This window comes from Leucopleurus acutus (genome assembly GCF_964270905.1).
Source record: "Leucopleurus acutus genome assembly, chromosome: 4".
Classification (NCBI taxonomy): domain Eukaryota; kingdom Metazoa; phylum Chordata; class Mammalia; order Artiodactyla; family Delphinidae; genus Leucopleurus; species Leucopleurus acutus.
In genome coordinates, this window is record NC_139146.1 from 110,850,661 (window position 1) to 110,911,097 (window position 60,437).

At 41.8% G+C, this 60,437-nt stretch overlaps 1 protein-coding gene across 1 annotated transcript; it reads right to left on the bottom strand.

Annotated features, from left to right (window-relative positions):
* Positions 1-8,163: 8,163 nt before the first annotated feature.
* Positions 8,164-59,079, bottom strand: PPEF2 (protein phosphatase with EF-hand domain 2; the record flags this gene model as incomplete). The annotated part of the gene is given in 18 exon segments (XM_082838163.1): positions 8,164-8,262; positions 8,266-8,465; positions 11,026-11,113; positions 12,060-12,223; positions 13,153-13,259; positions 16,346-16,488; positions 17,618-17,803; positions 18,793-19,179; positions 28,875-29,024; positions 29,118-29,154; positions 29,624-29,790; positions 30,578-30,624; positions 31,676-31,790; positions 33,105-33,280; positions 34,362-34,419; positions 34,571-34,698; positions 39,267-39,404; positions 58,759-59,079. Coding segments are annotated over 17 exon segments (2,307 nt in total). The 5' UTR covers positions 39,322-39,404; positions 58,759-59,079.
* Between the last annotated feature and the right edge of the window lie 1,358 nt (positions 59,080-60,437).

Here is a 60,437-nt window from a genome sequence, read left to right on the forward strand (position 1 = left end):
AAAGGACCAGAGAAAATATTTGAAGATATTATAGTCAAAAACTTCCCTAACATGGGAAAGGAAATAGCCACGCAAGTCCAGGAAGTGCAGCGAGTCCCATACAGGATAAATCCAAGGAGAAACACGCCGAGACACATAGTAATCAAATTGGCAAAAATTAAAGACAAAGAAAAATTATTGAAAGCAGCAAGGCAAAAATGACAACATACAAAGGAACTCCCATAAGGTTAACAGCTGATTTCTCAGCAGAAACTCTACAAGCCAGAAGTGAGTGGCATGACATATTTAAAGTGATGAAAGGGAAGAACCTACAACCAAGATTACTCTACCCAGCAAGGATCTCATTCAGATTCCATGGAGAAATCAAAAGCTTTACAGACAAGCAAAAGCTAAGAGAATTCAGCACCACCAAAGCAGCTCTACAACAAATGCTAAAGGAACTTCTCTACGTGGGAAACACAAGAGAAGAAGAGGACCTACAAAAACAAACCCAAAACAATTAAGAAAATGGTCATAGGAACATACATATTGATAATTCCCTTAAATGTTAATGGATTAAAAGCTCCAACCAAAAGACACAGGCTTGCTGAATGGAGACAAAAACAAGACCCATCTATATGCTGTCTACAAGAGACCCACTTCAGACCTAGAGACACATACAGACTGAAAGTGAGGGGATGGAAAAAGGTATTCCATGAAAATGGGAATCAAAAGAAACCTGGAGTAGCAATACTCAATATCAGATAAAATAGACTTTAAAATAAAGAATGTGACAAGAGACAAGGAAGGACACTACATAATGATCAAGGGATCAATCCAAGAAGAAGATACAACAATTATAAATATATATGTACCCAACGTACGAGCACCTCAATACATAAGGCGACTGCTAACAGCTCTAAGAGAGGAAATCGACAGTAACACAATAATAGTGGGGGACTTTAACACCTCACTTACACCAATGGACAGATCATCCAAAATGAAAATAAGGAAACAGAAGCTTTAAATGACACAATAAACCAGATAGATTTAACTGATATTTATAAGACATTCCATCCAAAAACAGCAGATTACACTTTCTTCTCAAGTGTGCACGGAACATTCTCCAGGATAGATCACATCTTGGGTCACAAATCAAGCCTCAGTAAATTTAAGAAAATTGAAATCATATCAAGCATCTTTTCTGACCACAATACTATGAGATGAGAAATGAATTACAGGGGGAAAAAATTAACACAAACACATGGAGGCTAAACAATACGTTACTAAATAACCAAAAGAACAGTGAAAAATCAAAGAGGAAATCAAAAAATACCTAGAGACAAATGACAATGAATACACGATGATCCAAAACCTATGGGATGCAGCAAAAGCAGTTCTAAGAGGGAAGTTTATAGCTATACAATACTACCTCAAGAAATGAGAAAAATCTCAAATAAACAATCTAACATTACACCTAAAGGAACTAGAGAAAGATGAACAAACAAAACCTAAAGTTAGCAGAAGGAAAGAAATCAAGATCAGAGTAGAAATAGATGAAATAGAAACAAAGAAAACAATAGCAAAGATCAATAAAACTGAAAGCTGGTTCTTTGAGAAGATAAACAAAATTGATAAATCATTAGCCAGACTGATCAAGAAAAAGAGGGAGAGGACTCAAATCAAGAAAATTAGAAATGAAAAAGGAGAAGTTACAACAGACACTGCAGAAATACAAAGCATCCTAAGAGACTAGTACAAGCAACACTATGCCAATAAAATGGACAACCTGGAAGAAATGGACAAATTCTTAGAAAGGTATAACCTACCAAGACTGAACCAGGAAGAAATAGAAAATATGAACAGAACAATCACAAGTAAGTGAAATTGAAACTGTGATTAAAAATCTTCCAACAAACAAAAGTCCAGGACCAGATGGCTTCACAGGGGAATTCATTCAAACATTTAGAGAAGAGCTAACACTCATCCTTCTCAAACTCTTTCAAAAAATTGCAGAGGAAGAAACACTCCCACACTCATTCTATGAGGCCACCATCACTCTAATACCAAAACCAGACAAAGATCCTACAAAAAAAGAAAATTACAGACCAATATCACTGATGAACATAGATGCAAAAATCCTCAACAAGATACTAGCAAACAGAATTCAACAGCCCATTAAAAGGATCATACACCATGATTGAGTGGGGTTTATTCCAGGGATGCAAGGATTCTTCGATATATGCATATCAATCAATGTGATACACCATATTAACAAACTGAAGAATAAAAACCATATGATCATCTCAATAGATGCAGAAAAAGCTTTTGACAAAATTCAACAACGATTTATGATAAAAACTCTCCAGAAAGTGGGCACAGAGGGAACCTACCTCAACATAATAAAGGCCGTATGCAACACACCCACAGCAAACATGATTCTCAATTGTGAAAAACCGAAAGCATTTCCTCTAAGTTCAGGAACAAGACAAGGATGTCCAGTCTCACCACTATTATTCAACATAGTTTTGGAAGTCCTAGCCATGGCAATCAGAGAAGAAAAAGAAATACAAATTGGAAAAGAAGAAGTAAAACTGTCACTGTTTGCAGATGACATGACACTATACATAGAGAATCCTAAAAATGCCACCAGAAAGCTACTAGAGCTAATCAATGAATGTGGTAAATTTGCAAGATACAAAACTAGTGCACAGAAACCTCTTGCATTCGTATACACTAATGATGAAAAATCTGAAAGAGAAATTAAGGAAACACTCCCATTTACCATTGCAACAAAAAGAACAAAATACCTAGGAATAAACCTACCTAGGGTGACAAAAGACCTGTATGCAGAAAACTATAAGACACTGATGAAAGAAGTTAAAGATGATACCAACAGATGGAGAGATATACCATGTTCTTGGATTGGAAGAATCAATATTGTGAAAATGACTATACTACCCAAAGCAATCTGAAGATTCAATGCAATCCCTATCATATTACCAATGGCATTTTTTACAGAACTAGAACAAGAAGTCTTAAAATTTGTATGGAGACACATAAGACCCTGAATAGCCAAAGCAGTCTTGAGGGAAAAAAACAGAGCTGGAGGAATCAGACTCCCTTACTTCAGACTTTACTAGAAAGCTACAATCATCAAGACAATATGGTACTTGTACAAAAACAGTAACATAGATCAATGGAACAAGATAGAGAGCCCAGAGAAAAACACACACACCGATGGTCAACTAATCTATGACAAAGTTGGCAAGGATATACAATGGAGAAAAGACAGTCTCTTCAATAAGTGGTGCTGGGAAAACTGGACAGCTACATGTAAAAGAAGGAAATTAGAACACTCCCTAACACCATACACAAAAATAAACTCAAAATGGTTTTGATACCTAACTGTTAGACCGGACACTATAAAACTCTTAGAGGAAAACATAGGAAGAACACTCTTGGACATAAATCAGAGCAAGATCTTCTTTGATCCACCTCCTAGAGTAATGGAAATAAAAACAAAAATAAACAAATGGGACCTAATGAAGCTTCAAAGATTTTGCACAGCAAAGGAAACCATAAAGAAGACGAAAAAACAACCTTCAGACTAAGGGAAAATATTTGCAAATGAATTAACAGACAAAGGATTAATCTCCAAAATATATAAACAGCTCATGCAGCTCAATATTGAAAAAACAAACAACCCAATCCAAAAATGGGCACAAGGGGGCTTCCCTGGTGGTGCAATGGTTGAGAATCTGCCTGCCAACGCAGGGGACACGGGTTCGAGCCTTGGTCTGGGAAGATCCCACATGCTGCAGAGCACCTGGGCCCGTGAGCCACAATTACTGAGCCTGCGCCTCTGGAGCCTTGCTCTGCAACAAGAGAGGCCTCTGGAGCTTTGCTCTGCAACAAGAGAGGCCATGATAGTGAGAGGCCCGCGCACCGTGATGAAGAGTGGCCCCCGCTTGCCACAACTAGAGAAAGCCCTCGCACAGAAACGAAGACTTGACACAGCCATAAATAAATAAATAAAAATAAAATTGGCCCTGGTTTAAAAAAAAAAAAAGGGCAGAATACCTAAATAGACATTTCTGCAAAGAAGATATACAGGTGGCCAAGAAGCACATGAAAAGCTGCTCAACATGACTAATTATTACAGAAATGCAAATCAAAACTACAATGAGGTATCACCTCACACCAGTTAGAATGGGCATCATCAGAAAATCTACAAACAACAAATGCTGGAGAGAGTGTGGAGAAAAGGGAACACTCTTGCACTGTTGGTAGGAATGCAAATTGATACAGCCACTATGGAGAACAGTATGGAGGTTCCTTAAAAAAACTAAGAATTACCATATGACTCAGAAATCCCACTACTGGCATATACCCAGAAAAAACCATAATTCAAAAAGACACATGCACCCCAATGTTCATTGCAGCACTATTTACAATAGCCAGGTCATGGAAGCAACCTAAATGTCCATTGACAGATGAATGGATAAAGAAGATGTGGTACATATATTCAATGGAATATTACTCAGCCATAAAAAGGAACGAAAGTGAGTCATTTTTTGAGACATGGATGGATCTAGAGACTGTCATACAGAGTGAAGTAAGTCAGAAAGAGAAAAACAAATATCGTCTATTAACGCATGTATGTGGAACGTAGAAAAATGGTACAGATGAACCGATTTGCAGGGTAGAAGTTGAGACACAGATGTAGAGAACAAACGTATTGACATGTATATACTGATGTGTATAAAATTGATGACTAATAAGAACCTGCTGTATAAAAAAATAAAAGTAAAAAAAAGGCTGAGTAAGAAAAAATTCTTTCTTTCTGCTTGACAGTCTTTAAGCTGGAATATTGGTCTTCTCCTGCCTTCAGACTCAGACTGGAACCACACCATCAACTCTCTGGGGTCTCCAGCTTGCTGAACTGCAGATCTTGGGACTTTTCAGCTCCCATAATCACATGAGCCTTACAGTAAATCTTTTTATAGACTCTCCAACATTTGACAAAGTAATCTGATTCCTGGGAGTCTAGCCTAAGAAAATGTATAATTCAAGAGCTTTTTATGAAACAAGCTATGTGCACAAAGTTATTAACCATAGTATTATTTATAATAATTAATTAAAAATGAAACAATACACATGTTTAACAATTGGAGCATGACTGAATAGATTATATTGTATCTATTTGAAATTATGCAGCCATTAAAGGAATAATCATGAAGAGTATGTAGCAACACAGATGTCAATTTATAAAACAAAAGCAGAACACTAAATTATATAAACATTTTAGTTTTAACAAGAAAAAGTAAATAATGAAAAGAATCCCTATGTTTGGGTCATGGGATTACACAAACAATTCTTCACAAATTTCCTTTACCAAAAAGACATTATAAAAACAATAAATAAAAGGTATACAATGAAGGGGTTGAATTATCCGTGGTTCTTAAGTGGGATAGACTTCAGAATTTTAAAATACTTACACCTGGGTCCTACCTTGCGAAAATTCTGAAATGGGATAGGGCACCTATGTAGTTAAAAGTATGCAGAAACACTCTAACCTCATCCCCACCCCCAAATACACAGGTGATTATTATTTTTTATTGAAGTATATTTGATTTATAATATTGTGTTAATTTGTGCTGTAGAGCAAAGTAACCCAGCTATACACATATATACATTCTTTTTTATATTATTTTCCATTACGGTTTATCCCAGGATACTGAATATAGTTCCCTGTGCTATACAATAGGACCTTGTTGTTTATCAATTCTGTAAGTAATAGTTTGCACCTACTAACCCCAAACTCGCAGTCCATCCCTCCCCTTCTCTCCCATCCCTTTGGCAACCACAAGTCTGTTCTCTATATCTGTGATTCTGTTTCTGTTTCATAGATAGGTTCATTTGTGCCATATTTTAGATTCCACATATAAGTGATATCATATGGTATTTGTCTTTCTCTTTCTGACTTACTTCACTTAGTATGATAATCTCCAGTTGCATCCATGTTGCTGCAAATGGCATTATTTCCCTCTTCTTTATGGCTGAGTAGTATTCCATTGTATATATGTACCACATCTTCTTTATCCATTCATCTGTCGATGGACATTTAGGTTGTTTCCATGTCTTGGCTATTATGAATAATGCTGCTATGAACATAGGGGTGCATGTATCTTTTTGAATTATAGTTTTGTCTGGATATATGCCCAGGGAGTGGGATTGCTGGATAATATGGTAATTCTATTTTTAGTTTTCTGAGGAACCTCCATACTATTTTCCATAGTGGCTGCACCAACTTACATTCCCACCAAGAGTGTAGGAGGGTTCCCTTTTTTCCACACCCTCTCCAGCATTTGTTATTTGTAGACTTGCTAAAGAACCACCTTAGCAAGCACCACTCACTAAAGAAACTGTCTTTTTCTCATTTTATAGCCTTGCTTCCTTTGTCAAAGATTGACCATAGGTGTGTGGGTTTATTACTGGGGTCTCTATTCTGTCCCATTGATCCATATGTCTGTTTTTGTGCCAATACCACACTGTTTTGATTACTGTAGCTTTGTAGTATTGTTTGAAGTCTGGGAGGGTTATGCCTCCTCCTTTGTTCTTTTTTATTTTTTAATTTTTATTTATTTATGGCTGTGTTGGGTCTTCATTGCTGCGTGAGGGCTTTTCTCTTGTTGCGGCGAGCGGGGGCTACTCTTTGTTGCGGTACGCGGGCTTCTCATTGCAGTGGCTTCTCTCGTTGTGGAGCACAGGCTCTAGGAGCATGAGCTTCAGTAGTTGTGGCATGCAGGCTCAGTAGTTGTGGCTCACAGACTTAGTTGCTCCATGGCATGTGGGATATTCCTGGACCAGGGCTCAAACCTGTGTCCCCTGCATTGGCAGGTGGATTCTTAACCACTGCGCCACCAGGGAAGCCTCCTCTTTTGTTCTTTTTCCTTAGGATTGCTTTGGCAATTCAGGGTCTTTATGGTTCCATATAAATTTTAGGATTATTTGTTTTAGTTCTGTGAAAAATGTCATGGGTAATTTGATAGGGATCACATTAAATCTGTAGATTGCTTTGGGTAGTATGGCCATTTTAACAATATTAATTCTTCCAGGCCAAGAGCATGGGATATCTTTCATTTCTTTGAATAATCTTTAATTTCCTTTATTAATGTTTTATAGTTCTCAGCATATCAGTCTTTCACCTCCTTGGTCGGGTTTATTCCTAAGTATTTTATTTTTCTTTGGTGTGATTTTAAAACATATTGTGTTTTTACATTCCCTTTCTGATATTTCATTGCTGGTGTAAAGAAATGCAACGAGTTTCTGTATGTTACTCTTGTATCCTGCTACCTTGCTGAATTCATCGATCAGTTCCAGTAGGTTTTGTGTGGAGTCTTTAGGGTTTTCTCTATATGGTATCATGTCATCTGCATATGATGACAATTTTACCTATTCCCTGCCAATTTGGATACCTTTTATTTCTTTTCTGATTGCTTTGGCTATGACTTCCAATACTATGTTGAATAGAAGTGTTGAGAGTGGGCATCCTTGTCTCGTTCCAGATATTCACGGTAAGTCTTTCAGCCGTTCACCATTGAGTATTATATTGGCTGTGGGTTTGTCATAAATAGCTTTTATTATGTTGAGATATGTTCCTTCTATACCCATTTTGGTAAGAGTTTTTATCATGAATGAATGTTGAATTTTGTCAGATGCTTCTTCTGTATGTATTGAGATGATTATGTGGTTTTTGTCTTTTCTTTTGTTGATGTGGTGTATCACACTGATTTGCGTATGTTGAACCAAACTTGTGAACTTGGGATGAATCCCACTTGGTCGTGGTGTATGATCTTGTTTACGCGTTGCTGGATTCAGTTTGATAATTTTTTTTGATAATTTTTGCATCTATATTCATCAAAGATATCGGCCTGTAATTTTCTTTTTTGGTGGTATCTTTGTCTGGTTTTGGTATCAGGATGATGGTGGCTTCGTAGCATGTTCATAGCTCCTCTGGAATCTTTTGGAAGAGTTTGAGAAGGATTGGTAAAAGTTCTTCATATGTTTGGTAGAATTCACCTGAATACACAGGTGATTCTGATGCATACTGGTAGGCAAATTCTCAGCATAAAGTTCCACAAAGCTATGGAGAATAAGGGAGATATTCCCACAATGAGCTCAGCATTGCTTACAAGGCACCTTGGACGATGGGGACCAGACTGGCCTTAGTGTATTATCTGGGCTGCTGCAGTCTCTGTTATTAGTGTTTGTGGCTTGTCAGCAATCTGATGTGTAACCCTTTGAGCAGGATTGCTCCACAAGGCGGAAGGCCTCCAGGAACTCATTGATGTCAATGTGGCCATCTTTGTTGAAGTCAATGCTCCGGGCAAGGTCACAGATGCAGTCGTCTGTGACATCAATGTTCATATGAGAGCTGAACAGCTTCCAAGTCTGCCTGAACTCGTCCAGTGAAATGAACCCTTACCAGAGAAAGCAAGTCACTTTAGTGAGTCAGTCTAGTTTTCAGTGCTCATTTCCTCTGACATTCTTGCAAGGATACCTGCTTCCTACTGGTAAACAAAGGCACCCAAGGCCTAGTAGCCACTTTAAACTCCCAAGAGGATAGCACTGAACCACTTAATCAGTGGTTCTGAGTGGGAAGCAATAGTGTTCCTCTCCTTATAGGGACATTTAGAAATGTTTTGAGACATTTTTGATTGTCATGACTGGGGTGGGGGTAGGGTGTTACTGCATCTAGTAGGTAAAGGCCAGGGATGTTACTAAACACCCTAAAATGTACAGGATGGGCACCAAAACAAAGAATTACTCAAGCCAAGATGTAAGTAATGCCACTGCTGAGAAACCCTGCATTAAATCATCCTAAACATACGCTAATTTAATCTGCTCGTAAAAAGGTTTTGGACCTATACATCTATGGTCAGTTGAATTTTTTTTTTCTTTTTTTGGGCTGCACCACGTTGCTGCGGGACCTTAGTTCCCTAGCCAGGGATCAAATCCGTGCCCTCCTCAGTGAAAGCATGGAGTTCTAACCACTGGACAGCCAGGGAATTCCCTCAGTTGACTATTTACAAGGGTTCCAAGACCATTCAACAGGTGAAGGATAATTTTTTTCAACAGATGGTAGGGGACAACTGGATATCCACATGCAAAAAATGAAGCTAGACCCCTACCTTGCACTGCAAACAAAAATTAACTCAAAATGGATCAAAGACCCAACTGTAAGAGCTAAACTCTTGGATGAATACATAGGTGTTAAGTCCTTATGATCTTCAGTTACTAGTTTTTCTTAGATATGACACCAAAAACACAAAAAATAAGAGAAAAAATAAATTGGACTTTTTAATTAAAAACTTTTGTGCATCAGAAAACACTACCAAAAAAGTGAAGAGATAACCCATAAAATCAGAGAAAATATTTGCAAATCATATATCTGATAATGGCCTAATATCCAGAATATACAAAGAACTCTTACAACTCAACAATAAAAAGAAAACCCAATTAAAAGATGGGCAAAGGATTTGAATAGACATTTCTTCAAAGGAGATATACAAAGTTCCAATAAGCACATGAAAAGATGCTCAATATTATTAGTTATTAAGGACATTCAAATCAAAACCATAATGAGATATTTCACACCCAGTAGGATGGCTGTAAAAAAAAATTTTTTTTAATGGAGGATAACAAGTGTTGGTGAGAATGTGGAGAAATTGGAACCCTCTTACAATGTCAGTAGGAGTGTAAAATGGTATAGCCACTGTGAAAAAACAGTTTGACAGTTCCCCCAAAAGTGAAACATCGTTTTACCATATGGTCCAGCAATTGCACTCCTGGGAATACATCCAAGAGAACTGAAAACATATGTTCACACACAAAGTTGTATATGAATGTTCATAACAACATTATTCATAAGAGCCAAAAAGTGGAAAAAATCCAAATGTCTATCAACTGATGAACGGATAAACAAAATGTGATATATCCATACAATGGAATATTATCCAGCTATAAACAGAAATAAACTGATACATGCTACAACATGGGTGAACCTTGAAAACATGCTAAATGAAAGAAGCCAGACACCAAAGGCCATGTATCATATGCGTCTATTTATATGAAATGTCCATAATAAGCAAATTCAGAGAGACAGAAAGCAGATTAATGGTTGCCAGGGACTGGTGGAGAAGGAACAGGGGATGGGGAGTGACTGCTAATCAGTATAGGTTTCTTTTTAGGGTGACGAAAACGTTCCAAACTTAGATAGCGATAATAGTTATACAAGCTTGTGAATATACTAAAAGAGCACAGAACTGCACATTATAAATGGGTAAATTATATGGTATGTGAATTGTATCTCAAAAAAAGTAATAACATTTGCACATTATAAATGGGTAAATTATATGGTATGTGAATTGTATCTCAAAAAAAGTAATAATATTTGCACATTATAAATGGGTAAATTATATGGTATGTGAATTGTATCTCAAAAAAATTAATAATATTTGCACGTTATAAATGGGTAAATTATATGGTATGTGAATTGTATCTCAAAAAAATTAATAATATTTGAAAAGGCCTTTGGAACAATGAGGAAACAGGTGAGGGTATACAGGACCTCCCTGGACATTTTTTTGCAACTCCTTGTGAATCTATAATTATTTAAAAATTTAAAATTTTGAAAAATAATACTTTGGGAGTAAGATTGCAAAAGGCTTTCTGTTCTAGACACTCTTCATTCCTTTGTGGCTACTTTGATAGAAGGGATAAGGGATATCATAACTATTATAATTCTTCCTATAAGAATTTCTCATTCAGTTTGTTTTCATTCTTCTCTGCCCAACCCCTTCTGTAGGGACAGCTCATGTTGCTCAAATACTATCCTAGTTTCTGCCCATTTATAAGCACTGCCACTAATTGTGCTCCAAAAGCGCTTGAGTAGAAAGGTAAATAATCAGGGAGGAGACTAAAAGGTGGGAGGTAAAATACTTGCTGTGTCAGAAGTGGCAGGATAACGAGCGCCTTTACCTGAATGATCACTGTCTATGATCCTAAAAATGGTCTCCAGGTTGGATCGGTTTCGATACAGTGCTTCCAGCAAACTTGATTGTATATTCTGCAAGAAAAAACTCATTTTTCTTCTATCTTTTATGTGTAGGCTTCTCCTAATAGATAATTAACACACAAGCAACCCTGACAATAAGACTCTTGAAAGAACCTGAAGATGTTTTATGATCCCTCCACTCCAGCCCCCTTCAGCCTACTAAATAATCTGATGGTTTAAGAAGTACCTAGTCCATGATGAAAATGTTCTAAAATTGACCATGGTGATGGTTGCACATATCTGCAAATCTATTAAAAACCATTGAACACTTTAAATGGGTGAACTGCATGATATATGAATTATATTGCAATAAACCTGTTTTTTTAAAAAGTACATAGCCCAAGGCCTCACGTACATTACACATAAGCATTTACCGAACAAATACAGGGTTTTTTTTTTTTTTGTACGCGGGCCTCTCACTGCTGTGGCCTCTCCCGCTGCGGAGCACAGGCTCCGGATGCGCAGGCTCAGTGGCCATGGCTCATGGGCCCAGCTGCTCTGCGGCATGTGGGATCTTCCCGGACCGGGGCACGAACCCGTGTCCCCTGCATCGGCAGGTGGACTCTCAACCACTGCGCCACCCGGGAAGCCCACAAATACCTTTTTAAATAGGGGAAGCAGTGTCATGTCAAGGAAATCAGTCAGACCTGGGTTTGAGTTCTAGTTCTATAACTTAGAAACTCTATTATCCTAGGCAGGTTATCTAAGCCTTGTGACCAGTGTTCTCTTGGGTATGTTGGTGCTGATTATACCTACCTCTTGGAGGTGGCTTTGAGGATAAACTGAGGCAATATGTGTAGGTCACCTAACACAAAGTCTGAGACATAGAAACTCAACGAATAGTTGCTTCCATTCATCTTCCCTTTGGGGTTCTCAATATTTGGTTATGATTCAAAGTTATCCATAAGGGGCTTTACGGTCCACAGTATGCCTTCATCCACCATGTTCACACCCTTACCTCATGGCTGAATTGTTCTTTGGCCAAGTTTTTCAGCCAGGACTTGTATTCCAGCTTGTTATCTGTCAAGCTGCTCACCAGCTGTGGCCTCAGCATCCGCCATGGCAGTCCTAGATGCAACACAGACTCCACGGCTGCTGCCCAGTCACTCGGGGTGATTAGACCTATAGGAAAGAGCTAACTTGTTGACTCATCACCTACAAATCTTTTATCCGGACATTCTTCTTACTATCAGTAGATAATAGAAGGAATGAGTACTGTCACTGTTTTTCTTGGTTATGGTAGAGTTGGCTGGAAAGTAGGTTGCCAGATAAAATACAGGATGCCCAGTAGATCTGATTTTCAGACAGACTATAAGTATGTCCCAAATATTGCATGGGACATACCTATATTTAAAAACTATTTGTTGTCTATAATTCAAACGTAATTAGCCATTCTGTTTTTATTTGCCAAATCTATTTGACAATACTACTGGAAGTCACACAAGACTTGTAAATAATATCATAAAACACTATATATATATGTATATATATATATACACACACACACACAATACATAGACACACACACATGTATACATAGCATTGGTTATTTCTATGTGTACGAAAAGATAGTGCTATGATTTTATGTCTGTTAGTGCTATTTTTTAATAGGGCTACATGTAGTCAATGTCCATTAGACATTCCACTGAGTTGAGAAAAGACAAACTTTCCAGCTTGGATAATAGAACGACGAACAGACAAGCACACACTTAACAGTGAGAAACCAAATCATTGATCTTTTGTTAGTCTTGGACCCACTCTGGTAACCTGTCCCCCTGTTTCTTTTTGCTTAGTTCTGGCCTTGTCACCCTTCCCTGGACTCCATTTCTTTTCACCAGCTTTGTTTATATTTAGCTAAGTTCACATTCTTCTAAAAGCTTAGAATTTATGAATTTAGGAACGATAACTAGGATGTTAAGTTGAATAAGGGAGGACGTCTTCAGAAAGGTCTTCTGGTCATTTAAACAAATATTTATTTGCTAATTACCTGAAACAGAGAGTGTTTTGGCCAGCTGCCCTCCTCTATGAATATTTCACTTGATTAGTCTTACCAGTCTTATCTTTATCATGCTTCTTAAATTCAACAAGAAGATCTGAGGAATGGGCAAATAACTTTTCACGTAGGGCTCTCAGAGCTGACTCCCCAACTCTGCTAATCCTGGGACAGGAGATGAAAAGGAACATTTTAAAACATTAGTATAGAATAAATAGTCTTGGATTTTTACTAAGTTTCTCCTCTCTCTTTCTTAATGTCTCAACCTTCAAAGAGCTCGTCTCTTTTTTCTCCCCAATGCTCTCCTGCTTTGCCCTGCTGTGCACAGAAAGGATCTGTCTGGGGGAGGCTGCTGTCCTTCCCAGTGTAGGACAGTGGTTAGAGCAGAAGTTCTAGAGAAACACCACCTTTGTGGTAAAGTTATCTAATTATACTGTACCTCATTTTCTCCATCTGCAAAATAGTGACAAAAATGGTACCTAACTCACAGGATTATTGTGAAGATTAAATAAGTAAATTCATGTAAAGCACTTAGAAGAAAGCCCGGCACATAGAAAGCACTCATCAAATGGTATCTGTTATCATAATCATATGCGTTCCTTGTAATTTATTATTACATTAAACAGTCACAGGGCAGGATTTATGAATAACAAAGTATCACTAAGTTAGTTTTCTTATGCTTCCTGGCTCAACAGAGTAATGCTGGGCATGGTACTTGGCATAAAATGTGTTCAATAAATATCTGTAGTTGAATAAACAAGAATATAAAAAGAGATAAAAGGTAAATACGTACTTTGTCCTATGTCATTGAGGAAGCAGCCATTCTATAAATGATGACCAGATAACCTATCTTTTCAAGTGCTAAAAGTAAGAAAAAGGCCAAAACACAAACCCAAAAACCCCATTTTAATCATGTTTGATGAAAGTCTTCCTTGAAATTTAAGGTACTTAGCATAATGGTCTCCATAAACCCTCAGAAAAGTATGAGCTGCCTAAACTTCATCTCAGATTTCACAGGTATGTGAGCGTATGCGCTTTTTCTGGTGAGTTTGTTGTCTCATCAGAGGCTAAAAGAAGTATGGGACCCCCTAAAAGTTTAAGAACCACTGGTTTGAAAAGCATTTAAACTATTTCTGGTAAACTATGCTCATTGATGGTTATCATGCAGGGATGGAGTATAGCAATGGCCTTGAGAGCTGCCCGGATGCACAAGGCTCTCTGTCCCTACGTCAAGCAGCGCATATTGAGCTCTGCATGGATCATCTGATTAATCCTCCAAAACCCGCTGAGGTAGGTACAACTATTATGCCTGTTACAGTGTAAGTAACTAGCCCGAGGTCCCATAGCTAGTAAGGGGTAGGGCCAGAAATCAATCTTGACAAGTGGACTCCAGGCTGGCTAAACTATTATCATGAGACATGGGTTTAAACCAAAAATAAATGGATTCTGAATGAGGGTTCCTCTAGGAAAAACACTTGATCTTGGGTTGATGGACACTGAGACATCCATTATGGTTGTCAGAGACATTTTCCTCTTTACTTCTTAGTTCTCTATTGTGGTCCAGATAGTTGGAATTGTTAGACAATTGACTTCTGCGTAAATTAGGGGATGTTGTACTTGCTTTAATGCAATCAGTGAATATTTTTAAAAGGTGAGTGTTCTTTAATTATGGTATTAAAACATGTTATTTATAGGGTTCCCCACAGTGATTCCTTTTGCGGTGGGAACATCTAAATCACATGGAATCATGGTATTCCAGGTTCCTGAGGCCCAACCCTGGAGATTCTAATTTGGGAGGGATGGGATGAGGCGCCAATAAATGATTTTTTATAAAGCTCCAGAGATGATTCTGTAGCATAGTAGGTTTCACTATCCTTTGGTGAGCTTAAATTTTCACATAATACTTCTTTTTGAGTGATGCTGGCTCTGATTGTGTAAAACTTGAGTGTTTAGTAACTCTTGAGTATTTAATAACTCGAGTGATTTAAAATAATGCACTTTTATGGCACTCATACAAGGTAGATGTTAAATATTCCTGTATTCTTTTCCCACTAGATTTATGCTGACTTAAAAAAAATTACATTATTTAGCTTTAAAAAAATTTTATTTATTTTTGGCTGTGTTGGGTCTTTGTTGCTGCGCACGGACTTTCTCTAGTTGCAGCGAGTGGGGGCCACTCTTCGTCGCGGTGCGCGGGCTTCTCATTGCGGTGGCTTCTCTTGTTGCGGAGCACGGGCTCTAGGCGCGCAGGCTTCAGCAGTTGTGGTGCGTGGGCTCAGTAGTTGTGGCGCACGGGCTTAGTTGCGCCGTGGCATGTGGGATCTTCCCAGACCAGGGATTGAACCCGTGTCCCCTGCATTGGCAGGTGGATTCTTAACCACTGTGCTGCCGGGGAAGTCCCTATGCTGACTTTGTTTTGATTTCTAATTTAGTTTGGCTGATAATTAAAGAAGCTTGTTCAGCAGCACTGCAACTGTATCTTTCAGCAGCTTATATACTCCGGGGCCAGCTTCTCAGTGGGCAACAGCACTGTAGAGTTGTTAAGTATGTGGGTTCTGAAATAAGACTGTCTGGGTCAAGGCTTACTTTCACCACTTACTAGCTGTGTGGCCAAAGGCCACTGATTTAACCTCTGTTCCTTAATGATCTCATCTATAAAACTGAAATTAGTAATGCTGTGTATTTTATAAGCTCATTGTGAAACAATATATAAATTCTTTACAATAACACTTAGTGTATAGTAAGCTCTCAACTAAGATTAGAACTCAGAATCATCTCAACAGAAAGCATTTAAGTAATATTATATGCTCTCTTCCCAGGAAGAAAGGAGCATTGTTAACAAATGTGTGCACTGAAATCCATCTGCTAAGCCCCTAGATAGTGAAAGAACCTTTGTCTGTGGTTGACCAGGTAACATAAACGCTTTAAGGATGAAAGAAAAAGGAAGAGTGACCCTGGAAAGATTTAGTGGCCTGGTATATGGATTTCACCCAAGACATACCCACGGAGAATAATTTCTGCAGGAAGCAAATTTGTCCCTTCCATTAATGATGGGTAGGTGGGGATTTTAGAGTATATGGAGGAGAAAGAAGAGGCCCTGTTGTAATGTCTATTCCAGGTCCTACTGCTGACACAGCTAAATTTTGAACTCTGACTTAGAATTTGGATAAATGTAATGACATTTGCACTTCAAAGTTTCCACAAACACTGTAATTCTGTCTTTCTGAAAATCATTCATTGAAAAGTCTTGCCTTTGCCTCATGGTAAGCGTGTGGGTTGCCTTGTTAGCTTGAAACTGCACAATGTGCGGGGTCAAGGCCGGCCCTAGTTTGACATAGGCTCCTCTGTTACTGCCAACTTCGTAGTAGTTGGAGGCAGAAAAGATGGTTAACACCTAAATGAAAAAACAGGAAAGAGACGAGCATTCAGGTTCACTGAAGAACTCTTCACCCTCAACCCTACAGGGCTCAACCCAATTTCAGGGGTGGCTGTTCCTTCTTGATCTCGTCTATGTTTTTTTTTGTTTCGTTTTATTATTTTTTTATCATCAATGCTAGTAGGGCAGGAGTTATGACTCAAGTAATAAAAATTTGAATTCTGATAGGACGTCCACAACATGTTTTCTTCACATTTTTATCCCAATCAAAAAGAGCAGGGGTCATAGAAAACACTTCATTTGGTTCGACTCAGAGGCAACCTAGGTCTGATTAACTGGGATGCCCATTACAACTAGCAGGCAGATCCGTTATTAAAGGTGGTGGGAGGCCTCACAGCAGAGTTTCCTTTGGAGTGTTGGGCCTGCTGAGATGTTCTGTGAAAAAAATTTCCATTGTCAAGACAATGGGAAATGCTAGACACTGTTATCTCTTCTTGGAGATTTACAATGAATAGAGGAAATTAAAGGCTCTCAGAAGTCCTGCAGTAAAGAAACTTCTACACCTGTTTAACATTCCTGTTAAACATTTCTTACATTAGTTGATGTCAAACTGTTTTCCTCAGCGTGGAAACCTGTAATTCTCCTGTAGAGTTGGTATTTCTGGGCATTAGGCTAAGCAAACATTGTAGGATTTGGAGATGCCCAAAGATTTAGACAGGATGTTAATTATGCTCCTGAGGAGACAAACAATCCTGAATGCCTGCCTGGGGCTCAGTGCAGAGATCCTGTTACCCTATAGCGTAGTTTGAGACCTGTGACAGTAAGCAATGTGACAAAGAATAGAGATGTGGCTGGGAAAACACTGGGCCATATTTCCATCCATGAAATGGGACCATATCTGCCCCTCACTTTCCTCTCAGGATATTGGTAGGTGGTGGCCTCAATCAAACTTGGGGTTTTGAAGAGGCTACAAAAGTCAAGGATAAATGACTGTAAAGGACCTAGTTACTTTGGGCAAGTGGATAGCAAGTGGATAACAACTGCAAGGCACAGCTGATAGTGAAGAGCTGAGAGCCTTAGCTCATCCATGTCCTGGAAGGGCAAAATGGACCGGACCACTCTTGCGCGATGGCAGAGGCCCGCCCACCTTGCGGCTGTGGCAGAACTCGTAGCCCTCGGGTTTGCACTCGTGCGAGCGGATCAGGAATTGCAGATTGTATTTCTGTAGCAACCGTTCTGTCACGTTAGGCCCAAAATAACAGCCACCTCCTCGAATGGTGTTGGCCTTGCAGCCCTCCTGAGCCATGGGGTCACTCCACAGTATATCCACCACCTAGAGAGAAAAGGCATATTTTGCAAAAGGAGAGACTTGCATTTTAAAGTTTCAGTTCTAAGTTGATGTTGAGGTCCAGATCGATAACTCAGGGAGAATGTAACCCAGACTCACCATCTCTCTCTTGGAGGTTTGTAGCCTCAGAGTCCCCTGCGATTCCTCCTCTTTCTCACCACCCTCCATCCAATCCATCAGCAATTCTGAATTCTCTCCTTTTCCTTATTGAATGAGGCATAAGACGCTGCCATTTTTCGTGGGTCGAAAATGGTTGAACACCAATGAGTTCAGGTAGTCCTATTAGCACTACTACACAAGATCACCAGCAGCAGAATCTCCCACCTGGATTACAGGTCTCCCTGCCAAGGTCTTGGCCTGGGGAAGTAGCCCCCATTTGGCTGCCAGAGTCATCTATTTCGGCAAGCACTGTGCGCGCCTACTCAATGTCCGTTCTCCTCCTTCCTAGCTAACAGAACTCTTCCTGGGGTATTTGGCATGGCAACGTGCCTGGCTAAGTACTTGCTTTCGCACTCTCCCTTGCAGCTAGGGGTGGCCATGGGATGCAGTGCTGAAGATGTTGGAAAAGCCTTTAGTTGCCTGAAAACGGAAGACAGAAGCAGCCGATGCAGCCCTTCTGGCCTTGAGCCACAGCAGCCAACTGATAGATGTCAGATATATATAAAATAGCATCCCATAAATTGTGGCTGACCTTCTCAGCCCAGGGATGCTAGGTCACTAAACCAAGTTCACCCAGACGATACAGCCCACCTACTACATCTTCCCATCCTTTATAAAACTCCAAAGTATGAGTCATTAGGCAAATACCAATATCCTTCTGGGGTGTTCTAACCCCAGGGAGGGAGAGAAACAGGGGCGAAAAAAAACCCCACTCTGAATTTACATGCAAGGAGGAGATTCGTTCGGTTTTTCTGAAATCCTTGCTCCTTCCCGAAGGCAGCCAAACTGCAGAGAGCAGCGCCGGCCACACCCACCTGCCTCCACTCCTCCTGAGTGGGCTCCCGCCGCCCCTCAGCTTCCGGGTCCGCTTCGGATGCCGAGGGCAAGGGTTCCTCCTTCTCCTTGATCTCTGGGAAGCCCGCTTGCTGCCGACACCTCTCCAGCTCCAGGTCCACGGAGTGCCGCCCCCAATGGGAGAGCTCCTTGGGGTCCAGGGGGACCCCGCAGGGGACGCTGGAGGAGCGCCCGGCCCTGTGGGCCTTCTGGGTGCTGGGGCAGAGGGGCGAGGTGGGGAGAGAGTGGCTTTGGGGGAGGAACCACGGGGAGGGTGTCCCGGCAGAGCTCGTCTGGTTGGCTTTTCCCTTCTCCTCCGCCTGTTTCTTATGCTCCTTTCTCGTTTTGCACCTCATGGTGGAAACAATCTAAAAATGTCCAGAGAAGATAACAGATGCTTCAGTGAAACGGTTGGTGCCTCTCACTGTTGTGGCCTCTCCCGTTGCGGAGCACAGGCTCCGGACGCACAGGCTCAGCGGCCATGGCTCACGGGCCCAGCCGCTCCGCGGCATGTGGGATCTTCCCGGACCGGGGCACGAACCCGCGTCCCCTGCATCGGCAGGCGGACTCCCAACCGCTGCGCCACCAGGGAAGCCCCGGTTGGTCCTTTTTGAGCAGCACTTTGGCATCAAGTCAGTGCTCCCCACATTGGGCTCCATGGATTGTCCCGGCAGTGACAAGGTCAGCAGAGAACTAGGAGTAAGCCTTTAGAAGCTTTTATGGCAATTTGATACGGCTGTCATTCAAGCACGTGAGCACTGGGCTTATATTTTTTGTTTGTATTTCAGTTTTCTAGTCATTCACATTTATTGTATTTTACAAAAGTATCGATCTGTGACAAACTATACATTTATGAAACCTGGTCCTCCACCACAGATCATTGGAAAATGCTAACCTAGGTCATTGTTTCTAGGAACCTAGTGATTTTTAGACAAGGATGGGAAAGGGCACCTCTCAGGAAGGAGAGCCCTTATCGACTTTCGTGTTGTTCCACAGACGCAAAAACAAAGGAGAAGAAATGCAGCCTATGGCTGAGAAATGTTGGAATGGGAAAAACTTGATGCTTACTGTGGGAGAGACAGCACTTACTGGCAGTTTACAGGAAGTGCTATCTTGTCTGCTGAGGAAGGACAAGGGAGGGGAAGGGAGGACCTGTTTTCAGCCTGGACCTAATCGGGAAGATACTCTTCTTGCCTAAGGGACTGAGTGTGGTCCCTCTCACTGCCTCAGAGTCATTATGGTACTGGGACCAAGCCAACAATGTAGAGGATACGAGCAGGAAGAATTCTTGATCATGAGAAAGAGAGGGCTCAGGCCACAGAGCAGAGCTGGGGCATCCAGCCAAAGGGAGAGAGCAGCCATTCCCGGGATGCCTGCGTGCCACCGTGAAGACTGGGGGCCACAATGTTCCACAAGGACATCAAGATAAAGGTCTGGTTCACAAGAGGAATTCTGTGCAAGTGTGTAATCAAGGAGCAAGAACTTTCTGCAAATAGGTCTAAGGGCTGATGTACAAGAAAGCCACGTCCTGGTGTAGGCTGACTGTGGGCGGGAACAAAGACGGACACTCAGAGTGGCTCGGCGGTAACTGACTGACGTTTGAAGAGGGATCCAGATGGAAGAGAACAGAACAGAGGTTCTCCTCTAACGTTGGACAAGCGCTAATTACTTCCTAGGCAGTTCCAGCCCTGGGCGTAGAGAGGGAAAGTTCACAAAATGTGAGTGGACTCATAACCACCTCCTTCTCTCCTCAACTGTCTTCTTGCCAACTCACAGCCGAGGGCCAGTCCATCAGTCCCGCCCTTACGATCCTCAGGTAACTTTATAAGGATGTTATCTGCTTCAAGAGGCATCCCTAGGACTTCCCTGGTGGCGCAGTGGTTAAGAATCCACCTGCCAATGCGGGGGACACGGGTTCAATCCCTCGCCCGGAAAGATCCCACATGCCGCGGAGCAACTAAGCCTGTGCGCCACAACTACTGAGCCTGCGCTCTAGAGCCCGTGAGCCACAACTACTGAGCCTGCGCGCCTAGAGCCCGTGCTCTGCAACAAGAGAAGTCACGACAATGAGAAGACCGTGCACCACAATGAAGAGTAGCCCCCGCTCGCCGCAACTAGAGAAAGTTCCCGCACGCAATTAAGACCCAACGCAGCCAAAAATAAATAAATAAAATAAATAAATTTATTTTAGAAAGAGGCACCCCTAACTTTTATTCTTAAGGGGAATAATAGTTTTAATATGTATTGAGCCTTTTCCAAATAGGTGCTATCTTTGGCCCTTTATAGGAATTCACTGATTAGCCCTCACCTCCCTGGGAGACAGCATCCTTATGGTACAGGTGAGAAAATTGAGGCACAGAGATACTAAGACTGCACCAGGACTGAATCCAGATATCTGAATTCAGAGCCCCAGCTTCTCCAATTTTCTGAAACTGTGGGTAATCATTAGTTAAATCCATTCCACCTATAATCTGCCTTCACTAATCAAGGTTGTTTTAATTGTTGCTACAGAAGACTTGAGTGTCCTCCAAGCAGTACACAGCCTAAATAAGACGCTTGCCTGAGTTGTTTTCTAGGAACTTGGAATCAGCTGCGTCTAGTTTGAGCTGAGCTGATTAAGACTGGAGGGGACCACTGACCCTTCAACTAGGCATGCACTAGGGTATTATTAGTGCCCTTTTGAAGGTGGAGAGGCCTGTGTAGCCTGGTTACACCCGCCCAGAACCATGATGACTGCACCTTTTTCTAATCACCTTTCCCCACACTCCTCACACCTCAGATGCCCTGCTGCTTTCTCCTGTAAATCCATTGAGCACCTTGCCTTCAGGGAGGCAGATTTGAGATTTGTTCTCCCTCTCCTCACTTGGCTGCCTTGTCAATAAACCCTCTCTTTGCTGTAAACCTCAGTGTCTCAGCATTTTGGCTGCTATGCTAGGGCAAAAGGAACCTAGCTTGGGAACAAATATGGCAAGCCAGCCAGGAGGTAAGTCCAGACGGACCTTTTGGCTGTGGCTGGTTGGCCCCTCGCAGTATTGAGAGCCTGTGGGTGAGTCCAAGCAGCTCCCTTGCCCGTTTTTTCCAGGGACCATCCTCTGGGTTTCCCTGGTGAGGTGCTGCTGACCTTCAGTGCTCAGTTTTGCAGCAAGGAGACAGTTTTGGGGATTTGGGGTTGGAAGACGTCTTTGGGTGAGTAACCTTGTTAAAGAAATGCACCTGTGCCTAGACTGTTTGGCAGTTCTGACCTCCATACCTGGGTTAAAGGCCCGGGGCTCTGGTTTTTGGTTTTGTTTTGGTCTTGTTTTGTCCATGTCCACCTATGGCTGATTGTCTTAAGTGGCTAAGGATTGGCAATTGGGGATTCAACTTCTTGGTGACTGTAGCAAGGACCCTTGGAAAAATTCCACTGCTGTGACCACCTGGAAGCAAAGCCTCTTCAAAAGGGGAAACATTAATTCAGTTCCCCCTTGCAGCCCTCTAGGCAACATTCTCCAAATCTGGGAGACTTTCAGTTATAAGTTCATAGAAAAGGTTTTTTGTTTTTATGGGGGTTTTTTTGGTGACACTGCATGGCCACAATATCCTTAAGACCCTGGAACAAAACGGTCTGAGTGGATCCTTAAATTACAATTTTGCAACTAGATTTTGTAAATGGGAAGAAAAATAAGGTGAAATAATTTATGTATGGTCTTTTATGTTATTGTATCAGAATATTGATATGTTATTGTAAGATTATGGTCCAACAGGAAGGGAAGACAAAGAAACCTGTTTTGCTTGATTCTAATGAAAAGGAAGATGACTTGCTATTAATTCAGTCGAATGCCGCTTCGACGGCTCCTCCCCCACCCTTATATGACGGTGCTGCTGTTCTTTCATTGCCAGCGCCTGAGTCACAGACTCAGGTTCGTCCCCACCCCTACCTCCCCACCCCCGTTAGATCCAGAAATAGGAACGGTCTTCCCCTCTCATACGGCGTACTGATCAGGGTACTCAGTTTGGCCAGGGAGCTACCCAAGCTCAGGTGGGGCAATATCTGTTAAGGTAAGTCCCGGTTGTGGGTGTGAATGCTGAGACCGGGCAGCCAATGGGACTGATCTGGGTCCACTCCCCCTTTTCAGCTTTAGATGTATTTAATCAGAAAAGTATGCCAACTTTAGAGAGATGACCCAAAGGGAATGGAAAATCTTTTTTCATCGATGTTTGCAACTCACAGCCCAACCTGGGCAGATGTTCAAAATGTGTTAAATACCTTCCTCATTTCAGAAGAACTAGACAACTAGAATGGTGCTGGATAAAGCTAGGGAGGAGGCATATTGGCTTCATACTGAAACCCCTGGCAACCGGGTACGGGCTGCAGCATGCGTAGCTGTACCAACAGTGGATCCTAATTGGGAAGTGAATGCTGGGGATAGGCCAAAACTTGAACGTTACTGAGATTTCATTCTTCATTGCGAAGAGCAATGAAGAGCAACTTTTATTGGCCAGAGCACCCCCAATATACAGAAGAAACTGCAAAAGGTGGAAGGGGCTTTAGGGATGCCTATGTCTCAACTTGTTGAAATTGCCTTTTTTTAATGGCAGAGACCAGGTTCGGGAGAAAAGGGAACAACAGAGACGGAAACGACAGTCCATTCTGCTGGCGGCTGCCTTAACACAGGCAAGAGCTGGATCAATTCAAGGACCCACACAAGGGACTCAGCGAAAGTTAGGCGGCCCCAAGCTTCCACTCGAATGGAGCACCCCATAGTGGGACCCCTCCAGTGACACTGGAAAAGAGTGTCCCATCCTAAATAAGACTCTTGAAGAAGGTAAACGACAAGTGGCACACCAGATGCCCGAACTGGGAATGAGTGACCAAGAATGATGGGGCCCAGGGTTTCCTTTAAATCCTGTCAAAATCCATCAATATCTCTCCTACAGAGTCCCCAGTGATGATGAGGGTGGGAAATCAACTTTCAGGTTTTCTGACCAGTTTGGGGCCACTCACTTGGTTTTTAAATACCCAGCTTTCTAAACTTGCTTCTGAGATTGTGTTTTAGTAACTGGGGTGTCTGGAGAAATCTTGAAAGAGTCTTTTCTCCTGCTGCTAGACTGCCAGATGGGGAAAACCCATCTGAAGTATAGCTTTCTATACATGCCTGAATACCCCATTCCCCTTCTGGGATGAGATTTACCAACTAAATTTACTGCCAAGGTTACCTTTGCACCTGGACGAATGGGTATTAAAGTATCACCAGAACAGGCTTGCGCACTGCAGGCTTTATTGCTCTGACCTTAAAGAGGACAGCTAGCAACGATTCTGGATGAGATGCTGCAGGAAGTGAGTCTGCAGAGTGAGGTATGGGCAGATGGGAGGCCAGGGAGAGCAACGATGGCTAAGCCTAGACAGGTTAGACTTCACCCTGGGGCAAAAATTCCAAACTTAAAGCAGTAATGGTTAAAGGAGCAGGCAAAGTGTGGAATGCAACCCCTGTTACTGGCCCTCCTTGAACATGCTTTAATACGCCCATGCCGTCACCTTATAATACTCCAATTTTATTGGTCCAGAAACCAGGCACAGATGAATATCGGGTTGTGCACAACTTCAGAGCAATTAATCAAATTGTAGAAGATATTCATCCAGTAGTCCCTAAGCCATATATTCTGCTCACTACTTTGTCCGGGGATTTTTGTTGGTTTACTGCATTAGAGTTGAAGGAGTCCCTTTTTTCTGTATACCCATGAGTTTTGTTTTGTTTTTTTTTTTTGCGGTACGTGGGCCTCCCACCGTCGTGGCCTCTCCCGTTGCGGAGCACAGGATCCGGACGCGCAGGCTCAGCGGCCATGGCTCACGGGCCCAGCCGCTCCGCGGCATGCGGGATCCTCCCGGACCGGGGCACGAACCCGTGTCCCCTGCATGGGCAGGTGGACTCTCAACCACTGCACCACCAGGGAAGCCCTACCCATGAGTTTTGAATCCCAAGAGTTGTAAGATCTAGATACAAAAGTTAACAGTACCATTGGATAGTACTTCTTCAGGGATTTAAAAATTCCCCCAGAAGGGACTTCCCTGGCCGTCCAGTGGTTAAGACTCCATGCTTCCACTGCAGGGGGCGCGGGTTTGATCCCTGGTCGGGGAACTAAGATCCTGCATGACGTGCAGCATGGCCAAAGGAAAAAAAAAAAATTCCCCCACAATATTTGGAGAAATCCTGGCAAAAGATCTGAGGGACCCTCAACTAACTGAGGGAGCCTTGATGCACTATGGGGCTAATATTCTGATTGCTAGTAAGACAAAGGACACCTCAGACCAGAATACGGTTTTGACTTTGAATTTTTGGTTGAATGAGGCTATAATGTGTCCAAGACAAAGGCACACATTTTCTGCCCTCTGTCAAATATTTGGGTTTTGAACGAACTCTCACAAGTGCAGAGAGACTTGCCCCCTGACAGAGGAAGCTCTAGTCAGGGCTGCCGTTCCCACTGCCGAGAGACAACTGCAGGGATTCCCAGGAATGGCTGGGTTCTGCCTCATTTGGATCCCCAACTTTGGACTCATTGCAAAACCCCTTTAGGAAGCTCTTAAAGGAGGAGACAGTGGATCTCAAGACTGGACTAGGGAAATGCCATAAGGCATTCCAGGTTATCAAAGAAAAACTGCTAACGGCCCTGGCTTCAGGTCTTCCAGATAACATCAGAAAGCCCTCTGACTTATTTGTTCATGAGAGACAAGGAATCAGCCTTGGAATCCTGCCTCGGAAACTGGGCAGCATAAGGAGGCCTGTTGCATATTTCTCAAAGCAGTTAGATACAGTTACTAAGGGATGGCCACTTTGTCTTTGGGCTATAGCAGCTACCTGTGATCTTTTAAGAGAAGCAGAGAAATTTACACTAAAACAACATACCACTGTGCATACCCTTCACTGGGCACTTCTCCTCCTAGAACAGAAGGGAGGATATTGGTTAACTTCGGAAGATGAGGAAAATATCAGGCTATATTATTGGATAATCCTAATGTTACTCTGAAAGCAGTCTCCACCTTGAATCCTGCCACTTTGTTCCCAACTAATATTGAAGAGCCTATTCAGATAATTGCACAGGGCTATTCCAGCCATCTAGACCTGATGGACCAACCACTGGAGGACCCAGTCCTTGAGATGTTCACGGATGGAAGCAGCTTTATGGACCAGGAACAATGCAAAGCTGGGTGTGCAGTGGTAAGTCATCCCAAAGACACTGGAAGCAGAAGCCCTTCCCCCACGTACCTCCTCACAAAAGGTGAAACTTACAGCCCTGATGAGAGCCCCCCCCCCCCATACAGGTAAAGATAAGAGAGTAAGTATTTTCACTGATTCTAAAATATACTTTCTTGGTGGTCCATGCTGGGGCCATTTGGAGAGAGAGAGGATGTGAACTGCAGGGAAGAAGGAAATTGGTATAAACAGACTTTTATACCAAAGAAATTTTAACCTTATTAGAAGCTGTCATGGAGCCAAAAGAATGAATGTCCACTGTCGAGGACATCAGAAATCAGATTGTCTGACTGCTCAAGGGAATAATCTAGCAGATCAAGCAGCAAAGCTAGCAGCCAGGACTAAAACACCCTAGATCCCCGATGTTGGCCCTGATCCCCTGATGTGGATCTGACAAGATGCTATCCAAAGTATTTTCCTGAAGACTTAAGGCCAATGAATGGGGATCTGATTGGAGTCCTGGCCATTCTCAGGATCCTGACTCTAGGAAGGGTGGGTTTATAACAGACGTAGCGAGATCCTTGTACCTGAATGCCTTATGGAAGATGTAATATTTTATACACACCAGAGTACCCACTGTGGGAGAGATGCCACCCTCTAGTGGATTTAGAAATTCCTTACAGGACCAAACATGCAAAGGACAATTCAAAAGGTGATACAGAAATGCATGGCATGTGCTAAAAATAATCCTAAAACTGGGCCACTGCCATTAATCAAAGGAGTTCGGACTCCAGGTACTGGACTGGGAGAAGATCCTCACTGTGATGCCAAGAGCCACTGGAAACCTTAGGTGCTTATTAGTATTTGTGGACACTTTCACTGGTTGGGTAGAACCATTTCCTCGCTGGTCTGAAAAAGCCTGAGGTTGTGAAAGCTCTCCTAAAAGAAATAATTCCTAGGTTTGGGTTACCTGTGTTCATTCAGAGTGACAATGGAGGGGCCTTTATAGCAAGAATAACTCAAAAAGTATCTAGAGTCTTAAACCTTTGTTGGAAAGTACATGCTTCTTGGCGCCCCCAATCTACTTGCAAACCGGAAAAGCGGAATCATACTCTTTTGTGATGAGGAATGATGAGGAAAAGAGGAATCATGTAACTAAACTCTGTCAGATTAATTTAACCTGGGATAAAGCCTCACCAGTTGCCCTGCTTTGAGTGAAGGTAGACCCTACAAGCAGGCTCCAGTTGAGCCAACTATGAAATGTTGTATGAGAGACCCTGCCATTGTTCCAGAAATGGTTCGAGATCCAGAAGGAATTCAAATTAAGGAACGTAGATAATGTCAGGTGTGTAGAATCGTTGGCAGCTACTCTAACTGCTCTATATAAGTTTGCTTCTAGCAGGTTAATGTTTTCCTGCAGATGTTCACCTGTGCCACTTTTGTCCTGGAGACTGGGTCCTGCTGAAATCTTGGAAGAATAAACATCCAGGAGGCCATCTCCATCCTTGCTGGACGGGACCTTATGAGGCGCTACTCATGACCCATTCCCTGGTGAAGTTCAAGGGATTAAGCCAGGGATCCGTCACACTCAAGTCAAGCTGGTCCCACAGAGATCAATGGAGCCACCGTATCCTGCCTACAGGAATGTATTGACACTACATTCTGACCAATGGGATGAGAGCAGAAGAGATGTATGCAACGTCTTCATTATGTCTTTAAAGGGTAGGAGATTCTTCTTCCCTTCGTTCTTCTATTGTATTGCCTGGAACACAGATGTGGTGGCAAGCTGTGCAGACGAGGGCGCGGGGATGACACGCTAAGGATGGCAGGGAACAAGACCTAAGAAGCCTTGGTCCCTGGACAATCTAGTAAACAAAGGTGCCACACTAGCCAAGAAGTGCATGTTCCCTGATTCAAACCCAGGTTTCATAAATGAAACACTCTTTCGTTTATGTCTCATAAAATACTTTTATACCGATTAGCGTTGCCCAAAGTAGACTGGCTTGTGTGTAATGACTTCTCTGTCTTTGGAACTGCTCAGGCTACTGTTGTCAAGGATGTCACAGCTGGGACTCCTGTGTGGATGGGCAGTGGAGGAGAGAGGCTATAGGAAGGTACCATTCAAGTGTAAGAGTCTATGATTAAAAGGAAACAGAACCTTTGCTTTTTTTTGGCCACACCGTGCAGCTTGCGGGATCTCAGTTCCCAGACCAGGGACTGAACCCGGGCCATAGCAGTGAAAGCACCGAATCCTAACCACTAGACCACTAGGGAACTCCCTAGAATCTTTGCTTTCTAGTTTTCCACTTCCAAAATGAAACAGAAAATCGAGACCTACTCATATGGCAGTATAATGTACTGTGTCTTTCATCCTCACCCTCCCCCTGCTGGTTATGGTAAGTTCCTTTAAGGCAAGTACCATCTCTGGTTATTTTTGTATTTCTGCTAGCACTTCCCTTGCATAGAGTAAGCAATTAAAACATGGTTGTTGAGTTGAACTGCAATTGATCTTCATCTTTGTATCTGCCAATAGCATCCTCCCTGCACGTAGTAGGCCCTCAATATACCTCTGAGTTTAACTGAAGATGATCTGAAGTATTTAGGAAATGGAGGCACATCAGGTGGAGTGATGGAGGGTTAGTGATTAGAATTACCTAGATCAGGAATGGCAAACATGGCACTAGCTGCCACGCCCTACCGTCGCGTCCACGGCAAACATTAACCGATCACAGCACGCTTGCACCAGCTGTGGACTCCCAATCCTCCGTTCAGAGATTGAATGGCTTTATCAGTCAACTGGAGTCAGCATGGAGTCAAGATGACGTTTGTTTTATGTTGGCAGTGACACCTGGCATTACAGTGAAATCTGCATTATTTTAGCACTCAGTCGGTACCTTGTGCCTGTCTAGTTTAGCCAAGAACTCCAAGTCAGTCATGTCTGACACTCCACCGTGAAGAATCAGGACTTTCTCATCAACCAGCGTGGCCAGCGGAAGCCAGCAGAACACATCTTGCAGTAGTTTTAGTATTTTCTTGCCGTGTGTCTAAAAAAATGACATTAATATGATATTAAGTTTCAGATAATTTACTCAACTTACCTGAACTAAGAGAAGCTTTTGCTTTTAAAGGCAGCGTACCTTATATTTATGCATCACTTCCTTTGTGAAACCATATCTAGAGTTAGAAGCAGAAACAGATTTTAGATTTAGTGGTATTAGTTATAGCATGCTTGCATTTTTATAAAAACGCATACTCTAGATGCACCTACTTAAATATATGGAAAAGACACTGAGAAGTAATTGCCAAAATGTTTAAAATCATACCATCATCTGTGGGTAGAGACGTGGGATATTTTCATTTTCTTTTGCTTATCTATATTTTCTGCTTTTTCTAGAGTGAACCCTTATTGTTTATATGATACAGTGTGTGGCTATGTGAAAACAAATGTAATGGTTTTATCAGAACAGTAGGATATTGTATACATTTTTAAAAAATCTTTTAAAATGGTATATGTTGTGTATTCCACTTTATAAGATTGGAAGACTCCTTTAAAAAGGCATCTAACAAATAAGGAGCTCTGGCAAAATAACTTTACAATCACAACAAGTAAGGATCAAATCCCCAGTCATGTTTTGCTTTGTACCGTAAGTTCACCATATGGTCCTCGTGGTTTCCTCGGTTGAGATGGAACTCTTTTGGGTAAACCAACATGAAGGCGAAAAGAACCATCAGGATCTCTACTGAATCCTTCCCTCGATCCACAAAGTCGCCGTTGAACACATAGGCCCGCTCTGGTGACGGGAGGCCGTTCTTCCCAATAAGGAGAGAAGTCCGAGAAGAGGCAGTGGAAGGAAGGGAATAGGAAATTGGGTCAAGCCAGTGTGCATCTGACAGTCATGTCAGGCCTGAAAGCCAATTCTGTGCTGTCTGGCTCTCTTCCAAACATGAAATGTCAGTAAAAGATGGGAATATTGGAAATATTTTGTATTAGTCTCGTATTTCCTTTCTAGCCAGGCTGAGGTTATGACATGCTCATCGAAATAAACGCGTTATCCAAAGCCACACTGTTGCCAGGTGGTCTGTGCAAAGGGCACTGAACTTGTGATTCCAAGCCCCGTTTTAAGTTATGGCCACTCTGTCCTTAACTAGCAATAATAACAACAGCTGCCATAGATTTCTCAGGATTTAACAAGACGATACATCAGAAACTGCTTTGTGTTAATTACATTAATAGAATATTTATATAGCTTGTTATATGCTCTGTATTTGATAACTAAAAATAGATATGAAAATAGCTTTTGGTTGCTTTGATAATAAACAATTTCTCTATTTAGTAATTGATTTTCTTTTTTCCAAATAATGATTCCTTCTCTTTATTAACCTTAGATTTTGTATTTTTTAAACAGTTCACAAAAATACACTAGGATATAATGCAGTGATGACTTTTACACTACACATTTGCTACATAGTAGCAAATATTATTCTAAAATATTTTAAAATCCAAGTAATAACTTAAGCATTTCTTTAATGGAGACTGTATTTGAACTTCTAAATTAAACCTCAGAGCAAGACAGGAACATAATTTGAGCGTTCATACCTTATAAAATATAAAGATTAAGTCATCCAACTGGCCATGTAAATCTCCTAACAAAGACAGAAAAACGTCAGTTTTGATTGGTCTTCACCATTGTTTCTAATTTATTATAAAAAGGAAAACACCCAGTGTATACCTACAACTAATACAGTATTATGTCAGTTATATCTCAATTTAAATAAAAGGAAAATACCCAGGAACGCCTGACAAACTTATGCTTACTCATTTTTCCATATATAAGATAGGGATAAATATTAACTTCCCTTGTTGCAGGGATAGTTAATATTGAAAGCAGAAAGCACGATATTTCTCCTGTGCGATTACCATGAACAGTGAATGACTTACATTTTCACTGAAGCAAAAATGGGACAGAATAGTGCAGGGTTGAAAACCTGGATGAGAACTAGAGAGATTTTTGCCCCACCTAAAACAAGAAGCTGCTACTCACGGGTCAGTGTTACAAGATTTTAAGAAGTTGGAAATCTGGATTTTAATATGAAATCCTCCAATTTTCAAACGTTGGAAGCTAATGTTAGAAATTTAAGAACATTCTGAGGCGGACAAGACATACTGCAGGCTGCCCGTTTACAATCCCTGGTGTATCACCGTCTCCCCTAAGTTCAAGTGCGGGGCATCAGTCTATAATGGTTATTAAAACATCACTGAAAACATCAGGAGATGGAGAAGATTGTCAGCAATAGGATTTCTCTCTGGAAGCTGAATAAATGTGGATGGAAGGAATAATTTGCTAGGCATTTAGGCCTTTTCAAGTCCAGTAAGTAAGTAAACCATCTTCTAACAAGGGAAGGTCTGGGTATTTGCTAGGATTTTGTTCTGAATGGAGAGGAGGAATTTGGGGCCAAATCTGAATCTCTGGGAAAAAAACAAAGCAGAGGCTGGGCCCCCTCACCCCACAGTTCTCCTTCACGGCACCACCCCTACCTTAAATAACTGTGGAGTAAATATGTAAATGTAATCAGTGTGAAGGCGTGAACCCGGCCTGCCCGAGTGGCCATCGGGTCCCCTCCAGCCCTCCTGCCCCTCCCTGACCACAGGCAGAGTTTTCTGGTTCGTGAAAAGCCGTTTCTGACTGGCTCTTACCACATACTGTGATTTCCTCGCTGTAACAAGTGGAGACCCGGTTGATGTTTGGTAGTTGTACCAGATGTTTCCTGGCTTCATACAAAAGATTCAAGACATAGCGAGCATGGAGCCTCTACTAGGAGGAAGAGGAGGGATGGGACAAAACGACACATACTTGTGAGGGAAGATGGGCCTCACCTTTACTGCTTAATGACCCCAAGACCACAAAAGTGACCCCAGTAAACTGCTCCTGGGACCCTCCCTATGCACAGATCCTTTATTTCTCGCCCATCTGTGCCCTTGTTTGTGCTTTGCATTATCCCCGAAATACTGAACTGATGTCCTCTTTCCTACCTACTCTGTGTAACCCCTGCTTGCCTTGAGCTTGGGAGAAACACAGGACTGTCTCAGCAAAGTATGAATAAGTGCATGTATATCGATGGTATCGGTGATCCTGCCATTACTGGGAAAATCGTGCCAGCTCTTCCTGCGATGAATAATCTTCATATGAAAAAGGGGAAGGATTGGAATCTGTCGTAAGAGCCAGAATCTGACCACTTCTCACCAGTCCCACCTCTACCACCCGGGTTTCAAGCCACTATCATCTTTCGCCTAGACTATTGCAGTAGCCTCTTGCCTGGCCTCCCTGCTTCAGCCCTTGCTCCCAGTACTCTATTTGGCAAACAGAATGATTATATTAAAGGGAAAGCTGGATTATATCATTTCTGCGCTCATTGTCTCCCCCTCTCTTTCAGAATGAAAGTCCACCCTACTCACCTCTCTGTCTCCATCTTCTCATAGCTGTTCCCTGGTTCCCTCCTCTCCAGCCACAACGGCCTTCCTGATGTCCCTGAGCAGTCCAGGCAAGGTCCTGCCTCAGGGCCTTTCCATTTGTTCCCTCTGCCTAGAACGCATTCCCCAAACGTCCACATAGCACCCTCTCTCCCCACCTTTGACCTTTGCTCAGAAATCACCTTTTCAGTGACACCTTCCCAGACCACCCTGTAAAATTGCTCTCTCTCCCACCTAGAACTTAGTTTATGCTTTGACATAGCTCTGTCACCTAATATATTAATATATAAATATTACTCATCTGTTATTTATTATCTGTCTCCCCACTAAAAATCTCAGCCCCACGAGGGCAGAGATTTGTGTCTGTCTTGTTCACTGTTCAGTGCCTAGAAGAGTAGCTGCACATAGCAGCGCTCAGCAATCATCTGTGGGATGAATGAACATAGAGATTACGTGATGGGGAGGAGGGATTTTCAATACATAAAAACTGGATCAGTCACAAGGTCCTGGCTAAGAAAAGGGCAAGCGGATCTCTCTGACGGATCCCTGACACAAACACCCTAAATCCAGGGCCATTCCTTCTGCACTGTGTCCGCTCTGCTTCTACACATTCCGTGGACTTGGTGGTGACCCAGGTCCCCTGGGGGGAGCTTACTTGTTTCACTCTGAAAGCTTCCACCAGAGCAGTTGCATGGTCGGGAAGGAGCGGGAAGGAGAGGCGTGGCCCCGTGTAACTGTCAGGTACCTCGATGGATTCATAGTCCCTGCAATTCTCCATCTCGGAGTCCTGGGGGGATCTCTCTTCAGTGAACATGCGGTTCAGGAAGTCCCCTAGTCAGGACAGAAAGGGTGGGCCGGTTTATGATCAGACCTGCAGGCACGGGCAATGGAGAATTCATTCCCTGGACCATACTCGAAGTGGGTCCTGGCCAGTCTGGCTTCGGCTCCAACACAGGAGAGGAGAAGGTAAAGGGCAAAGTGATGACAAATTAGAATGGGCGGGAGAAAGGTTACGACGTTATTATGTCAATTCCATTCTACTTTTTTTTTTTTTTGCGGTACGCAGGCCTCTCACTGTTGTGGCCTCTCCCGTTGCGGAGCACAGGCTCCGGACGCACAGGCTCAGCGGCCATGGCTCACGGGCCCAGCCGCTCCGCGGCATGTGGGATCTTCCCGGACCGGGGTACGAACCCACGTCCCCTGCATCGGCAGGCGGACTCTCAACCACTGCGCCACCACGGAAGCCCTCCATTCTACTTTTATTTTAAAAGATTGCCTTAGAAAGTACAGAAATTTACAGGCCTAGGTTGGTAAGCAGGAGGAAAGTGAAAACTGCGGTGGAAAAAAAGTTCACGGGCATTTCTGGTGTACTTAGTGAGTGTGGCAGATGCCTCAGACTTTCAGACAATTCATTTCCAAATGCTGCCCCTGCATCTCTGCCTGAGGGCTTTGTCCCTGGATCTGCAGACAGCCCTGCATGGCAGGCCAGACCTGCGTGAACAACCCTTCCCGTCCGCCCCTCCCAGCAGCCTTCTACCAATGACTCTAGGGCGTTGAGACTCCAGTTCCCTCTGCCTTCAGACGGGATACTTCCCAGTCTGCGTTTTGCACTATTTCCCAGGTACACTGCAGGTTTAGTAACCCGCCCTTTTTTGCCCGCCTCCCCTTTCCTGAATCCCTTCCCCACTCCCTCCCCACCTCCCAGTGTTTCCTGTATTTACCAAATAAACTCCTTGCACCCAAACTTTTGTCTCCAGGTGTGCTTCTAGGAGAACCATTTATTTGTCAGCCTCCTCGCTCATTCCCTGGCTGTCACCAGATTCACATTTCCCCTCCCTGTGCATTCCACACCTCACCCCGATGTCTTTGACCCTGAGACAGGAGGACCGGCCATGTGGCCGTTCATACTCACTCTCGTTGTGATTGTTGGGGGTGAAGTGATCCACAAGGTAGCTGAAGAAATTGTGGAGCTGCAGAAAAACCCAAGAAGACGTGGCTTTAGAGATAGAAAGAGAACCCAGGAGTGGTCCAGATCAGCTGCACCTTCTAGGCACCTGGGCCTTGCTGTAGGGGGCCTGGAAGGCAGAGCTGGAGGTGGTCCCATCCCACATCCCATCGCACCTTGACCTGGTCTTGCTGCCCAGCATACTCTATAGACTGGAAGATGCTCCAGGTGCAGTGCCGCCTCATCTCCAGGCGGGCCATGTAGCGCCGGTACCATCTCTGGATCAGGACCGCTGCCTTGAAGGCTGTGACACAGATGGAGAAGCAAGCCTGTGAGGTGGGACTCCCTGGGCCTGCGGGGGGAGGTGTGGGGGGGTGCCTCTCCCACTGTCACATGGGGACAAGATGGTAGGGAAAGCACTATATTTTGCCACCAGTAGGAAGGATTTGCCTCACTGCTGGCCGGGGTGCTTTTTCCCCATTCCCGCCCCCATCCCTCCTCCATTCTTACCTATTACTTATACTAAAATCACTGGAGGACTATTGGAATTCCCACTTTTTGATGAAAACATTTATATGTGTAGAGATGCAAAGGTTGGATTCTGAGAAAGAGATGTAAACTGGGGAGGTTGCAAGGTTGCAGCATCCTTGAGGAGTAGGATGATGCAGGTACTACTCAGCCATAGAAAAAGAATGAAATTTTGCCATGCGCAGGAACACGGATGGACTTGGAGGGCCTTATGCTCAGTGAAGTGAGTCAGAGAAAGGCAGATACTGTATGATATCACTTATATGTGGAATCTAAAACATATCAATACAACAAACTAGTGGATATAACAAAAAAGAAGCAGACTCACAGATAGAGCAAACTAGTGGTTACCAAGTGGGGAAAGGGAACGGGGGAGGGGCAATATAGAGGAAGGGGAGTAAGAGGTACAAACTATTATGTATAAAGTAAGCTACAGGGATATAGTGTACAACATGGGAAATATAGGCAATAGTTTATAATAACTGTAAATGGAAAGTAACCTTTAAAAATTGTGTTAAAAAAACATTCAAATGCAAAAAAAAAAAAAGGATGGGATGATGCAGGGGTCAGAGGGTGGGGAGGACATTTTGATACTGCAACAATAGACAGGATGTCAGGAGTCTGGTTCTGGACCTGGAACTGCCCTGACCAGCGATGTGGCCTCAGGCAAGTCAACTTTCTGGGCCTCAGTGTCCTCACCTGGAGAAAGAGATGAACTAGATGATAACTGGGGAGCAGAAATACACACACTACATACTATCATGTCAGGTGGTGGTCAGTGCTTGATATCCCCAAATTCCTTCTATCGCTGTGGCTTTGTGTCCCCATCACAATACACCCAGGACTGTGCTGACTATCCAATCCGAAGGGCAGCCTTTGCTTCTCCTTTTGCCAGGACCTGTGCTGGGTGATCGTGTACTGCAGGATGGCATGAGTAGGTTGAATTCTTCCTATGAGCTCTAGAACCTGCAGTCAAGTACTGCTGCCAGAGAAGAGGAAAGCTGTCCACGTGAGTGACTAGATTCTCCTTAAGCTCCTGGGCCTGAATGTGCCACCAGGGATGAATGGAGCCTTTGTGGATAAAGCTGGATTGCAAAGGAAACCCAGCAGGTTCACTCAGGTCAACCTTGTGAACAGTAGACAGATTGATTTAATACGCCTAGCTTGCATTAGAGAGCTAATGGAATTCCTACTGATGTCCCTAAGAGGAGATGAGATACAATAGTGAATGGGAAAAGAGAACTTGAGAGAAATTTAAGCAAAGCTGAATTTGGTTTTCTGTGAGGAAAAAATGTCATACACTAAGTATGTCCCAAAGGCACCCACGAAATAATAAGTGATGAGGATTGAATTCTGTAAATCCCCATTCAGCGTAGTGAATGAAACGCCCAGAGTAAGCGGTACTCAGCTAAAGTAACAAGTCATGGGAAACACCCAGACATCTGCACCTCACCCTAGACCGACAGCATCAGAATCTCTACAGGGAACCCAGGAATCTGCAGGTTTAACAAGCTCCATGAATGATCCTGACTTGTGCTGAAGGGTAGGCATCACTGAGGAATATCATGACCTTCAAGTTTCCGTGAACATGTTGTTGGCTAACACCTTGCCTCAAGCATTTTAAGGCGAGTGCTGCTCACCAGACATACTAACCTCAGTACCTCTTCAGCTGCTCAGGGTAGGCAGACCAGGCAGTGCCTCTGTTTCTCCCTTTTATTCTCCCTCCCAATCCTCTGTCTAGGGCCTGGGTTCCATTGACATGGGTGCTGTGAGGCTGTAGCCTAGTTTAAGGACCTCGACCCCATCCTCCCTTCCCATCAGTGCAATACTACAGGCTTGGGCTCCTCTTCCTCAGCCTTGTGCAGACTAAATCCTATGGCAAAAGTTACAAATACACCTGGCTGTTAAAATTCCACCACTAAGGACAAGGCAACCATGTGGGGAGACAGAGGCCAAGGTGAAGAGCCGTCCTGGAAGCAGAACCTCCAGCCCCAGCTGCCCTGAGGATCACAGACAAGCCATCTAGCTGGGCCATTTGCAAATTCCTGACCCACAAAATCATGAGTGGAATAAAATGATTGTCTTAAGCCACTCAGTTTTGGGGTCGTTTGTTACGCAGCACCAGATAATTGGAATGGGAATTGTATAAATGTTTTATAAAATTATAAAGCAAAGTTAAATCAAAATTTAAAAAATATATCAATCTCTGAAAAGCAAAAGTCAAACAAGTGAATCTAATCTTGTACAAGTTAGTGGCATAACCACACAGAAAGGAGTTCTTTCAAATGATTTGAAAATTCAGTAAGTTGTATATGCCTAGTGGATGTACTCAAAGGACAAAAAGAACTACAAAGAAATCTTAAAGAGTTTTCAGTAATCATATCGTTATAATAGTATTGTTATTATTTTTCAGAAACTTTTTTATATACTATAGGACAAAGTAAATAATACCACATCAGTATCATTAGGGAAAAAAGGGTTTTTAAAGAGAAAGGAGATATAGATATAATATCATATCAAAGTTAAGTAAAAATATTGTGATCCTAAATATAAACTGGTCATTAAAATAATACATATTTTCTGGATCTGGTCACTGAAAAGGTGTAGAAAATAATGACCAACCTGGTAGCGAACACCCCAAGCTCGGGAGAAATAGCTATTTCTGGTCTGGAGCCAAAAATACGCAAGATGAGCCTGGGACCTATTGCCAAACTAGAAAGGAAGCCACGAGCTTATAAAGTTGCTTAGGCTTATATAAACAAGGTGCTGTCACTATTTCCCTTGCTTCTTCATCTCTGGTTGCCTCTCCTCGGCCTCTTTCGTTGGCTCATCCTCTTCGACCGATGCTTAATAAGTACTGGAGTCCCTCATGGCTCTGTCCTAGGCCCTGGTCTCCGACCTGACTTTACTGTCACTCTAGGCTACTTCAGTGACCCCCATGGCTTCAACAATCACCCGTACTCTGATGCCTTCCAAATGCATGTATCTCCACCAACGTCTCCAAAATCCAGATCTGAATATGCAACTGCCCACTCAGCACATCCACCTGCATGTTGCATGGGCATCTCAAACCCAGCGTGTATAAACTCAGCACCTTCCTTCTACTCGAGCTTGGTTCTTCTCCATTATCTTTATGTCAGAAATTGGCATTATCATCTGCCCATGTTTGCTAGCTAGAAACCTGGAGGTCATTCTTGATGCATCCTTTTCCCCAACCCCACACATGTCATCAGGTGGATCCTATCAATTCCACTTCCTGAATATTGTTGGAATTCACCCTCTTCTCTCCATCTCTACTGCCACCAACTCTGGACCAAGGCATTATCATCTCCTGCTTAGATGACTTTAGTAGCTTCTAAATTGTTCTTCCAGGCTTCCCTGGTGGCCCAGTAGTTAAGAATCCACCTGCCAATGTAGGGGACACGGGTTCGAGCCCTGGTCCGAGAAGATCCCACATGCCGTGGAGCAGCTAAGCCTGTGCGCCACAACTACTGAGCCTGCGTTCTAGAGCCCATGCGCCGCAACTCCTGAGCCCACGTGCTGCAACTACTGAAGCCTGCGCGCCTAGAGCCCGTGCTCCGCAACAAGAGAAGCCACCGCAATGAGAAGCCCGCGCACCACAACGAAGAGTAGCCCCCGCTCGCCACAACTAGAGAAAGCCCGTGTGCAGCAACGAAGATCCAAAGCAGCCAAAATAAATTAAATAAATTTATTTTTTAAAAATAATAAATAAATAAATTTTCTTCCTTCTACTCTTACCACCACCATCCAGCCTGTCTCAATCCCTTCTTCATGGAAGCCAGAAGGGTATTTTATGTATGTAAATCTTATTCTAGAACTCCCTGTTTTGAATTCTTCAGTGGTTCTTCTTGTCTTTAGGATAAAGTTTAAAATCCTACAAGCTCCTGAGTGACGTGGGCTCTGCACACCTCAGCAGCCTCATGCCATGTCACCCTCCATCTTGTTCACTTCAGACCACTCAGTTCCTTGAATATGTCTCTCTCCTTGCTACTTCACGACCTTTGTACCCTCTACCTAGAATGCTCTTTCATCCCCTTTTCGCCCAATCTTATTTCATTCAGTTGTAAAGGTGTAGTTTGGGATAAACCCCAATGGACAACACTGACTCCTTGAGTAAATTTTAATTCTATTAAATATAGTTCATCAAGTCCTAAGACATTCAGCTGAGCATCCTAGTGGTCATGTTACAAGGAGGAAAAGCCGATTTTCAAGAGTTAGCATGAGGAGAAATGTAACGATTTCCTGCCCACCCTGAGAAGCCCCTCCCTATGCAGTGTAGGCTTCGGGGTACCCACAGTTAGTCTGAAGGTGGGAAGCGCATACCTTTCTCTGCATTCTGGAAAGCAAAATGATGTTGCGTTGAGGTGCCGCTTCCCATAGCGTAAGTGTAATGTTTCTGCAGGACGCAGATAGCAGGTCCAAGGGAGAGTGAATTGTTTGTTGACAAAAGGAAGAAGGAACCTGCAATAGGGAGATTTGGACAGAATATTAGTTCAGGCAGACCAAATTATCTATGAACCTTGTCTCCTACATCATAAAAAATATGTGAGGCTATCATGTGATAGCACTCTCCCCCCACCTCCCCAGCCTCAGTGCATGAGATATTCCTCCCCTATGTTTCCTCCATGTGTCGTCTCATCTCTCCCCTATGTTTTCAACCTTCCTACTAGATTTTCTTCAGACTAAAAACATACTGAAGTCTCTTCTCAGAGCATTTCATCATCATCATCATCCTTTGACCTCCTATATCCCTCAAGCTATAACCCAACTTCTCTTTTCTTCTCATCCAGATTTCTCTGGAGCAGACCACTTATTTTCTCCTTAATTCCTCTTAACACCATGTTTTTCATCCTCACTATTGACCAAACCTTTTCATGCTGATGTCTCCAATGCCTTCATCTTTTCAGCCTTGACCTTGTCAGAACAGCAAGGCCATCATGTCATAAGCCATGCCTTGGTTTAAATTCTACCCCTTGGCTTTCCATGATGCCACGCTCCTCTCTCTTGTTGACACAACATTAATCAGTCAATCTAAGAAAGAGTTGGAAAATTTTATTTGAGCCAAATTTGAGGATTTATAACCCAGGAAGAGTGTCTCAGAAAGCTCTGAGAACTGTTCTGCTGGTTAGAAATCAAGGCACGGTTATATAAGTTTCTTCTGAGACAGAGAGCTGTACAGCAAATGACATATTACAGTTTACACAGTCCAGATCTGCAACTACAAAGTGGCGGGTCATGTGACTCCTTACAAGATCAAGAAGGAATGTCATCTTCAAGCAGTTGTCTTGTTGGTGCTGGGAGAAGGTTGTCTTTATGGCTGAGCAGGTATTCCTGCCGATGGGGGAGGTTTGGTCGAAGCATAATGCGGATACACAGTGCACAGTAGAGGGGAGAGAGGAGGCCAAAGGGTAGAGAAACTTTTTTATGTTTAAATTTTTCTTGTCTTGCCATAAAATATGAATTTTCTTTCATACTGTCTCTTTATTCTCTCCTTCCTGAGCTCATTTTTCTCTATCCACCCCTTAAATGTCGATTTGATTTGCATTCTAGTCTCAAATGTCTGCTCTCCTCACTCTGTATATGCTTCTTTTTTTTTTTTTTTGCGGTACGCGGGCCTCTCACTGTTGTGGCCTCTCCCGCCGCGGAGCACAGGCTCCAGACGCACAGGCTCAGCAGCCATGGCTCACGGGCCCAGCCGCTCCGTGGCATGTGGGATCCTCCCGGACCGGGGCACGAACCCGCGTCCCCTGCATCGGCAGGCGGACTCTCAACCACTGCGCCACCAGGGAAGCCCTCTGTATATGCTTCTTAAATAACTGAGTCAACTCACACTTTCGGCTATCACCTCCTCCCTCTTAAATCTCCATCTCCATTTCAGACTAACTCTGAATTTCAGCCTCACACACCCTGCTTCCTGCTGAACGTTGGGGTGCCTCAGACTCCATGTAACGCAAATAGCACTCATCTTCCCCAAAGCCTCCTCCTCCAGCCTCATCTCTCTTTTCTCCTTTCTTCGACTCTACTTCTTGACCACCGTGACTTCTGGGTTTTTGCTCTTACCTGGAAGGTCCTAGCCCACACTTGACTGACTTTACTCATTCCTTAAGGCTCACTTCAGGCCTCGCCTTCCTTAAAGAAGCCAGTTCCACGTGCCCCTCCTCTGAACTCCTGAATATCCCAGTCACAACTCTGATGAAATAAAATTTACATTTCAAGGCAGGACAAAATTCTCTCTGTGTTTGGGCCTCTTCCCTCCCTAATGTGTCGTATGCAACTGCATTACACATTAACCAGACCTCCTCGAAGATGGGGGTGCCTGCTGAAGCATAAAGATGAATTTTTTTTTCTTTCTTCTTATGCTAGCAATGTGGTTTGTTAAAAGAACAGTGCTCTTTCCCAGCTCTGTAGGGGGTCATGGCGACTTGCTGCTCACTTTGCCCATGCTTACCTGGACTACCTCGATGAACTTTATGTAAAATACCAGTGTGTCATTTTGATGTACAATTCTTTGTCTCCAAAATGTATATGACTGTGCCATTGACTCCTAACAAGTGGAACAATTCTTAGAGCTTTCTGAGAAGCTGCTTCCTAGGTTACAATCCTGTTTGGCTCAAATAAAGTTCCCTTTATTTTTCTTCTTAACTTGATAGTTAACTGAATTTTCCTCGTCATTTTCTTGGGGTAGCCAACAGGATATCAGAGACACCCACCAGAGGATACCTGGAGTCTACCCCAAACCAGTGCTTGGTACTAGCGTGGGCCCTTTGAGCCCCATCCACTTCTTAGGATGCCTCAGGTGCTTTGGTGAGTTCTCCTGATATCCAGACACCATTGCTTTAAATGACGTCCTGAATTTTATTCAAGCTGTTTCTCTTGGGACTTGGAGTCCTAAGGGGATACTGGTATATTTCCTATTTCCTAGGCAGGGACCTAAGGGGAAATTCCTAGGCAGACACCTAGGAGGAAATTTGAAGTGAACTGGATTGGCCATCTTTTTTTTAAATTTGGCTTCAATTGGAAAGATATGGTCTGAACAAACTGTTGCTGGTGAAATGAGAGACTGAGCCTGCTGAGCTCTGAAGAAAAGGGACTTCTCTCCTTCCGGCCATCATGTGTCCTCAGGTGACTGAGAACCTAGCGGAAGTGTCTGAGAATCAATCCTCATGCCATGCAGTGGTCCTACAGGGGATCCCAGTACAATCATTAAGTAAATTCTGCTCCCCAGGGGACACTATAAGGCTGATCACCTAGTGCTCTGGGCACCCATGGTGGAGGGAGAGACTCAGACATGTAAGAGAGTCGAACAGACCCAAGGGTAACTCCTTGGGAAGCTAGACTCAGAAGCAGCACACATTCGATCCATCACACTGACCTCAGAAAGTTGTTCGGATCATATCTGAGTTAGGGTACCAAATGAATAATGGAAAACCGGGCCTCAAAGGCTGAACAGCTCCCGTATGTGCACCCACTCCTGGAACCCCGGCTGGCTTCATGTACAATTGAAACAAAGCCAATGCTTGCAAGCACTTTAATCTTAACTCTTAAATGGCCAGGATAGAACTCTTTTGACCTTCCAAAACTGTAGAGAAAGCCAGTTTGATAAAACATCTTCGCAAAATTCTGACCCTGAGAGAACAGAAGTATTCCTAGGAGGAAGCTTAAAGTTATAACTCTTTATCATGTCTTGAAATGTAAACATAGCCCATATCGCCTGAGACTACAGCCTTGGCTCAATTAATAGAACTTAAAACTGAAAGGGGGAAAAAGAAGGAGAGGGGAGCTTTCTAAAACTCAAGCAAGAAAACTATGAGATCTCTGTCTGTGTCTATCTGGATGTATGTATGTCTGTGTGTATGTTATAAAAACAATATAACCCTACCTCTGGATGGTGTTATCAAAATTAATTTGTAAAAGAGCTCTATTTAATTGACTTAAAAGCAAGTGCTTACAAATCAAATATTTCTAAATGTAACTTAAACTAACACAAATTTTTAAACGATCACGTGATCTAGGATTAATCTTTACTGAAATAAAAAGCAAGCTTAAACTGATGGTTTAATTAATATAGACATGTCTTTAGAGTCATCAACATTAAGTAGAATACTTTTATTGTACGTACCTAGGTTTACTGAAATTCAATAAGTTCATTTATCTAGGTTATAAAATTTGTTAACAAGAAAATTAATGATCTGATGATATTTTCATAGGTAATGAAATAAATGGGATAAAAGGTTTTGGTTAAACTATTTAAGAACAATTATGTTTTATGGTATGCCTACCTAAAAATAGTTTCTCCAGATTTCTGGCAACTTGAAACCTTAGAGCTCTGATAAGGTAAATGATGGAAATTCATTGAATGTCTAGATCTTTTTTTTTCCTCTAGACCATTTTTAATAAGATAAAATGCTGAAACATTAATTGCTAAAGGAGTCTATGTTTACCTACTTTTGACTTCTTATTACAGTGAAACTAAATATGTATGAGAATATTAATAAATATTTTGTGTTTTATTGAAAGATTATACTTTGAAATGGCATATATTTCTAGAAATTTATTCTAAAATGGGGACCTTGAGAAAAGAGTTTTATGCATGGTCAAGAGTATCTTAGAGGAACTTCCCTGGTGGAGCAGTGGTTAAGAATCCGCCTGCCAATGCAGGGGACACGGGTTCGATCCTTGGTCTGGGAAGATCCCACATGCCACAGAGCAACTAAGCCCATGCGCCACAACTACTGAGCCCGCATGCCACAACTTCTGAAGCCCGCATGCCTAAAGCCTGTGCTCTGCAACAAGAGAAGCCACCGCAATGAGAAGCCGGTACACCGCAACGAAGAGTAAGCCCCACTCGCCTCAACTAGAGAAAGCCAGCGCGCAGCAACGAAGAATCAATGCAGCCAAAAAAAAGAAGAAAAAGACTGTCTTAGATTAGACTGAATTTGATTAAATAAGTGAATTTTAATATTAAGTGTGAAAACGTGTAAAACTAGAATTTGATTTTTTTCTCTAAGTTTTCTTTGAAATGTTAATTTGCTTTTAATAACAGATTGTGCAGTTTCCTTACCAGTAACTTTCGGCACTTGCCTTTAAAATCGTTTACTGTCACTTTGGTTGAGTGAATAAATATTGTTTCACGGTGACTTATGATCCTACTTGGCCAAACATTTAAAACCTTTTGATATCTTTGACAAACTTTCTCACATCGAATTCTAAATGAAGTTCTTTTGACCTCTAGCTAACTCTGGGATACTACAGAGGGCCCCTGAACATCTCAAAGAGAGATATTAAAATAATCAGGCTTATGTGGTCTGTTAAATTACATGGGAAACATTGTCAAATGAGTAATGATAAACCTTCTTAAGTTATATTCTATGGGTAAACGTTATTAATATGAATGTTCTAGAAATTATATGAAGTTTCTAAAATTTGAAATGTCCATAATTCTAGTCATTATCTTAAAATTTCATACCTCACAGAAATAGCCCAATTTCCTTGACAATTGCATTGTAATCAGGTCTTTAACCATGCTTTTAAGTCTTCTGTCACTTATAGATAGCTACTGTCTTACTCTGACCCTTTTACAAAAATACTTGTAAATGACTTGCTTTTATGCTCCGAAACTAAATTAGACTCGGTAGCAAAAGGACTTCTACATTGTATGTGGGCCCTTTCAGCAAGGGCTCTCTTATGTAAGCCTACTGAAGAGATAGTAATGGGGTCTCCTTTAATTATTTATGTCCCACACTCAGTTGAGGCTCTTCTAAACTCTCACTACCTTTAGCACTATTCTGTATGCCAACTAACTTCTTAAGAGGCACTGTTGCTTTCTGCACCTAATACTGTCTTGGTTCTATGTAATAACCTTAACCCTGCAACTTTGCTTCCAGCACTACAGGAAGAAAACAACCAAACTGCACAGTGTTAAGAGATTATCTTTTTGCTCCCAGGAATGACTTACAAGAAGCTCCCATTGATAAGGCTAATCTATTTGATTTACAGATGGGTCCTCCTTATGGGATGAATATTACCGAGCTGGATATGCAATAACATCCACAGTGGACACAACTGAAAGTCCTTATTTACCAGAAACAACGTCAGCAAAATAAGCTGACCGAACTGCCTTAACCCAAGCTTGCCAACTAGCCAAAGACCAGATAACAAAATTTTACACTGACAGTTGCTTTGCTTTTGGAGTGGCACACAATTTTGGAATGCTATGGAAACAAAGAGGTTTTTAACCTCTTCAAGACAACCTATTTAAAAAATGGGGAAATTCCCTGGCGGGCCAGTGGTTAGAACTTAGCACTTTCACTGCCAGGGGCTGGGGTTCAATCCCTGGTCGGGGAACTAAGATCCTGCAAGCCGCGAGGTGCAGCCAAAAAAAAAAAAAAAAAAGGGAAGACAGGTTGCAGAGTTGTTCATTGTTACACAATTGCCTAAACAGTTAGCAATTATTAAAACACCAGGACATTCCAAATCTGACACTGTGGAAGCGAAAGGAAATCAGCTTGTTGATGCTGCAGCCAAAGAGGCAGCTTGAAACACTAATCTTGCCCAGCCTTGGGAACGTCCACTGCTCTCCATTAACCCTGCTAATGAAATAAAAGATTTCTTTCTACAGGCTCAGGAAACCACAGCTAAAGAAAAGAAGCAGATACTGGAACAAAAAAGGGGAATTTTGACCCCACAACACAAATATGGTATCGACCTGATTAAAAAGCAAACCAGAAAAACCTTATAGTGTCTATTGACGCACAACGGGCATCACTCCAGCATGTACATTCGTTACCTCTTGGGCATCTGAGAAAATGCTTTTATAGAGAAAACAATATTTTTGGAAACTTTCACCCATGGTGGTTCAAAAGAAATATACTACATTATTGACAGGGTCTTATTGAGACATTTTAAAACACTGGTAACTAGCTCCTCTTACAGCAAGCTTCTAGGAGATGAAAACCTTAAGGATCATGGAATACTACCTAAAGGTTTTGTTTATTGGAAAGGACATCAAATAAAAGATTCTTTGCAGCCATGATGGCAAGAACCTTGTCAAGTATTATCAACTGATCCATGTACAGCCCAACCGAAAGACATTAATTCATGGATTCACATCTTTATTTTATTTATTTATTTTGGGACTTGCCATGTGGCTTGTGGGACCTTAGTTCTCCGACCAGGGATCAAACCTGGGCCCCAGCAGTGAAAGTGCCAAGTGCTAACCACTGGACCGCCAGGGAGGTGCCCCACATCTCTCATTTTTAAAAAGGCCCCTCCAAACTTGCACAAGCCTCTTAGATAGCCTCATCCACCAGAGGGCTGACAGCAGAAGCAAGAATAACTACAATCCTGCAGCCTGTGGAACAAACCACATTCACAGAAAGATAGACAAGATGAAAAGGCAGAGGGCTATGTACCAGACGAAGGAACAACATAAAACCCCAGAAAAACAACTAAATGAAATGGAGATAGGCAACCTTCCAGAAAAAGAATTCAGAATAATGATAGTGAAGATGATCCAGGACCTCGGAAAAAGAATGGAGGCAAAGATTGAGAAGATGCAAGAAATGTTTAACAAAGACCTAGAAGAATTAAAGAACAAACAAACAGACATGAACAATACAATCACTGAAATGAAAAACACACTAGAAGGAATCAATAGCAGAATAACTGAGGCAGAAGAACGGATAAGTGACCCGGAAGACAGAATGGTGGAATTCACTGCTGCGGAACAGAATAAAGAAAAAAGAATGAAAAGAAATGAAGACAGCATAAGAGACCTCTGGGACAACATTAAACACAACAACATTCACATTTTAGGGGTCCCAGAAGGAGAAGAGACAGAAAAAGGACCAGAGAAAATATTTGAAGATATTATAGTCAAAAACTTCCCTAACATGGGAAAGGAAATAGCCACGCAAGTCCAGGAAGCACAGAGAGTCCCATACAGGATAAACGCAAGGAGAAACACGCCGAGACACATAATAATCAAATTGGCAAAAATTAAAGACAAAGAAAAATTATTGAAAGCAGCAAAGGAAAAACGACAAATAATATACAGGGGAACTCCCATAAGGTTAACAGCTGATTTCTCAGCAGAAACTCTACAAGCCAGAAGTGAGTGGCATGACATATTTAAAGTGATGAAAGGGAAGAACCTACAACCAAGATTACTCTACCCAGCAAGGATCTCATTCAGATTCGATGGAGAAATTAAAAGTTTTACAGACAAGCAGAAACTAAGAGAATTCAGCACCACCAAAGCAGCTCTACAACAAATGCTAAAGGAACTTCTCTAAGTAGGAAACACAAGAGAAGAAAAGGACCTACAAAAACAAACCCAAAATAATTAAGAAAATGGTCATAGGAACATACATATCGATAATTCCCTTAAATGTTAATGGATTAAAAGCTCCAACCAAAAGACACAGGCTTGCTGAATGGAGACAAAAACAAGACCCATCTATATGCTGTCTACAAGAGACCCACTTCAGACCTAGGAACACATACAGACTGAAAGTGAGGGAATGGAAAAAGATACCCCATGCAAATGGAAATCAAAAGAAAGCTGGAGGAGCAATACTCATATCAGATAAATTAGATTTTAAAATAAAGAATGTTACAAGAGACAAGGAAGGACACTACATAATGATCAAGGGATCAATCCAAGAAGATGATATAACAATTATAAATATATATGCACCCAACATAGGAACACCTCAATACATAAGGCAACTGCTAACAGCTATAAAAGCGGAAATCGACAGTAACACAATAACAGTGGGGGACTTTAAAACCTCACTTACACCAATGGACAGATCATCCAAACAGAAAATTAATAAGGAAACAGAAGCATCAAATGACACAATAGACCAGATAGATTTAATTGATATTTATAGGACATTCCATCCAAAAACAGCAGATTACACTTTCTTCTCAAGGGCGCATGGAATATTCTCCAGGATAGATCATATCTTGGGTCACAAATCAAGCCTCAGTAAATTTAAGAAAATTGAAATCATATCAAGCATCTTTTCTGGCCACAACACTATGAGATTAGAAATGAATTACAGGGAAAAAAACGTAAAAAACACAAACACATGGAGGCTAAACAACACATTACTTAATAACCAAGAGATCACTGAAGAAATCAAAGAGGAAATCAAAAAATACCTAAAGACAAATGACAATGAAAACACGATGATCCAAAACCTACGGGATGCAGCAAAAGCAGTTCTAAGAGGGAAGTTTATAGCTATACAAGCCTACCTCAAGAAACAAGAAAAATCTCAAGTAAACAATCTAACCTTACACCTAAAGAAACTAGAGAAAGAAGAACAAGCAAAACCCAAAGTTAGCAGGAGGAAAGAAATCATAAAGATCAGAGCAGAAATAAATGAAATAGAAACAAAGAAAACAATAGCAAAGATCAATAAAACTAAAGGCTGGCTCTTTGAGAAGATAAACAAAATTGATAAACCACAAGCCAGACTCATGAAGAAAAAGAGGGAGAGGACTCAAATCAATATAATTAAAAATGGAAACGGAGAAGTTACAACTGACACTGCAGAAATACAAAGCATCCTAAGAGACTACTACAAGCAACTCTATGCCAATAAAATGGACAACCTGGAAGAAATGGGCAAATTCTCAGAAAGGTATAACCTTCCAACCTGAACCAGGAAGAAATAGAAAATATGAACAGACCAATCACAAGTAATGAAATTGAAACTGTGATTAAAAATCTTCCAACAAACAGAAGTCCAGGACCAGATGGCTTCACAGGGGAATTCTATCAAACATTTAGAGAAGAGCTAACACTCATCCTTCTCAAACTCTTTCAAAAAATTACAGAGGAAGGAACACTCCCAAACTCACTCTATAAGGCCACCATCACCCTGATACCAAAACCAGACAAAGATACTACAAAAAAAGAAAATTACAGACCAATATCACTGATGAATATAGATGCAAAGATCCTCAACAAAATACTAGCAAACAGAATCCAACAACACATTAAAAGGATCACACACCACACGATCGAGTGGGATTTATCCCAGGAATGCAAGGATTTTTCAATATACGCAAATCAATCAATGTGATACACCATATTAACAAATTGAAGAAGAAAAACCATATGATCATCTCAATAGATGCAGAAAAAGCTTCTGACAAAATTCAACACCCATTTATGATAAAAACTCTCCAGAAAGTGGGCATAGAGGGACCCTACCTCAACATAATAAAGGCCATATATGACAAACCCACAGCAAACATCATTCTCAATGGTGAAAAACTGAAAGCATTTCCTCAAAGATCAGGAACAAGACAAGGATGTCCACTCTCACCACTATTATTCAACATAGTTTTGGAAGTCCTAGCCATGGAATTCAGAGAAGAAAAAGAAATAAAAGGAATACAAATTGGAAAAGAAGAAGGAAAACTGTCACTGTTTGCAGATGACATGATACTATACATAGAGAATCCTAAAGATGCCACCAGAAAGCTACTAGAGCTACTCAATGAATGTGGTAAAGTTGCAGGATACAAAATTAATGCACAGAAATCTCTTGCATTCCTATACACTAATGATGAAATATCTGAAAGAGAAATTAAGGAAACTCTCCCATTTACCATTGCAACAAAAAGAACAAAATACCTAGGAATAAACCTACCTAGGGAGACAAAAGACTTGTATGCAGAAAACTATAAGACACTGATGAAAGAAATTAAAGATGATATCAACAGATGGAGAGATATACCATGTTCTTGGATTGGAAGAATCAATATTGTGAAAATGGCTATTCTACCCAAAGCAATCTACAGATTCAATGCAATCCCTATCAAATTACCAATGGCCTTTTTTATAGAACTAGAACAAAACATCTTAATATTTCTATGGAGACACAAAAGACTCTGAATAGCCAAAGCAGTCTTGAGAGAAAAAAGCACAGCTGGAGGAATCAGACTCCCTGATTTCAGACTATATTACAAAACTACAGTAATCAAGACAATACGGTACTGGCACAAAAACAGAAACATAGATCAGTGGAACAAGATAGAAAGCCCAGAGATAAACCCAGGCACCTATGGTCAGCTAATCTATGACAAAGGAGGCAAGGATATACAATGGGGAAAAGACAGTCTCTTCAATAAGTGGTGCTGGGAAAACTGGACAGCTACATGTAAAAGAATGAAATTAGAACACTCTCTAACACCATGCAGAAAAATAAACTCAAAATGGATTAGAGACCTAAATGTAAGGCCAGACACTATCAAACTCTTAGAGGAAAACATAGGAAGAACACTCTTTGACATAAATCACAGTAAGATCTTCTTTGATCCACCTCCTAGCGTAATGGAGATAAAAACAAAAATAAACAAATGGGACCTAATGAAACTTCAAAGCTTTTGCACAGCAAAGGAAACCATAAGCAAGATGAAAAGACAACCCTCAGAATGGAGGAAGTATTTGCAAATGAATCAACGGACAAAGGATTAATCTCCAAAACATATAAACAGCTCATGCAGCTCAATATTGCAAAAACAAACAGCCAAATCCAAAAATAGGTAGAAGACCTAAATAGACATTTCTCCAAAGAAGATATACAGGTGGCCAAGAAGCACATGAAAAGCTGCTCAACATGACTAATTATTAGAGAAATGCTAATCAAAACTACAATGAGGTATCACCTCACACCGGTTAGAATGGGCATCATCAGAAAACTACAAACAAATGCTGGAGAGGGTATGGAGAAAAGGGAACCCTCTTGCACTGTTGGTGGGAATGTAAATTGATACAGCCACTATGGAGAACAGTATGGAGGTTCCTTAAAAAACTAAAAATAGAATTACCATATGACCCAGCAATCCCACTACTGGGCATATACCCTGAGAAACCATAATTCAAAAAGACACATGTACCCCAGTGTTCACTGCAGCACTATTTACAATAGCTAGGTCATGGAAGCAACGTAAATGCCCATTGACAGACGGACATATACAATATATGACATATACGACAGATGGGTATATACAATGGACTATTACTCAGCCATAAAAAGGAACTAAATTGGGTCATTTTTTGAGACATGCATGGATCTAGAGACTGTAATACAGGTGAAGTAAGTCAGAAAGAGAAAAACAAATATTGTATATTAACGCATATATGTGGAGCCTAAAAAAATGGTACAGATGAACCAGTTCGCAGGGCAGAAACTGAGACACAGATGTAGAGAACAAATGTATGGACACCAAGGGGGAAGGCCGCGGGGTGGTGGTGGTGGTGGTGGTGGTGGTGGCAGTGTAAAACAAAATTTAAAAATAAACAAATAAATAAATAAAATAAAAAGGTCCCTCCACCTAAATGGACTTTGGGCCCTGTTTCTCACACCTGACTTCAACTAACTAACTAATTCAAGCATCACCAAGCTAGGACAGAAGAAGAAGACAACAGTACAAGAGTCTGGACCAGGCCTGTTAGACCCATCCTACTAGTTCAACTGTAGTATTTACCAAATATCTATCGCTCTATCAAAATTTAAAATTATTCGTTTTACTTCTAGCTATCCTTTTGCCCCAGTGTTGAAGACCGAAGGAAAATTCTGTAGTAAGCTGTCACAGAGTATAGTTACTGGAGGCAATTTAACTGATGGTTGGATCTGTCATCAAATTCCTTGGTCAATAAAAGGCATCAGCCATAATTCTTGACACTGAATTTTCAGATGTTCCTCTAAAGTTTCCTGTCAGCATATACCTCCATGTTTGTTTATTACATTTGATAAATGTACTCAATTCTGAAGTTTCTGTAATGGGAAACTGATGTTGGAAAAACAAATGGCTCGATTTTTAAAACTGCTTTGCAATGGGAAACTGGTTCTATAATCCAGACTGAATGTTGTGCTTTCATACCAGATTAGCCCGCTAATGTAGCTGTCTAATGAGTCACATATAAAATCAGATTTCTGCATTGAACAATCCCCTTTCTATTCTAAATGAAACTCTGGGTAAATGGTTAAGCCCTGGGGATTCATGGCTTAAATCTTTGCTTCTGACTTTGCTATTGTTGTTGGCTATATTGATTGTGCTCTGTGTGATTAAGAGTAATAATCTCTTGTGCCTCTCAATGTATATTTAAAACTCCAACTAGAATAATGATGTCTAAATGACTTGAAACTACTGATGATGTCTATAATTCAATATAAAACAATGGGTATGCATAATGCACATACAGGGTAAATTGACATAAGTACTACTGGACAATCTAGAATTGACTGTCAGTCCTTGCCAAGCATTCTATTAGTCATTTTGATGTACGATCCTTTGTCTCCATAATGTATATGACTGTGCCTTCCACTTTTAAGAGGCGGAACAGTTCTCAGAGTTTTCTGAGAATCTACTTCCTGGGTTATAATCCTCAGTTTGGCTCAAATAAAATTCCCTTTTTTTTCCTCTTGATAGTTCATTGAATTTTTGTCAACATTTTCATCACTGAAATACCATATTCTAGTTTTCAGTTTTGTATCTCTCTACTATTAGACTGTGAGTTCCTTGAGAGCAAAGACTGTGTGTGAGCAAATTCATCATTTTATCTCCAGGACTTAGCACAGTACCTGACACGGAGTGGAGGTTCATTAAATAGTAATTGAATAAACTTTATGCTGGATTTATTTTTACACAACATAGATGAATCTTTCTCTAGCTCTTCTTCAGGAAGCACTGTGAGATGTACTAACTAAACATCAAGAGTGGATTCCACATCTATATTTTTTCCCCTCCTTTACTTCTACCCCATTCTCCTTCCTCTTTTTTTTTTTTTTGCGGTACGCAGGCCTCTCACTGTTGTGGCCTCTCCCGTTGCGGAGCACAGGCTCCGGACGCGCAGGCTCCGCGGCATGTGGGATCTTCCCGGACTGGGGCACGAACCCGTGTCCCCTGCATCGGCAGACGGACTCTCAACCACTGCGCCACCAGGGAAGCCCCTCCTTCCTCTATTTTTGAAGGTTATTGTATTGGAGATTGTCAAAGAGTTGTTATCTTTTCCCTTGCAAATCAAAATGAAAGGCTCACCTTGCTTATCTTGGTTTAACATAATAAAGAAATAATCAAAGAAAAAAGCACCATATCTTTTTTTTTTTTAAATCCACAAAATGGTTCCCAGATATAAGGGATGTTGTGGAAGCAGAATCTGAGTATGGGGTAAAGTGAGAAGCCATCATGACCAAACTAAGCAAACTCCCCCTAGATAACTGCAGTTTTAGAGATGGAAGGGAATTCAGCAATGATTGAATCCACCAATCACTCACAACCTGCTTTGATCATTGGTAACTTGCCTATAGAGCCGTGCTATATATTAAAGTGTTTGGGTTTTGGAAGTGCACAGAATAGAAAGAAGTGAAATAATTCTCAGGGCAAAACCTGAAAAAGTAAAAACTGAATAAGATGAAAAATGAAAAATGGGGGCTTCCCTGGTGGCGCAGTGGTTGAGAATCTGCCTGCCAATGCAGCGGACATGGGTTCGAGCCCTGGTCTGGGAGGATCCCACATGCCGCGGAGCAACTAGGCCTGTGAGCCACAACTAGTGAGCCTGAGCGTCTGGAGCTTGTGCTCCGCAACAAGAGAGGCCGCGACAGTGAGAGGCCCGTGCACCGCGATGAAGAGTGGCCCCCGCTCACTGCAACTAGAGAAAGCCCTTGCACAGAAACGAAGACCCAACACAGCCAAGAATAAATAAATTTTTTAAAAAAGACTATCTCCTATTAAAAAAAAAAAGGAAACATGAGCTTGATATGTCCTCAGCGCCTTTTGGTAATGACTAACTGCTTCTCTAGCTGGTGATTCCCCAGCTGAGCCATCTTATCTGGTAACTGGCACATTTACACTGCATGGGTGAGAGTCCTTGTCCTTCTAGGATTTGACTTAGTATCATCCATATCTGACATTATCTTTTTTTTTTTTAATGTAGGTAATTGTTTATCTGCCCAGTAAGTGAACCCAAGAAATGCAAGATTGATCATCCAGGACTCGAAGACCTCGAAACACACACAGCAAAGACCCTCCCTTGGTAAATGGATGAGATAACAAAGGGGCCGTCTCTGACTGTCCCCAGGCCAAACCTGTATCTATTTCCCGGGTGAAACGTAAGTTTGTTGCCCTCATGGTCTCAGCTATTTCTGTACTTCAGGCTAGAAAGAAAGCTCTTACCTTCTTTGGTATGTGTTTACTACGAGCCACAACGAGGCAGAAACCTCTTTAACACACAGGTGTGATCCCCATCTTGTCTTCAGAGTTGACCGAGGGATGCCGGGCTGATCTGATTTCTTCCAGATCTAGAGTCCGATAAATTAGATGCCGGTCTAGTCCGGCATACCTTCCCCGAGAAAGCCAGTGAGGATATCCACAGCCCTGGCCAAGCATTCAGGGCTCCTTGCTTTCAGGCAGCAGGCAGCTCTGACCTCAGTCAGATCAGGCCTGCGAGGAGGATTTGAAGAGGGAGGTTGCTCAGTTGGGGTATGTCCCTCACACCCAGGCCCAACCCCTGAAGACTGTTTCTCTGCTGCTCACTCCTGCCCCCTCCCCAATCCTAAGTCTTCTTACTCTCCTGGATTAGAAGGCTATGTTTCTCAAGCCACATCTGAGAAGGCTGAGCTCCTTAACCTAGAAACAGAAGAGTGCTGACAAGACAGATGGGCCTGGGGGCTCCAGAGATGGCTCCAGAGCCCAAGGGGTCCCAGCTGGAGCCACGCAGGAGGCCAAGGCATTCTTCCTTGTGGCTGTCTTTTCTCTGTTTGCAAAACTTGATTGAAACATTTTGCCTTTTCTTGCTTTTTCCTACTGTGGGCACTTTTCCCTTAGGTTACAACCTAAACTATTACTATATTAAAATAGTAATCACTATTCCCAGAAAATCTACTTTTTCAATAAATCTAAGATGCTTATGTGTGTGCTGGGAGGTACTAAATATTCCATGGGAATTTGCAAAAAAATTTGTACTCTGTTTACTTATGTGTATTTAGTAGGTCAAGCTTGTTAATTATGTTGTTCAAATCCTCTTTGTCCTTATTTATTCTTCCTGATCTGCTCATCTTTGAAAGAAATGTTTTAAAGATTTCTATGATAAGTACAGGTTTAGCAATTTATCTTTGTGTTTCTGAATCTTTGCATTATACATTTTGAAGCTATGCAATTAAATATTAGATTGAACCATATGACACTGACATTGGAAATTATATAATACATTAAGGTTCATGGCTATTTTCTTGGTAGAAGGTGACCTATCAAAATAAAATATCACTCTGCTCTTTTAAATCCTTTTTGCCTTGAATTCTCTTATGTCTGGTGTTTTCACATAGGCTCACTTTTTGTTAGTGGTTAACAGCTAAGATACTGATAGCTTCCCCAAATTGACTAAAAGTTAAAAGACTGATCAAATCCTATATTATTGAGAGTATGAGAAAAACAGCCCATTCCATTACACTACTGGTGGAATGTAAATTGTTTTACTTTTTTGGAATTAAACTAGATTAAACTTTAACTGAGATTTATTAAATTATGTATTTAATTTATTAAATTACAAATCTGTAACATGTAAACCCTTTGGTCCAGAAATCCCACTTTTAAGTATTTTACAAAACTATACAACCATACAAAAAGCAGTAAGGGGCTTCCCTGGTGGCGCAGTGCTTGAGAGTCCGCCTGCCGATGCAGGGGACACGGGTTCGTGCCCCGGTCCGGGAAGATCCCACATGCCGCGGAGCGGCTAGGCCCGTGAGCCACGGCCGCTGAGCCTGCACGTCCGGAGCCTGTGCTCCGCAACGGGAGAGGCCACAACAGTGAGAGGCCCATGTACCGCAAAAAAAAAAAAAAAAAAAAAGCGGTAAGGATTTTCACTACCATATTGTTGATGATCATGAAAAACTGGAAACAAAAGTTCAAAAATTGTAGAATGGTGAAATAAGTTATTGTACATACAGGAGAATACTATGTAGCCATTTAAAAAAATTAGATCAATATCCTCTGTCATAAAGAGATGTTCATATTTTGTGCTATGTGAAAAAGGCAACCTGCTGAAATATATAAAATATAACCTCAATTTGGAAGAAAAAAATTATTTTGTACATTGAAACGTTTTCTAGTTTCTGTGTTGATACTTTGGCATCTTGGGGCTTTGCTGACCAGAGAGGGCCCACCCCTCCCAGGGTTAGCTGATTCCTAGAGACAGCAAAGGGCTGCGAGTGCGATTTTCACGTGCAAACCACCCAGCCCAGACCCACATCCGCAACTCCCTCCTTTATCGGCTGTTACACTCAGGGCCACTATTCCCACAGCCCTACCCACCCAAGGCCAGTACCAGACAACTAGGGGCAGCTCCTATGTGATGGAGCCAATGAAATTATTCAAACTAGCCCATTTTAGACCTGTTTAGCCCATTACCCTGTGTCAGCAGACATTCTTCCCCTCAAAAACCACAAAAACGCTGCACACAGCTTCCCTATCTCTCTCTGCCTGCGACCAGCCAACCTCAGTGTTCTCTCCTGTGGCCCTGCATAGTGCCTGTGGTGCACCTCCCTCCTTTTGGGAACTGTGAGTAATCAGCTACCTTTTCAATGGCAATTCTGATCTGTTGGCCTCACCATACCTGAATAAAAATCATATCTACATAAAACATAAATACATAAAAAGTCTTAATGAATATAGACAGAAGTTATCTCTAGGGGAGAGTGCTAGGTCTGAGTGGGGAGGAGAAGCAGTGGATTACGCTGTTGACTGTGTGGTTCATTTATTGTTATCTTTTTAATATTTTTTCTTTGTGGCCATGCTGCACAGTTTGCAGGATCTTAATTCCCCGACCAGGGATTGAACCCAGGCCCCTAGCAGTGGAAGCATGGAGTCCTAACCACTGGACTGTCAGGGAATTCTCTGGCTTATTTTTATAATACTATGTTACTTGTGTACTTTAAAAGATAGAGCATTTTAAAAAAGTCAGCTCTCTCCATCTTCTATACGATTGCCATAAGCCAAGCTTTCTTCTTTTTTATTAAAACAATTCTTTTTTTTTTTTTGCTTTTTTATGTGATAAGAACACTTAATATGAGCTCTATCCTCTTGAAAAATTTAAGTGTATAATTGTTAACTGTGAGCACAGTGTCATACAACAGGTCTCTAAAACCTATTCATCTTGCAGAACTGAAACTTTATACCCCTTGGCTAGCAACTTCCCATTTCCCCTTCTTCCTAGCCCCTGGATTCTACGACTCTGACTATTTTAGGTACCTTACAATGGAGGAAAAATCTTTTCTCGGCCCTTTTAAGGTCACTGGCTGGGTCTGAAAATTAAACTGACAAAGATGGATTAACAGGGGGAAAGTATACGGAAAGTATACAAATCTATTCAGTGTAGTTGTACATGACATAGGAGCCTTCATACGAAAATGAAGACCCAAAGAAACAGTTAGACCTGAGTATGTTATGCTGGATTTGACGAAGAGTGTACCACGGTGGAGGAACGTGAGAGGTTCAGGAGGGTGAGGGAATTGTAGTAAAGTGGGGGAAACTTCGCACATGAGCATTTTATGACCTGTTTCAGGGAAGAAGGGCAAGGACGGGAGGAGGGCAGAGTGATCTTCCTGATTCTGACATTTTTTCAAACTCCTTTAGCTTAAAATATTCAATATGTCAAGGTGTGGTATTTTGGGGTCACATGTCCTAAACCCCATCAACTCACTTAAGTGGAATCATGCAGTATTTTTTCCTCTGTGATTGGCTTATTTCACTTAGCATAATGTCTTCAAGGCGTATCCATGTTGTCACATATGGCAGGATTTCCTTCTTTTTGAAGGCTGGATAATATTCCATTGTTAAGTACATATCACATTTTCTTTATCCATTAATGTGTCAATGGATATTTAGGTTGTATACACATCTCGCAATCCCTCTGTATTTCTTATCTGTTCTATTATAATGTTAACCTGTTTTTCACTTTTCCATTATCGGCCCCGTCCAACTCACTCTTCATACCAGACAGAGAGTGAACTTTAAAAAATAAAAATTGCTCATACAGCTCTTCCATTTCTGGACATTTTGGAGGGATAGATATCTTGAAAAAACATTCCCACTACAAAGCTAGGCACGAAAAAGAAATATCTTCCTAGATGCATAATGCTTAGCTGAGCTTGCAAGTGAGGAAGTAAAATCAGAGAGAATAAAGGGAGTAAAGGAGAGTAGGAAATAGAGAGGAAACTTGGGAGGTAAGGAGGCATTGATGCCATGGTGGTTCTGAGGACATCTGCTAGTCCTAGTAAGCTTGAACCTTTGGTTCTGTGACAATTGCCTTGAGAGGTGGAGGATAAAGGGACAAAGCCTTGGGTACCTACAAGATGAAGAGTTGAAATGTCTCATCAGGGAGCAGGGCTTATCTCTGGGAATTTGTAACCACAGGCTCGCCCTCAAACAATATAAATTGAGGCTTCAATTTATACTACCTGAGTGTTCTAAGAAACCACAAGCTGAGAAATTAACAAACACACATCCTCTCTGGGGGGCACAACATCAACCCAGGCCTCCCGGACTTCCAGAGGAACAAAAGTGTACAATCCAAAGTGACAAAACACCACAGAAACCTTCAAGAGGGAGAGTCAGAAAAACAAATAGTAAAATCAGACACCCAAGGACCTGATGGAATTGAGAAGCAGAATATAAAATAAGTATACGGGTTAAGAAGCTTAACAAAAGATTTCAAAGCAAGGAACAAAATGTTATCAAAAAAAGATCCTGGCAAGTTTGAAAAAGTAGACCATCTAAAATAAAAAAATTTGGGAATTACCTGGTGGTCCAGTGGTTAGGACCCAGCGCTTCCACTGCTGGGGGCCCGGGTTCAATCTCTGGTCGGGGAACTAGGATCCTGCAAGGCACGAGGTACAGCCAAAAAACTAAAACAAAATAAAATTAAAAATTTAAACTCAATATTAAAAAAATAAGTCCACTGAAAAAAAATCTGACTTATAGGAAAAGAATCTTTTAAATTATTTGGAATATATCATTGAGAGAGAAATCCACTCCTCTCATATTTCCCCCCAAAACACTAGAAGGACTAAGAGACAAAAAGGATAGAAGAAGGTGTAACACACATACTTAGAGTTCAGGAGAAAAGACAAGAGGATGTAGGAAAAGTTTTTAGAGGGATGATAACTGAGTATTCTCCATTGAATAAAAGACATAAATGTGGAATTTGGAGAGCACAACAAATCCCAGGCAGGATAAATATACAGAAATCTGCATCTAGACACATAAGAGTCAAACCACGAGGCACAACGGACAAAGATCTTAAAAGCCACCAGAAATTTAGATTCCCTAAATCACTTTCCTGCTTAAAAGCCCTCAATGACTTGCCTTTGCCTGGTTAAACTTAGGGTATTCTCCAAATTCTCATCCACAGATCATGGTATATTTTCAAGAAAACAAGAATGGAATGTGACTAATGAGTAGAAATTTCTAGTCTCAATTGCAGTGTGCCTGGCAAGAAAGGTAAAACTACTTTTGATATTTGATTTTTAAAAGGGCATTGGATGATGGAATTTTTTTTTTTTTTTTTTTTTGGCCACACTGTGCAGCATGCGGGATCTTAGTTCACTGACCAGGGATCGAACCCAAGCGCCCTGCAGTGGAAGCTCGGAGTCTCAACCACTGGACCACCATGGAAGTCCCCGGATAATGGAAATTTAACAATGCTGACCCAACACAATCTGATAAGAAACATGAATATTCTGGTCCACTAGAGAGGTGTGCAGTATGATGGGGCAGGGACGATCTGTACCCAGCTAACATTTTCCTCTAGACATTCCATTTTCCAAATTTGTTCCACTGGCACACTGACACAAGAACATACAATCAAAACTCTTTTGTTCATGCTTTTAACCTTTTCTGACTCCATCCTCAAAGAAGTTTCTGACATGTTTGTGTGAAAAACATCAAATTCTACAAAGCAGTTCTGCACTCCTTTGAATCCTGACACTTAATAACATACCATGTATGAGAGCTGCTTCCTCAGGACAGTTGTTCAGAACCATACAACTTCAGGGATAAGAAATAGGGAGAATACCACACTGAGTATCTTGGGAAAAATTTTTAATCTCCTTTCCAACATCTCTTTCGGCATTTTGTTAACTATAAGTGACAATCAGAAATAATTTGGCTTCATATTGCTTTCAAAAAGCAGTAAGAAAGTAGCTTCCCTGGTGGCTTCCCTGGGGCACAGTGGTTGAGAGTCCGCCTGCCGATGCAGGGGACACTGGTTCGTGCCCCGGTCCGGAAAGATCCCATATGCCGCGGAGCGGCTGGGCCCGTGAGCCATGGCTGCTGGGCCTGCGCGTCTGGAGCCTGTGCTCCGCAACGGGAGAGGCCACAACAGTGAGAGGCCCGCATACCGCAAAAAAAAAAAAAAAAAAAAAAAAGGAAAGTAGCTACTTAAGAAAAAACAAAGTAGCTACTTAGAAAAAAAGTCTA